The sequence below is a fragment of the Arachis ipaensis genome, chromosome B2, assembly GCF_059453495.1.
Source record: "Arachis ipaensis isolate K30076 ecotype BB chromosome B2, ASM5945349v1, whole genome shotgun sequence".
In the NCBI taxonomy this organism is placed as follows: Eukaryota; Viridiplantae; Streptophyta; class Magnoliopsida; order Fabales; family Fabaceae; genus Arachis; species Arachis ipaensis.
Genome location: NC_142437.1, coordinates 11,511,855 through 11,583,943, shown reverse-complemented (window position 1 = coordinate 11,583,943; position 72,089 = coordinate 11,511,855). Strand labels below are relative to the sequence as shown.

Below are 72,089 nucleotides of genomic sequence, written 5' to 3'. Positions count from 1 at the left end.
TTTGCCACCCTTTTCGGATCCCAACTAAACCAATCCTCAACCCTTTCCAAGGGATTCAAGACCAAATCAATTTTCAATAAGTAAAATTCAGACTTTCAAATATTAAAATTATTTCAATTCAAAACAATCAGAAATCTCCATTTTAACAAAATCAGACATTATTTCAATCCAACAGACAGCCATGTTCATCCAAGACAATTCAGACAATTCATAAGACTCGCATAATCACCAGAAATACAGTTCGCACATCATATCTATTTATAACAACTCCAATTTATATGAATTGAATTTTTATAAAAAACCCCTACCTCGACAAGTCGAAACTATAACCTAAAACACGTCAACGAAACCTTTTCTCTCAATCCAAAACTAATAGCAACCGCAACCTCAGCCCCTGATCATTTTCGCAGGAATCACAGCAACATAAAAGCGACATGCAACACTCAAAATGATCCTACGTTACCAGAACTTCAAAATTTATAACCAAACATAACAGAATACTAACACAGGAATTTTCGAAACATGAACCCTTACTGCAATAAGAAAACAAAATAACGGCGGTCGCTGAACCGGTTTGGTGGCAGTCCTGACAGACATCCCAAGTGACAGTGGCGACCCGAACTCCAGCAATGGCGATTGTAACAAACATGCATCGATGATAAAGCTTCCGAAAACTCAAAAGGAATGAAAACCAACTTAAAACCCTTACCGGTAGTAGCTATTGGCGACAACAGCTTCGTTCACCGGTAAAAGGGGCATGCCCGGTGAAAGACCCAAAACTTTTAAAAAGTCTTATTATAAACTAATTTCAAATTATATATTTATTTAAAGTTTTAATTTTTAAAATTATTTTATTGAAGATAATCAAAGGCAGCTTTGATTAATTGGATTTGAAATTAGTTAAGGTTTTTATCCAAACTCTATAATTATAGATTATTTTTCTATTTACAATTTAAAGTTTCCGAAGTTAAAAAATAACGAGGTTTAGCAATTTAAATTATAATTTTATCTAATTTCACAATTATTGGATTATTTTCTATATTTAAATTATAAATTTGATAATTATGAAATAATAAGAATTTTATATGATCTTTGCTAAAGAATTAATATTTTTACAATTTAAAACTTATGTTTTGGAATTAAATAAAATTAATTCTATTATCTTATATTTTCGATTAAAGTATTTGATTGAGAGTCAAATTAGTATTTTGATATAAGAAATAATATTTTAAAGTAGTTTTAGAGATTTAATTAGATTTCAAAATTTATATTCTATACTCCAATTTTATTAAAAATGACCTTATTCTAATTAAACCAAAAATCCCAATTTTATATACAAACCCTAATTCTATTAATATACACTTTTTTCCTATTTCCAAATTCCAAACCCTAGCCACCACACTCAGCACAAACACACACATCCAGTCCCCACACTCACGCTCACAGAATGAAAGAAAGAAAGGGAAAGAAAAAAAGGGGGACCCCGAGAAAGAGAGGGGGAAGAAGAAGAGGGAGGCAGTGCGATGGGTGTCACTGCCACCGTCGCTACCGCTGTTGACAGAGGGAGAGAGGAGATCTGAGAGAGAAGGAGAGCGCCAGCGGAGGAGGAAGGAGCTCGCGCCAGCCTCGCGAACCACCGCCGTGTCATGTCTGCCGTCGTCCTCGCCGTGAAGTCCGTCGCCGTTGCTGCAGCTGTCCACGCCGACGTCATCGCCGAAGGGAGCCAGCATCGCCATCGTCCACGGGTGAAGCAGAGGAGAGAGATCCGCGAGGAAGGGAGGACCACGACCCGTCCAACTGTCGCGCCCAGTCGCCGTTCTTGTCACCAGCGCCATCTTCGTCCGAACAGCTGCTAGATCCGCTGCTGCCGAAGCTTTTGGCCGAGCCTCTGCCACCGGAAACGCCGCTGCTACCACCGAGACCTACTGCCGGTAAAGGTTTTAAGTTGGTTTTCCTTTCCGTTGAGTTTTCGGGAACATCATTGTCGTTGCATGTTGTTCAGGTCGCCGCTGCCGCTTGGGGTGGCTGCCGGGGCTGCTGCCAGATCAATTCAAAGACCGTGGCTATTTCGTTTTTCTTATTTCAGTAAGTGTTTATGTTTTAAAAATCCCTACGTTAGTATTCTGTTATGTTCGATTATAAACTCTGAGGTTCTGGTAACGTAGGGTCGTGTTCTGAGCGTTGCATGTCGATTTTAATTTGCTGTGAATGCTACGAAAGTGATCAAGGGCTAAGTTTGTGGTTGCCGTTGGTTTCAGATTGAGAGAAAATGTTCCGTTGACGTGTTTTGGGTTATAGTTTCGATTTGTCGAGGTAGGGTTTATTTTATAAAAACTAAGAGCCCGTTTAGGAAACCGCTGAAGTTACTTTTTTTTTTTTACTTTTGAATTATGAAAAGTCACAATACGCATGTTTGGCACCATTTAAAAAAAAGCTTTTAAATTCCTGAAAAGTTAATTTACAACTTTTTGGAGAAGTAGAAATATAAGACTTCTCCTTCTCGATAAGTTATTCTATCACTTCCCAATAAAATTGACTTCAAAACAAAAAAGATCTACTTTCATTTTTGGCTCTATAAAAATGTTTCCTATTTCTACTGGAAATACTGGTCCTCCACCACCATTTTTACGCAAGGCTCCATCTGTTAGAAGCATTGGCCTTCCACCATTATTTTCACGCAATGTTCAATCTGCGGGAAGTATTGGCCTTCCACCAGCATTTTCACCTAATGATTCATCTGCTGAAAGTATTGACCCTCCACCACTATTTTAAAACAATGTTCCATCTAAACCACCTACTGCATATATTCTTTCCAGTTATTTTTTTTTTATCATTTTACCATTCTATTTTTATTATTAATTGTTTATTTAACATTGTGTGTCGTATAAAATTTTAGTTTTAATTTTATTTTTTTCACATGTGATTTTATTTTTATATAGCTTTCTATTGTTTTTATAGTTAGTTATAAGTTATAACAAGTTCTTAATCCCAATAAAAGAGGAGGCAAATAGGAGTAAAAATAAAAAATAAAAAACAGCAACAAAATATACATTGACACACATTTTATATTTATTTTTTATTTTCACCTACCATATCATACACAATAAAACAGTAAACACTAACTACACAATAATTTCTTTGGCATTGCCATCAAGATGATTGTGAATTAAAATTTTATTACTATTTACCACATACAAGAACACCGTTATAGGTTAAAGTGAAGTAGAAAAACCAATTTCTAATGATGGAAAGAATCAATTATCTAGAAAATGAAACTAATAAGAGAGCAAATAAAGAATTAATTGCCTAAACGATTGTAATCTTAGTGATTAGGTTATGTAAAATCAACGTTCAATACTGAAAAGTATTTGTTATCATCATTATTTTAATTTCTATTTTCTTGTGTAAAAAAATTGTATTTTTTGAGTTATTTATCAAAATGCTACAACTTTAAAATAAGTACTTCTATAACTAAAAATCCAAATACAAAATAACTTAATTATAAGCTACTATTAATAAAAGTCCTTATACTTTAAGCTCTTTTTCTAAAAGAGCTTATTTAAGTTGCTTACCCAAACTGGACCTAATTCATTTTAAATTAGAATTGTGATAAATAGATATGATGTGCAAAATGTAAATTTTGGTGATTAAGTAAGTCTTATGAATTGTCTGATTTGTCTTGGATGAATATGATTGTCTGTTTGATTTAAATAATGTCTAATTTTGTTAAAATTGATATTTCTGATTGGATTGATTTGAAATGATCTTTATATTTAAAAGTCTGGATTTGGTTTTATTGGAAACTGATTTGGTCTTGAACCTGTTGAAAAGAGTTGAGGATTGGTATGGTTGGGACCCAAAAAGGGTAGCAAAGTCCATCTTTCAAGGGAGATGCTGCCGAAATTTCTATAAAATTCGAGACTTTATTTCAAACGTTATTTTAAAAATAATGAATTATGCTTTGAATTGAATTATTGATAAATGATTTATGTTTGAACTTATTTTAATACGAAAATTTTTATCTTTTGAATGTAATTTATTTAAGAAAAGAATTATGTTTTAAAGTCGATTTAAAGAAGAAAATTCTTATGTTTTGGAATTTAATTTAAGTAAACAAATTCGAAGGAGTTTTAGTGGATTTAAAAGAAACTTGAATTTTGAGTAACTAATTTCACTTGACGATGTTTTAGGAAAAGTTTGAAATATTCTCTAAAACTTTGATTTAGTAAAACTGAAACAATTTCTGAGCCTTTGGAAACAGGTTTAAGAATGAAATTGAAAATTGGTTTTCGGTTTAAAAGGATTTGGTTTTGGTTTAAGCAAGTAAGTTGGTTTTGAAATTGGTTTGAAATGTTTGGATACATAATTTGGTTTTAGTTTAAATTCTATTTTACTTATTTAAATCAAGAAGCTGGGGTTTTAGAGGTTTTTAATGAATTTAAGATAATGAGTTAGGTTATTTTCTCCTAAAGTCTTGAGACTCTGTTGAGGAATCTTTTGGCCAAATCCTGATTTAGGATGAATGATTTAAAAAAAAAAGATATTGAGCCTGATTGATTGTTGATATTATTGGTATTGATGAGATATTGTTGGGTAGGCGTAAGGGCCAGGTTTATCCCGCTTGCGCTGAGTTGTAGGCATAAAGGCCGGGTTCGTCTCGCTTATGCTGAGAGATTTGATATTGATGAGATTGTTGATAAGTCGCTTGCACCTGGGAAGGACGGTGGTTAATCCTACTTGTCGAGGTTGCGGCGCCCGCGTAAGGACGGTGGTTAATCCCACTCACATCCTTTCGGATCACAGGAGTGTGCCCGACACTATATCCGTGGGGGGTTCCCATATCTATATTCGTGATCAAAAGGCGACATTCTCATGGGAATGTGTCGGGTTGGCAATTGAACCGACAATGTGATATCACATCCAGTAGGACAGGCATTCATCATTTGCATCTATGTGACATTTTTTGGGTGTGCATATTGTAACTGGTTTGCTTATGTGAATACTTATTTTAACTGCTAACTGTTATACTTGTTGTAATTGTTCTTGATTGTGCTTGAACTACATTAATTGTGATTGTGTTTGATTGGTTGGTTTGTGATGAATTGGTTGATGATTGAGTTGTTTGGGTCGGAGCCCGTGTTGGATGGATGGGCCTAAGGCTGTGATTGGTTTGTTTGAGGTCTAGTTCTGTATAAAGTATTTGATTGGTTCAGCATAGACTTAATGAACCTATACTTGGAACATGATGATCATTTATACCGCGTAGGTAACTGCTTTCATGTTGTGGTCTAGTAAAGTATGGAAAATCAAACTCCTTTTCTCTCGCATTCTTGCTCTTGACGGCGACGCACCCTACGGCGGCAGAGCAAGCATGAACAGCGACGACGCGATGTAAGACCCAGAATTTTCGAATAAATCTTATTATGAATTAATTTCAATTCATTTAATTCATTAGAAATTTTATCTTCAGAAATTATTTTATTAAAGCTAATTAAATCAAAAATTAAATCAGGTTTTGATAATTAATTAGAATTTTACCTAATATTATAATTTTTGAATTATTTTCTATATTTAAATTACAAAATTAGTAGTTACGAAATGACAAGAATATTTATGTGACTTAAATAAAATAATTGATATTTTTATGATTTAATACCTCAAATTTTAGGAATAAAGAAAATTAATCTTATTATTTTTTGAATTCAATTAGAGATTTTGATTTTAAACCAATTAGTATTTTAATACAACAAATAATATTTTAAAATAATTTTGAAGATTAAATTAGATTTCAAATTAACACTCTATACCCTAATTTGATTAAAAATAACCAAAATCCAAATTAAACCCTAAATTGCTAAAACAAAACCCTAATCCTAATTTCATAAACACTCACACTCACATCTCTCAGCCCACATGCACCCACAGCCACACCCTTTCCCTACCCTCACTTACCCACAAAGAATCCCAAGAGAAGGAAAGAAAGAAAAGAAGAAAAGGAAGAGAGGAGTGGGGGATGCGGGAAAAAGGAAAGAAGGGGAGAGAAGGACGGCGCCGGCGGACGTTCTTGCTGCCGCGCCGCCGTGTCAAACCGATGAGGGAGAGCGTCGGGGAGGAAGTAGCTTGCCGCCGCCGAACCCGTTCTTACCGCCGCCGCTGGAATCACGAATAGGGGAAGGAGAAGACGCGGGCCACCGCCGCGAGGAGAAGCGCGACCCGCTGCGTAAAAACTGTCCCGCCGTGTGTTATTGCCGTCACCGAGCTCCATGGTTGCCGCTGGCAAGATTCAAAGAGAGAGAAGCTTGAGGAGAGAGAAAGATCAACGAAGGGGTTTTCTGTTCGAGCGGCCGTGCCTCCACCGCCTTTCACCGCAGCAGATCCGCCACCGTCCACTGCACCGCACCACGCCACGTTGCCGCCGAAAACCGTCTTTCAAGCCTGTATCTGTTGGTAAGCCCTAACCCTGCTTCAACTTCATCCGTTAAGTTTACCTTTATCGTGAGAGTTGTTGCTGCTGTCGGGTTCGCCGCAGGGAGGAGTCCGAGCAAGAAAAGAAAGGAGGTGGTGATGGATACCTCCGCTGCTACTGCTGTTACTATCGGTGTTCCGGAGCTTGCAGTTACTACCGTTTTTGGTGATGAACCCGGTTGTGTCCTTGCTGCTGATTGATTGTAGTGAGAGACGTTGTAGCCACTACTTTTCATCTTGGTAAGTTCGTGGGTAAGATCACTTTTATTCTTCTTTGTGCCATTTTATTTACGCAGCTAGTTTTGATATGTTTAATTTACCAGAGTCACTATCGTCATATCTCGGTGCTGCCGCCCTTGTTTGGAACTACTGAATGTTGTTGTCTCCGGTAGCACTATTCTTCCTATTTTGATTTCAACTCCTTTAATTCTAAAATTTATAATGTTTCTGCCTTTATCCTACTGCTATTTGGTTTCCTTGTGCTACCCTTACTCTAATTACAGAAATATGTTTCCATTTTAGCCACTGTCGATTTATCTATTGCAAATTCATAATTAATAATGGAGCTGCTAAGATCGCTACTGCTGCCATGAATTGGGGATAAAGGGGATTATTGAGTTAAATTCTGCGATTGGGACATCGAGGTAGGGTTTTTCTTAAAATCTATTTTATATTACAGAGTTGTGATAAATAGATATTGATGCAAAAAGATATATTTCTGTGATTATATTTGTCTTGTAGATGTGATGGTTTGTTGGACTGGATTATTGGGTGCTTGAGTGAAGTACGGTTGTTGATAAGAAGTGGATTTGAAAAGTTATTTACTTGATTATTAGGAAAAGTGATTTTTCTTGGTTTGAAGTTAAAGCGGTTTGATTTTGAGTCGGTCTGATTTTATAAATGATTTAATACTTGAGCTGGTTTGACTTTAAAAAGAGTTTTATTATTGGAATTGGTCTGGTTTGAAAATAATTTGATACTGGAATTGGTTGAATTTTGGAAAGTGATTGAGATTTGGAAATGGTTTGAGAAATGTTTGGATGGGACCCGAAAAGGGTGGCAGTATCCGAGTTTTAGAGGAGATGCTGCCGAAATTTTATAAAATTAGAAGTTTCATTGAAAGTAGTTATTTTAAAAAGGTTTTAAGTATTATATGATTTAAAACTACCTCATCTATCAAAGGAAGAGTTATGTTTTGGATTGGAAATTGTTAGTGAACAGAATGGAAAAAAGGATGATTGAGAATTTTTTCTGAAATATGGTTTTTGAATGAATTTGGAAATGAGATTTGGATTGATGAATGATTATGATGTTGAGAATATTGAGATATGATCTTTGAATTATTCATATGGCTTATGAATTTGATATATCTGAGATACGAGATTCCCTGGATTAAGTGTCGTGGCTTGCCACCACGTGTACCAGGTTGAAAACTCGATACTCTGTTGACCCTACGACGTAAGTGTGACCGGGAACTACATAAATTCCCGGAATGTTACCCCCATTGAGCAATATTGATTATTTGAGAAAAAGCTATGCATAGACTCTTGGGGATGCACGTCGGGGGACAGTCTAAGGACAATTCAGACTTGTCGGGTTGGCTGGATAACCGACAGATGAGCCTCATCAGCCATAGGACAGGCATGCATCATATGCATTTGTATGTTTTGTTTGGGTTTGAACTTGTTTTGGTTTGCCTAATTGCTAAACTGTCCTTAACTGCTACTTGAACTATTTGCTGTAACTGCTACCTACTTGTGCTTTCCTTGTCTGTCTTGCCTGTGTTTGTCCTGGTGTACTACATTTGAGAATGAACTTTGATGCTGAATTAATGATGGTGTTGTTTGATTGTGTGGTTAGTTTCTGATTGAGATTTTTCTTATAAGAAATGAAAGGTTTCAGATTTCTAAAAGATTAAACATTGTTTCTTTGAAAAGGTTTTGAACGATTTCCTATTGGTTTTTAAAAGATTCATAAGGCATTGATAATCACTGAGCTTGAGAACAGTTTTCTTATAAAATATATTTTTATGACAACTTTGAAATTCCATGGTGAGACCGTGTGGTTAGGTTCTCACCCCCTACAGCTTTACCATTTCAGGAACCGAATAAGGAAGCATTATGGAGAGTTATACTGCGTTTAGTTTATATATGTTGCTGTATTAATTAGATTATTTTCTTCCCTCGTCTTTGTTATTACAAGTTTGTAAGAGGGATAAGAATTGTATGTTTTATATGTATAATATATTGAGTCATTATGTAAGGAGTCTAGTATATGAATCTATGCCTGCTTGTATTTTTCTTAAGATAAAGTATTTATTTCTGGTTTTCAAAGAATTCAGCGATACAGTGTCGAGTCACAGGCTCCTATTTTATTATTTAGTATGTAAAGTAGTCGTAATACTTCTTGCTATCAGAGTAACGCAGCCGGAAGCGTGACTTCTGATAGTGAGGGTATTACACGCGGGCTGGAGGTGACCGCGCAAACAACGGCGACGCGGGCTGCAGGTGACGGCGCGAACGGCGGCGACGCGGGCTGGAGGTGATGGCTTCTCTCCTGCGCGCGTCTTTGCTCCCCCGACGACGACCAAGGCGACGCGACGGTGAGGCCCACCAGCTCCGGCCCTCCCTCACCCTCGGATCTCCCTCTCTTCCTCCCCCTTTCCTTCTTTCCCTCTCCCTTTCTTCTTTGCGGATCCCCCTCCTCTCTTCCCTTTCTGTTTCTTTTTTTTTTTCAGCTGAAGGGGTGTGTGTGTGTTGGCTTGTGTGTGTGTTGGTGTATGTGTGATGGTGAGGAGGAAGGATGGCTAGGGTTTCACTTAGGAATAGGAAAAAAGTGTGTGTTAATAGAATTAGGGTTTGGATAAAAACCTTAATTTATTTCAAATTCAATTAATCAAAATTGCCTTTGATTATTCTCAATAAAATAGTTTCTGAAATTAAAACTGAAATTAAATATATGATTTAAAATTAGTTAAAAATAGGATTTTCAAAAGTTCTAGGTGTTACAAGTCTAGTGTTTTAGAAATTTATTACCTAATACATATATTTAGCAAATAAAAAAAATGTGGTCAGCAACCGAATTTTTCAAATACTTGTGTAAAATATTAATAAAAATGGAAGAAATAAAAGAATAAGAGGCATGATATTATGTGCAATGAAGAGATAAAGAAAATGTATCGACCCACAATTTTGAAAAATATAAATATAAATAAGTTATAATTTATTTTATTAATTGGAGTTCCTTATTTTTAAAAATTATTTTATTAAAAGTAATTAAATTAATTTTATAACTATTTGAGTTTAATTAAATTCAGATTCTTATATATATTTTTATTATGATGAAATATTTTACATAATTAAAAGTATAATTTTAGTAATTTATAAATAATGAAAATTATATATATATATATATATATATATATATATATATATTAATTTGAGTAATTGATATTTTTAATTTAAAAATAAAGTTTAGTTAATAATTTCTTATCGAGCTAGATATCCGCCGATATGGATAAATATCGGTACTCTTTGGTGAATTTAGCTTTGCTAATGCTTCTCCGTATATCTTTTATCATTATGTTACTAATGTCATTTATATTAGTAACTCATATATATTATTACTTATGTTTTAATATATTCAGTTTTCATAATTATTCGTTTAGGATATTTATAACTTGAATCACTAACTCAACAGCTTCAAAAATTGACAAGTGGCCTAGCTTGACACCTAAACACCCCCTTATCCATTAATCCTCACCATCAACATCTCATTTCCTCTCATTAACCGAACCAAGAAGAAAGAAAAAAAAAAGGAGAGAGAAGGTCGTGTGGAACTTCATGGGCCATGAACCTTTGACACTTGATTTCTTGAGATCTGTAACTCCAATAAAAAATTTAATCCGGTAAAAGTGTTTGTATCCTCTTCCTCTACATGTTGACATTACTTTTGTCCCTTGAGTTCGGCCAATTGGAGTTCTAGGAGGCATAGACAATTCCTGACATTTTCTTCTTTAGCAGCTTGGTCAGAAAACTTCTCCTGAGGTCCCGTTAGTTTGATTTCGTACGGAGGTAGGATTTGATAACTTTATAATGATTAAGTGTGAATTTTATAAGTAAATATTGGTTGGTTTGATTGATTATTGTTGAGTTTGATTGAGTTTATGTTGAAATTTTGTTGAATTATGTTGTTGCTTGTGAATTATGGTTCGGCCATGAAGAACAACTCAACTGGAGTTATTTTGATGATTTTGGGACTGTTGTGAATGAGAATTATTGACTAAAATTGATGAGGTTTGATGGCCGAGAGATTAAATGAAAAGCAGTGAAAAAATTGGTAATAGTAAAGTTAAAAAAAATGAACTTAAAACTCAAGCTGAAAACTTGAATAATTTTCGAAATGAGATTCAGTCTTTTGATAAAGTTATAATCAAGGAATTAAGATTTATATTTGAGATTGAAATAGTAATTTAATAAAAATTGAAGTTAGTTTTGTAATTATATATGTTTTGGGGGTATTTTGGATAATAATTGAAAAGTTCAAGGGTATAATGGATATTTTATAAAATATTCAAGGTTATTTTAGTAATTATAATATATACAAATATTTTAATAAACTATAAAATATGTTGGGGGTAAGAATGTAAATATTTTAAAAAGGTCAAAGATTCAGAATAATTTATAAAGCTTAATAATAAAGCTTAAGTTATAAGTTTTCAGTAATAAAAAAAATTATTATAATTCTTATTAATTTATTAAGATTATTATCACAGTATTTTTGAAATATACTATACATTAGTAATTTGTACAATAACAGAATAAAAGAGTTAAATAGTAACCTGCTTAAAAGCTGTAGAAAGACGAATCTAAATTAAGAATCTTATGATTCACTCTTCATAAAACATCTAGAGAGAGAGAGGAGGGAAGAGTATAAAGATGATTTGTGGTATTAAAACAAGAAAAATAAAAGAAGAAGAAAAGAAAAGATTAAAAGAATCTAAAGAACCTTTGCCACAAGAGAGCAGAGAAAAGAAAAGAAAAGAAAGAAAGAACAAAAAGAAAAGGAGATAAGCAGAGATATTGGTTGGCACTGAGAACTAGCTGAGATGATTGTTTACCTGCTGAAAACAAGCAGAGATATAGTAGTGAGTCCACTAAGATTCTTTTCCAGAGATACATCGTTCAATCCAGGGGATGGTCGCACCTGTAAGACAGAGGTTACTTACAGAGGTTATCGATACATACATTGGCTAGAGAGAGCCTCACCTGTAAAACTGAGGTTGCTTATAGAGGTTATGTTTGCATATATCGGCTCAAGAGAGTCGCACCTGTAAGATAGATGTTGCTTACAGAGGTGAAGGTTGTAGAAGGCTTAGAGAAGGGAGGGTTGAATCTATGGCCTTCTTTTACTTGAATGAAATAACACTTTAATTACAAACTTTCAATCTGAATCTGTTTGAATTCAGTAGCAGAAAATTTATGAGATAATTTCATTTTCTCTCATGAATATCAGAAAACAAAATAGAGAAAGGAAGAGAGAACCTGACACCATCATGTATCTTGGTTTAGTTGCCTTGTGCATTGCAACCTACATCCAGTCTCCACCACAACAGTGGTGGAATTTCCACTATAGTTAAAGTATTACATACACCAATTCCCAAGATTGACACAATCATTTCCTTCTCAAGTTCTAACCTAACTTGACTTGGCTATGCTAATACCTAACTCTTCACTCTTAGTGCTTACCTAACTAAGAAAGGGGTACCTCACTGGTACAAGATACAAGACACAAAAAATAACCTAAAGAAATCTGAAATCACTCAAGGCTTTTCACTCAAATGTATCACTCAGCCTTTTATCAATCATTGGCTTTTTCATAATCTCTCTTTTTCAGCCTTTTACCACTCAAGAAATTACATAAAGATATACATTGAAAATAAAATTACAATCTGTAACACATGAAGGAGATTGATGCTTCAATAGCCTCAGTTGCTATAGGTTGAACCGGATTCACTTGACTCTGATTGAGTTTCTCATTCTGGCAGAATGCTTCTTTAACTAGAGAGCACTGTCCAAGTTGATGAACTCTTCACAGAAAACTTCTTAGAACAAAAACTTCAAACCCTGGTTCTCTCTCCTTACCTTCAGAAGGATGAAAAATTTTCTTTTTGTATCTCCTTACATGTTGCTGAGTTGTTTTCTTTCAGAGTCAACTCTTCGAGCTGTGTGCTTCCAAGCTTGTCATTTCACTTTGTTCAATTAACCCCCAAATTAGGGATTTCAAAGCTGGTTCTTTTTGCTTGACCGAAGACATCAGAGTAGCAAAGAGAAAGTTGTTTAGTGGTAAACCTAAATTCGAACAATTAAGAATGTGCTTTGGCTCCAAAAAACTTTGTGAACCATTGATTTACAGTAGCAGAGATCAAAGACTTCTTTCTTCATGTAACCAAAAATGGTATCGTAGAAAGTTGGAGAAGGAGTGAAGAAATTAACATGTATGCAAATGGAAATAAATCACCTTTAACTTTTGACTTAGCTTACTGTGGTTTGATTTGGGTGATTAGACATTTGCTTTCTTTGATTAAGCTTTCTCTTTCTTTCTTCTTTGATGAAATGAGCAAGTGGAACAAAGCTCTCTCTCTCTCTCTCTCTCTCTCTCTCTCTTTTCTTTCTGGTTCTTTTATTGAAGCAAACATGTGACTTTGGCTTTGGAGATCTTCAGCTTGATGGAGTCTTCATGGGATTGGGTTGGATTTGTTTTATTTAGCCCAGCTATTTTTATTGCATTATTTTCTATGGGCTTCGTTGGTTAGAAAGACCCACCAGCAATGATTTTGATTTCTTGCATTTGGGCTGCTGTTTATTTTAATTTTGGCCTGCATCACTTTATCAAACATAATTAAAAACTAATTGGATGATTAACCCAATAAAATAAAGTTTGTCATCATCAATTATAATTAGTTAATTTCTTAACCCAACAATTTTCCAATTGATGACAAACATAATTGTGACAATAATCAAAGGGATTGAATTTAAATAAGGTTAAGAAACTTCCCTTTTAAGTGATGTCACTTGCTTTTGTGTTGCTCCCCCTTTCCTTTTCAAGAGTTGTTCCCCCTAGATTTATATTCTTCTCTTGTTTCCTGTTTGGATATTCTCATAAGAAGCACAACAGTTGGACTATGCACAACCTGTTATTCATAAATGTAGCAAACAGCTGGTATTTGAACAGATTGACATCTAAATGTCCATCCCAAAACTGAAAAACCATATCGGCAGTAAAAACTAATATAACAATGGCAAAACTGCAACATCAATTTCAAATTCTCATGCCAATGATCACAGCAGCAGCAAAATAACCCAAATTAAAATAACCCAAATTCAAATTCATATGCTACTACTCCCCCTTTTGTCATCAAGGGTTGAAATAACAAAAGTGAAACTTAATGTTAACAAAAAATCTGCAACAAAATGTTAGTTCAGATTTCAAAGCAAGTAAGTAACTTAAATGAAGTGCAACAGTTGTTAAAGGTATTACAGTCATCCGAAACAAAACAGAGAGAATTTCAAAAGTAAACAACAATAGTGTTCATGAGTCAAGAAACAAAGCAAAGAGTAGCAGCTTTATGAGACAATTTTAGGCATCAGAACCACCTTCATCAGAACCTGCCTCTTCTTCAGGATCAGTGGCAGTATTGTCATCCTCTTGGAGATTTTCAATGAACTTTATGAAAACTGCCACTCTATCTCTTGATTTTCTGAGGAAGTTCTCATGTTTCACAGCAAGCTTCCTCTTTTCTTTGCTCATAGCAATCAGATAGATGGATGAGAAACAAATTCCTGCACCACATCCTTAACAATTTCATACAGAATAGTTTTGTGTCCAGTGGAGGCTGAAGTTCTCGTGGTGAATGGAGGAGGAGATTCCTCAAGAATGATATCATCGTCATTATCATCAAGAACCACCCTTTCAGAACGAGTGGGTCCCTTTTTCTGCTGTTTCACTAAACCACCTCCTTTTAGATATGAGTGCCTACTTTCATATGACTCATTTGATAAGTCAACATCAAAATGCTCAAAAATACAGGTTAAGAACATGCCATAAGGAAGAGCTTTATCCTTCTTCTCACTTCTAATACAATCAAACATATATCTCACCATTAAATATGCAAAAGATATTTCTGTTTTTATGAGAATGGCATACAAAACAAGAGTATCACAGTACGACACCCTGTGATATGAACCAATTTGAGGAAGGATGATATGGTTCACTATGCGGTGCAACTGAGCACGAGAGTGACCCAGGGCTTTGTGAGTTGAAGTGATGCCATCAATCAAAGAAATATGTTCACATACAAAGGCCAGAGAATCATGAAAAGAAAGACCTACCCCTTCATCCCACTTATCCGATGTATAGGCACATGCACCAACATCAGTGTATTTCAGAGAATCACTGATGGTTTCATTATTCAGAATTATGTCACAGCCTTTTACATAGGAATGATCAGTCCCTTCAAGGTAATTCATGTTTGCATGAAATTCCTTGACTAACACTGGGTAAACTGGTTTTTTATTTTAAAAAGATGGTTCCAGTCCAGAAAAATAAGATTATCAACAAACTCAAAACCTTTCTTTTTCATATTTGGTAAATCAACCAAAAAGGTGGGACATAAGGTACGGTGAGCAATGACACCTCATAGAAATCATTATTCATGGCAGATCGAAAACGATGAGGATTGTAGTTTGAGTGGGAGGTCATGAAGTGAGCTTTGTGTGCAAAAGGGTCTATGGAAGGCTCTTTATGATGAGAGAGGTTTAGAAACTACCAAAAATAAGAGGTTTCTTGTTCCCATGCAACTGCATCACTGTGAATAGACATTGAAAAGACTAGACATCACAAAAAGTGATTTGATTTTATTTAAAAAATTATGTAAAACAAAAATTATTTTAAAATTGAAAACTTTTGACTAAAGGACAAAAGTAAGATATAACATATGGATAATGTAACACTCATTTGGGCCCAGAGGGGTTTAGTTTAAGGAAACATGTTGGACCACTCAGAATCTGAATTTTAAGGTTGGCCCAGATGATTTAGCACGTGCATAAAAGCCCAAAAAATGAAGTTCAGAAAGATGGTTCTTCATTTGCCCAGAATTGTCTCATCCCATCCTGTGAGACAAAAACCTCAACAAACACATTAGCAATGCGTAAATAATTAATCATGACTTAAAATCCTTAGATTAGTTCTAAGCATGCAGAATATGTCCTCAGCTAGTGGTTTGGTGAAAATATCTGCTAATTGGTCCTCTGATTTTACAAATTGAATACTAATATTTCCTTTTTGAACATGTTCTCTTATTGAGTGAAATCTCACTTCAATATGTTTAGTTCTAGAGTGCAAAACCGGATTTTTTGAAATATTAATGGCACTCATATTGTCACACATCAAAGGAATATTTTCAGCATTTAATTTATAATCAGCAAGTTGAGTTTTCAACCAAATAAGCTGAGAACAGCAAGAAGAAGCAGCTATATACTCAGCCTCTGCAGTGGATAAAGCCACTGTGGACTACTTCTTACTTGACCATACGTTTAGAGACTTTCCAAGGAAGCAACAAATGCCTGATGTGCTTCTTCTATCAACTCTATCTCCAGCAAAATCTGCATCACAATAACCAACTGCAGAAAAATCATCAATCTTAGGATACCATAGACCAAAATTGGATGTGCCATGAACATATCTAATGATCCTCTTAACTGCTAAAAGATGTGATTCTTTTGGTTTTGATTGGAATCTAGAACACATTCTAACATTTTAAACAATGTCAGGTCTAGAGGAAGTTAGGTACATGAGAGATCCAATCATTCCTCTATACCTAGTCTCATCAACATCTTTCTCAGTTTCTCCCTTTTCTAATTTTGAATTAGGGTGCATGGGAGTTCCCATGAGTTTGGCATTTTCCATACCAAATTTCTTAACTAGTTCCTTGGCATACTTCTCTTGATGAATAAAAATACCATTTTCAGTTTACTTAATTTGAAGTCCAAGAAAAAAATTTAAGTTCACCCATCATGCTCATGTCAAATTCACTTATCATGAGTTTTCCAAATTCAATACAAAGGGATTCATTGGATGATTCAAAAATAATGTCATCAACATAGATTTGGACTAGAATGAAAGAATCATTAGAATTCTTAATAAATAGAGTAGTGTCTGTGGTGCTTCTTTGAAAACCATTTTTCAAAAGAAAAGAGCTAAGTCTCTCATACCAAGCTCTAGGAGCTTGTCTTAAACCATAGAGAGCTTTTGATAGTTTCAAAATATGGTTAGGAAATTTTTTATTTTCAAAACCAGGTGGCTGAGCCACATACACTTCTCTATCTAACACACCATTCAAGAATGCATAGTTCACATCCATTTGAAATAATTTAAAACCACAAAAGCAGCATAAGCTAGAAGAAGTCTTATGGCTTCCATTCGGGTAACAGGGGCAAAGGATTCATCAAAATCTATTCCCTCTTCTTGGTCATATCCTTGTGCCACCAATCTTGCTTTATTTCTAGCAATGTTTCAATCTTCACCAAGCTTGTTCCGAAATATCCATTTGGTGCCTGTTACTTTCTTTCCACTTGGCTTTGGAACCAATGTCCAAACTTGGTTCTTCTTAAACTTATGAAGCTCATCCTCCATTGTCTTTTTGGGGTCATCAAGGGCTTCCTTGACATTTTAATGCTCCATTTGAGATAGAAAAGCAATGTTAGATTATTCATTTGCCTTTCTAATAGAGAAACGAGTTTTGAAACCATGTGAGACATCCTCAATGACAAATTCCTCAGGATAATTCTTTAAGAATCTTCATTCATAAGGTCTAGTAGACTTGGAGGCAGATTCAGTCACTAAGAGATTCAAGGAACTGGTGGTTTCAGAATTTTCTCCATATTCATGAGATAAAACAGAATTGTCTCTTGCTGAATCTACAGCAGCTGCAGTTTCTAGTTCAGTTTGCCCAGAATTTTCATTTTCATGATTTTGTGCTTTTTCATCGTCCTTTTGAACCTGATTTCCTGCATCATAGTCCTCCAAAATACTTTGAACCAAGTTAGTATCACAAAATATAACATGTATGGACTCCTCAATTATTCTAGCATCTTGATGATAAACTCTATATGCTTTACTAGTTGTGAAATATCCTACAAATAAATACTCATATGCCTTTGGATCAAATTTTTCCAAATTATCTTTGTTATTTAGAACAAAATATTTGCATCCAAAGATATGCAAGTAATTTAAATTCGGTGGGTGACCTTTCCAAAGTTCATAAGGTGTTTTCTTCAAAAATTTCTTTATGATAGTTCTATTCAAAATGTGGCAAGCTGTGTTAACCGCTTCAGCCCAAAGGAATTTTGGAACATTACTCTCACAAAGCATGGCTCTTGTCATTTCATGAATACTTCTATTTCTTCTTTCTACGACACCATTTTGTTATGGTGTCCTTGGACAAGAGAAGTTGTGAGATATTCCAAAATCCTCACAAAAGGATTCAAATAATTGGTTTTCAAATTCAGTTCCATGATCACTTCTTATAGAAGAGATCTTTAAATCCTTTTCATTTTGAACTTTCTTGCTAAAAATTTCAAAGGCCGAAAAGGCTTTATTTTTGTGTACAAGAAATAAAACCCAACCAAACCTAGAGTAGTCATCCACAATTACTAAACCATAATGTTTACCACCTAAGCTTTGAGTTCTTGTTAGATCAAATAAATCAATATGTAGTAATTCAAGTGGTCTTTTAGTAGAGATATCTTCCTTTCATTTAAATGAACTCTTTGTTTGTTTTCCCATTTGGCAAGCATCACAAGTGATGTCTTTGTCAAACCTTATCAAAGGAAGGCCTCTTACTAATCCTTTCTTGACAAGCTTGTTTATTTGAAACATATTTGCATGGCCCAATCTCTTGTGCCATAGCCACTTTTCAGATTCTTTAGAATGAAAACAAGTTACATTTTGATCCTTTAGTTCATCAAGGTTAAGTCCATACACATTATTATAACGCTTATCAATAAACAATACTTCATTGGTCTTTTCATTTACAACACAGCATTCCAATCTTTTAAATATCACCAAATAATCCAAATCACACAATTGACTTATGCTCAACAAGTTATGCCTTAAACCATTAACCAAAAAAACATCATCAATGAAAGTAGAATGATCATTATCTACTTTTCCAACAGCCACAATTTTACCTTTTCCATCATCTCCAAAGGTCACAAAACCTCCATCATACTTGTTAGTTTGATGAAGAAGGTTGACCTTCCAGTCATGTACCTAGAACACCCACTATCCAAATACCACATGTCTTTCTTGTTCTTGGATGCTAGGCAAATCTGCATGAGATTTCAATCAACCTTAGGTATCCAAATTAATTTGGATCCTTTGAAGTTAATCCACCTTGGTTGCCCAAGTGCATTGAAATCACAGACAACATTGTAAATTTGGTTTCCTACTATTCTTTTTTCAATGAAGCATTGTGAGTGTGAGTGACCAAATTTCTTACAATTAAAACAATGATTTCCTTATGCATGTTGCTGAAATTGAGGTGAGTTATGATGCTGAAAATGATTAAAGGACTGAAATTTTCTAGTTTTTGGAAGAGGTGCATTTCTTTTGATATAATGATTTTTGTTATGATTATTCCTTTTTGTAAACGCATTCCAACCAGAATTTTCGAAAGTGTTTTGGCTTTTTGAAGATAAGGTTCTATTGTTAAATGTTAGTTTTTTTAATGTAACCTCATTGGTTAGAACATAGCCTATACCCGACTTTTTAGAAACAGTTTCGGTTCTTGAAGACAAAGCATTTTCATTTGAAAAGGAACTTCCAAATTTCTCTTCATATATGGGAACATGTCCCAAAACAGATTTGTCCATGTTGGACTTAGTTTTTTATGAAGAGGCCAGAAATATTGTAGGAGATCTATCAAAAATAGCGTCATCATTTGTCACATATCCTAGACCAGATTTTTCAAATAATGGTCTTTGACTTGCAAGCAATTCATCCAAGTTGCTAGATCTTTGAGCAAATTTTGCTAAATCACCATTCAGCTTTTTAATCATTTCATTTAATCTTTTATTTCAGCAATAAGCTCTTGAGAAGGATCTACAATGTACTTTCCTTTTAGTTTTTCAAGTTCAGATTTCAGAAATCTGTTTTCTTCAATAATATCCAAAGCACATTCAGTTTCCTTCACCTTTTCTCTCAAAAAATTATTTTCATCTTTAAGCATTTCTTTTTTAGATTTGCATTTATTATATTTATTCAACAATTTTTTAGAGTTGAGGGTGAGATCATCAATGATAACATGTAAATCATCTATTGACAAGTCATAATAATTTACCTCATCAAGTTGATCCTCACCAGCCATGAAGCAGATTTTATCTTCACATTCGGAGTCTTCTTCTTCATTCGAATCATTCTCAAGATCCTCCCAAGATGCCATGAGCACTCTCTTCTTTTCTTTCTTTCCTTTATCCTCCTTTTTGAGTTTCAGACAATTGTGCTTGAAATGTCCAGCCTCCTTGCAATGGTGGCAAATCACTTTACTCATGTTCTTCTTGTACTCCTTTGAGCTTGAACCTTTGTACTTGCCTTTGTTCCTCATTAAACTTCTAAGTCTCCTAGCAAAAAATACAAGTTCATCATCTCAAAAACCATCACTAGACTCACTCTCTTTTGATTCTATTTTTGACTTAATGGTTATTCCCTTTTTCTTTGAGTCCGGGTTTGTGTGTGTTGCTTCATAGGCAAGGAGTTTTCCTCTCAGCTCATCATAGGTTATGTGACTTAGGTTGTTACTCTTGGCTAGGATGGTAGCTGTTGTTTTCCATTCCTTTGTGAGGCTTCTAAGTAGTTTTCTCACTAGGATTTGTTCTGAGTAGGTTGTACCCATAGCATCGAGGTTGTTGATTATGATTGAGAATCTCTCAAACACTTCATCAATACTTTCTCCATCCTTCATTTTGAACATCTCGTAATCTTTTCGCAGCATATCAATCCTCGTTTCTTTGACCTGTTTAGTGCCTTCATGTGTAACTTGGAGTTTCTCCCGGATTTCTTTAGCTGTCTTGCATCTAGATACCTTTCGGTACTTTTTAAAGCTGATAGCACAGTGAAGAAGGTTGATGGCTTTAGCATTCAGCTCTACTTTCTTCTTGTCATCATCGTTCCATTCAGTTTCTTCTTTTAGAATCACCACTCCATCAGCACTTGTTTTTCTTGGAATCTTGGGACCGCTTACAACAATCTTCCATATGTCGTAGTCAATGGATTGGATGAAGATCCTCATCCTTTCTTTCCAGTAGGCATAGTTCTTCTCGTTGAAGATGAGGAGCCTATTGTTTGACTGGCCTTCAGTTAGAGTGTAGGCAACTGTGGTTGTGCCCAAGTTGTTCGCCATTGGACCATTGCTCCAAGCGGTGAAGCTTGATTCTTGAGACCAAGGCTCTTGATACCAATTGAAGGTTGTAGAAGGCTTAGAGAAGAGGGTGTTGAATCTATGGCTTTCTTTTTCTTTAATGAAATAACCCTTTAATTACAAACATTCAATCTGAATCTGATTGAACTCGGCAATGGAAAATTTATAAAACCATTTTATTTTGTCTCATGAATATTAGAAAACAAAACAGAGAAGGGAAGAGAGAACCTGACACCATCATGTATCCTGGTTCAGTTTTCTTGTACAATGTAACCTACATCCAGTCTCCACCACAACAGTGGTGAAATTTTCACTATAGTTAAAGTATTACATACACCAATTCCACAAGATTGACACAATCCTTTCCTTCTCAAGTTCTAACCTAACTTGACCTGGCTATGCTAATACCTAACTCTTCACTCTTAGTGCTTACCTAACTAAGAAAGGGGTACCTCACTGGTACAAGATACAAGACACAAGAAATAACCTAAAGAAATCTGAAATCACTCTAGGCTTTTCTCTCAAGAGTATCACTCAGCCTTTTATCACTCATTGGCTTTTTCATAATCTCTCTCTTTCAGCCTTTTACCACTCAAGAAATTACATAAAGATGTACATTGAAAATAAAACTACAATCTGTAACACATGAAGGAGATTGATACTTCAATAGTCTCAGTTGCTATAGGTTGAACCAGATTCACTTGACTCTGATTGAGTTCCTCATTCTGGCGGAATGTTTCTTAAACTAAAGAGCACTGCCGAAGTTGATGAACTCTTTAGAGAAAATTTCTCAGAACAAAAACTTCAAACCCTGGTTCTCTCTCCTTACCTTTAGAAGGATGAAAATTTTTCTTTTTGTATCTCCTTGCATGTTGATGAGTTGCTTTCTTTCAGTCAACTCCTCGAGCTGTGTGCTTCCAAGCTTGTCATTTCACTTCCTTCAATTAACCCCCAAATTAGGGATTTCAAAGTTAGTTCTTTTTGCTTGACCGAAGACATCAGAATAGCAAAGAGAAAGTTGTTTAGTGGTAAACCTAAATTCAAACCATTAAGAATGTTCTTTGGCTCCAAGAAACTTTGTGAACCATTGATTTATAGCAGCAGAGATCAAAGACTTCTTTCTACATTTAACCAAAGATGGTATCATAGAAAGTTGGAGAAGGAGTGAAGAAATTAACATGCATGCAAATGGAAATAAATCACCTTTAACTTTTGACTTAGCTTACTGTAGTTTGATTTGGGTGATTAGACATTTGCTTTCTTTGATTAAGCTTTCTCTTTCTTTCTTCTTTGATGAAATGAGCAAGTGGAACAAAGCTCTCTCTCTCTCTCTCTCTCTCTCTCTCTCTCTCTCTCTCTCTCTCTCTCTCTCTCTCTCTCTCTCTCTCTCTCTCTCTAGTTCTTTTAGTGAAGCAAACAAGTGACTTTGGCTTTGGAGATCTTTAACTTGATGGAGTCTTCATAGGCTTGGGTTGGATTTGTTTTATTTAGCCCAACTATTTTCATTGCATTATTTTCTATGGCTTCGTCGGTTAGAAAGACCCACCAGCAATTATTTTGATTTCTTGCATTTGGGCTGATGTTTGTTTTAATTTTGGCCTGCATCACTTTATCAAATATAATTAAAAACTAATTGGATGATTAACCCAATAAAATAATGTTTGTCATCATCAATTATAATTAGCTAATTTCTTAACTCAACAAGAGGTTATGTCACTGGAAACCAAGCTCAGACAAAGGTTGCTAAGTTACGTCGGGAGTGGGTCGAAACTGACAAATGAGCTCATTATCTGCACTAGGGATAGACAAGCATCATACTTGTTTGCGCATATTTTTTTGTGAGTGTGTTTCTTGTGATTGTGGGTGTGCTATATGATTGCTTGATTTTTGTGTCCTTTATTTGTTAAGTCTAAATATATTCTGTTGCCCATTGTTATCGGCTATGGTATTAAAATAAAGTTAACTTCTAACCCCGACCCTACTAAGAACTCCCCAGTTCTTACCCCCTATTTCCACCCCTTTCAGCTACAGGTGTGAAGGTTTAGTGTGGAGCTACAAGAGCATAGCAGATTATATTCACGGGTTGAATTATTAGAATTTATTTTCCCCTCATCTTATATTGTTTTTAGTTTTTAGAGGGGTAGAATTTGTGATTAAGGTTCTTTGACATAAGTCTATGTATATAAAGCTATGTGAATATATACTTTTATGGTTAGGTGATTTAAAATAAAGTCTCCTTTCGATTTCTTAATTAAAGTATCAGTTCGTATTCTCGAAGGCTCAATATTAAATAAAGAAGTATATAATAAAAAGTTTTAGAGGTACATGACGCAACGCCTAAGCTTTAGTACGATCGTGAGGTGCTAAAAGTTAGGGTATTACATTATGGTATCAGAGCAGTTCATTCCTGTTAGAGCCTTGGGAATGGACTGACTATGCTTCCCTGCATACTCTGAGTGTCTGTCATGCAATAGGACTTGTCCTAATGACAAGAGTTTGAGTTTTAGATGTATGACTGTCTATTGATTAATGCTGTTTGTCGACCATTGCATTCCTCATGGTATTTGGTCTGGTCAACTTAATACTAATGATTCATATATATATATATATATATATATATATATATGAAAACACTAATGGATTATCATAGACGAAATAGAAGCAATAGGTAACGCAAATTACGGGATTTGGGAACGTTAGAAGTTAAGTTTTAAGGATTCGTTTCGACGTATACTCTTTATTTGTGTTGTGTGACTTGGTGTCATCTCTTCTTTCATTGATTTATTTTGAATACTTTGTTTCATATTCTGTCCTTAAAATGTGATTTGAATGTTTCTTTCAGCCATACCTTATCATTCATGTATATCTTTGCCTGATTATAATCGTATATGTTCACTTGAATCTTTTCGAATATTCATTCTAGACATTGCCTGTATCATTCTTCGTGATTCCTGTTTTCTTTTAGTAGAGTTTGAATTTATTTTATTGTATCAATTTTTTAGGCAAAAATTTTTGTAAGGTTGGTAGAATGTAACGACCCACATTTTTTAAAAATCTAAATATAAACAAGTTATAATTTATTTTATTAATTGGAGTTCCTTATTTTTAGAAATTATTTTATTAAAAGTAATTAAATTAATTTTATAACTATTTGAACTCAATTAAATTCAGATTTTTATATATATTTTTATTATGATAAAATATTTTACATAATTAAGAGTATAATTTTAGTAATTTATAAATAATAAAAATTATATATATTTTAATTTGAGTAATTAATATTTTTAATTTAAAAGTAAAGTTTAGTTAATAATTTATTATCGAGCTAGATATCCACCGATATGGATAAATATCGGTACTCTTCGGTGAACTTAGCTTTGCTAATACTTCACCGTATATTACTAATGTCATTTATATTAGTAACTCATATATATTATTACTTGTATTTTAATATATCCAATTTTCATAATTATTCGTATAGCATATTTATAACTTGAATCACTGGCTCAGCAGCTTCAAAAACTGACACGTGGCCTAGCTTGACACCTAAACAACCCCCCTATTCATTAATCTTCACTATCAACATCTCATTTCCTCTCCTTAACCGAACCAAGAAGAAAGAAAAAAAGGAGAGAGAAGGCCATGTGGAACTTCATGAGCCATGAACCTTCGGCACTCGATTTCTTGAGATCTGTAACTCCAATAAAAAATCTAATCTGATAAAAGTGTTTGTATTCTCTTCTGCTACACGTTGGCATTACTTTTGTCCAGTAGAAGTTGACGGTGTCGTAGCTCCTCTTCTCCTTGAGTTCGGCCAATCGGAGTTCTAGGAGGCACAAACGATTCCTAACGTTTTCTTCTTCAACAGCTCGGTCAGAAAACTTCTCCTGAGGTCCCGTTAGTTTGATTTCATACGGAGGTAGGGTTTGGTAACTTTATAATGATTAAGTGTGAATTTTATAAGTAAATGTTGGTTTGATTGATTATTGTTGAGTTTGATTGAGTTTTATGTTGAAATTTTGTTGAATTATTGTTGTTGCTTGTGAATTGTGGTTTGACCATGAAGAACAGCACAACTGGAGTTAATGATTTTGGGACTGTTGTGAATGAGAATTATTGACTAAAATTGATGAGGTTTGATATCCGAGAGATTAAATAAAAAGCAGTGAAAAATTAGTAATAGTGAAGTTTAAAAACGGACTTAAAACTCAAGCTAAAAACTTGAAGAATTTTGGAAATGAGATTCAGTCCTTTGATACGGTTATAATCAAGGAATTAAGATTTATATTTGAGATTGAAATAGTAATTTAATAAAAATTGAAGTTAGTTTTGTAATTATATATGTGTTTGGGGTATTTTGGATAATAATTGAGAAGTTCAAGGATAAAATAGATATTTTATAAAAGATTCAAGGTTATTTTAGTAATTATAATATATATACTAACATTTTAATAAACTATAAATATGTTGGGGTAAGAATGTAAATATTTTAAAAAGGTTAAAGATTCAGAATAATTTATAAAGCCCAATAATAAAGCTTAAGTCATAAGTTTTGAGTAATAAAGAAAATTATTATTATTGTTATTAATTTATTAAGATTATTATCACAGTATTTTTTAAAAATATTATATATTAGTAATTTGTACTATCACAGAATAGAAGAATTAAATAGTAACCTACTTAAAAGTTGTAGAAAGATGAACCTAAGTTAAGAATCTTATGATCCACCCGTCATAAAACATCTAGGGAGAGAGGAGGGAAGAGTGTGAAGATGATTCCTGGTATTAAAACAAGGAAAATAAAAGAAGAAGAAAAAAAAAGATTAAAAGAATCTAAAGAACCTCTGCCACAAGAGAGCAGAAAATAGAAAAGAAAGAAAGAACAAAAAGAAAAGGAGATAAGTAGAGATATTAGTTGGCACTAAGAACGAGCTGAGATGATTGTTTACCTGCTGAAAACGAGCAGAGATATGGTGGTGAGTCCACTAAGATTTGCTTCCAGAGATACATCGTCCAATCCAAGGGGATGGTCGCACCTGTAAGATAGAGGTTGCTTACAGAGGTTATCGATACATACATTGGCTAGAAAAGCCTCACCTGTAAGACCGAGGTTGCTTACAGAGGTTATGTTTGCATACATCGGCTCAAGAGAGTCACACCTGTAAGACAGAGGTTGCTTACAGAGGTTATGACACTGGAAACCAAACTCAGACAAAGGTTACTAAGTTACGTCGAGAGTAGGTCGAAACCGACAGATGAGCTTATTACCTGCACTAGGGATAGACATGCATCATCCTTGTTTGCGCATATTTGTTTGTGAGTGTGTTTCTTGTGATTGTGGATGTGTTATATGATTGCTTGATTTCTGTGTCCTTTATTTGTTAAGTCTAAATGTATTTTGTAGCCAGTTGCTGTTGGCTATGGTATTAAAATGAAGTTAACTTCTAACCCCGACCCTACTAAGAACTCCCTAATTCTTACCCCGTATTTTCACCCCTTTCATCTACAGGTGCAAAGGTTTAGCACGGAGTTACAAGAGTATAGCAGATTATATTCACGAGTTGAGTTATTAGAATTTATTTTTCCCTCATCGTTTATTGTTTTTAGTTTTTAGAGGGGTAGAATTTGTAATTGAGGTTCTTTGACATAAGTCTGTCTATATAAAGCTATGTGAATATATACTTTTATGGTTAGGTGATTTAAAATAAAGTCTCCTTTCGATTTCTTAATTAAAGTATCGATTCATATTCATGAAAGCTCAATATTAAATAAAGATAGTATAAAATAAAAAGGTTTAAAGATACGTGACGCCTAGGCTTTTAGTACGATTATGAGGTGCTAAAAGTTAGGGTGTTACAGAAAATATGTGAAATGAATGTTAATTTGTACAAAACAAAAATATAAGAAAGAGTAAGTATAAAAGAAGAGGATGAATTATATTTTATGATTTAATTTATACTTATTAGAGAAAGATAACATTAATATTAAAATTATATAATATCCTATATAAAAATAAAGATTAAGATAATATAAAAAGTATAAAATAACTTAAAAAAAATAAATGACATAAAAATAAAAAAATAAAAAAATCTTAAGTTATAATTTTATATAATAGTTATAAAAAAATAAATATAAAAAAATAAATAATATTTATACCTAATAAAAAATAATATTAATATTAAAAATATATAATATCTCAAATGATTACAGATTGCATGCAAACATGAAATAAACTAAATGACGAGAAACAGGAGTCTTGATTTTAATTAGTATTATATAGCATTATTTATTTTTTTTATATTTTGTTCACGACGAAAAACAGGGTCTTGATCTTAATTAATATTATATAGCATTATTTATTTTTTTATATTTTGTTCACATGATGGATTTGCTAAAGCTACTTTTGAAATTTATCTTCTAGGTAGGTAACGTTAATTAGATGAACTTTACTCTATTTTTTCTTTTAAAATACGCACGGGCGTACTTAGTGGAATAACTTTAGATGTATTATTTTCATAATATATTACATACAAAGTTTCTTTTTATTTAGCTGGAACGCATTCTCTTCAATATACCAAATTGATAATAAAATATTAAACTGATGACCAAATTGATCATAATCTATGACAATGAAAAAAAAAAAAAGTCTCCTTTTTATAATAATATATTTTTAAAATAAATAACTATTTTTTATTATAAAAAATTTAAATACTGATAAAATTAACTAGAGAAAAACTAAATAAATTTTATATTCATAAAAAATAAATTATATTTGATAAAATATTCAATCATTAAATTTTTGTTAATTTTATTTAAAAAATATTAAATTTTAAAATTATCTCTACCAATTTTAAAATTATTTCCAGTGCGTCTAGTGTCAGTTTTTTTTATCTAACAATAAATCCAATTTATCGGTAGAGATAATTTTAAAACTGGTAGAGATAATTTATGTCAAGATCTTCTAGAAGGTATAATTATTTACTAGCAGATTTATCCGACAGTAAATCCGATACTAACTTATGCGTCTATCTTTTTTTTTTTTGTTTCCCTTCGATTATTATCGGCGGATTTACCGTCAGAAACTTAAATTTGTCGGTAATAATTTAACCTGACGAATTCGACACCTTCACTGCCGATAAATCCGCCGCTACTTTGCGACGCTAAATCTTAGTACACAGCGTTTTTTTTTTTTTTGTAGTGTTAGAAAATTGACAACAATAAATAATAAGTCAATAATTAACTCAGAAAATAAACAAGTTAAACTTAGCTCAAACAATTAATAGCAATCAACTAATTAACTCAAAAAAATAATTAATTCAGATAATAATAAATTTAAAAAATTGACAACAATAAACAATAAGTCAACAATAAACTCAAAATAAACAAGTTAAGATTAACTTAGACAATTAACAACAAACAACTAATTAACCTAAAAAATAATTAACTCAGATAATAATAAATTTAGAAAATTAACCACAATAAACACTAAGTCAATAATTAACTCAAAAAATAAACAAGTTAAGATTAACTCAGACAATTAACAACTCAAAAAATAATTAACTTAGATAATAATAAACTTAGAAAATTATCAACAATAAAAAATAAGTCAATAATTAACTCAGAAAATAAATAAATAAGTTAAAATTAACTCAGACAATTAACAACAATCAACTAATTAACTCAGAAAACAATTAACTCAGATAATAATAAACTTAGAAAATTGACAGTAATAAACAATAAGTCAATAATTAACTCAAAAAATAAACAAGTTAAGATTAACTAAGAAAATTAACAATAATTAACTAATTAACTCAAAAAATAATTAACTCAGATAATAGTAAACTTAGAAAATTAACAACAATAAACAATAAGCCAATAATTAACTCAGAAAATAAACAAGTTAAAATTAACTCAGACAATTAACAACAATCAACTAATTAACTCAGAAAAAAATTAACTCAAACAATACGAGAACAGAAATTAGAACAATGCAGTTGGGGATCTTACACTTGCAGAACAATAAACAAAAATTGAAACAATAAACAGAAATCAGAATAATAAACACAGAATCATCAAAACAAAATAAAAAATCAAAATTATAAATAAAATTTTAAACCTAGAATCATCAAAATAGAATTAAAAAATGCATAAATCAAAATAAAATTAAAAAATTCTAAATTTAAACTAATACATGAACAAAATTTGAAAAATAGTTAAATCTCTAATACAAAGATCCTAATTGCAAATTTTCTAATACATAACAAATTAAAATTAGATTAATTAGGATTTAGGGTTTAACTACCCAAAACTAATTGGTGAGTTACCTGAAAACAGTGGCGACACAGAGGACTTTTCTAGCGTGATGGCGACGGTGACCAACTAGCAGGGCTACATTAGGAGTTTTTTTTAAATAAATTAAAAAAAACTAGTAGGAAGAAGGAGGAGGACAACATACCTAGAGGGAGGAAGAAGGCAGCTCCAGCGACACATGGAGCAGCACAGCAGCGACAACGATAGCAGTAGTGGCGGCAGCAACAGTGACGGAGCAACGAAGATGGCAGTGATAAAGCAACCAACGAGACGCAAGGAGTCCGCATAGTCTTTGAACGCTATTGGTGGTAGCCGACGCTGGTGGAGGGGCTGCTGGAGGTGGTTTGTTGAGAGAGAAACAAAGAAAGAGGGAGAGAAAGAGAGAGACAAAGAAAGGAGAAGGTTAGAGAGAGAGTAATTCAAAAATGAGTGGGGAGAGAGTTCGCAATTCAAATTTAGGGCAATATTACCATTGGATTTATCAGCGGATAAATCTGACTGTAATGCTTTGCGAATGACTAAAATGCAGTATTCTACTAATTCGAATTACCGACGGATAAATTGGTTGGTAAATTCGATGATAATAATCGCACCAATTTTTCTTTTTTTTTTTCCCTCTAATTATTACCAGTAAATTTACTGTCAGAAAACTAAATTTGATGATAATTTTTTTACGCAATGAATTTATTACCAAATTCACCGGTAAATTCACCATTAATGTCCGACAATAAATTTAACGATATTCAACATTTTTTTTGTAGTGAGTGTTTCATTCGTCTCTTCTTCTTCCTTTTCCTTATTATCTCTATTACCTCCCTATTTTTTATTCTTCTTTTCTTTCATTGTGTGTGTATATATAGGTGTGTTAGTTGAGTAAAAATGAGAAAATGAGTGTGTGATTAGGATTAAAAGAAGAAAAAAATATCAAAAAATGGATCCTACTATTTCATTTATTTATTTATTATTATAATTTTTTTTAGTTATTACGACAAGAGCGTTGGGATAACGGTAAAATGTACAGTGACAATACATAAAAAGCATCAAAGTTAGTTAATTGAGCAAATTCTAGTATTTTAAAAGGGAATTGATTTTCTTCCATTGAGAAATATACTATGAGTCCAAAAGAAAAAGAAATTAAATTACATTTTTTTTTTGTGTCTGACAAAAAATAAAAAATAAAAAATAAAAAATAAACAACAAACTCTCCAACTAAAAAATTGACAGTTTTTCTATATCCTCTTGGATTAGTCTTTTGATATCTTTAGTAGTAGTTTATTTTTTGTAAGACGCATTATATCTTGCAGTTTTTTTTTGTTAAGGAGTCAACAACAATATTAACAAAATGCAGCACTAAATTAAGTGAAGCACGTTCGTCTCTAATCAATATATGTTAAATTTATTCTACAATATCTATATCCAATACATGAAAAGATGCATTTATAATTTGTATAAGAAGAACAGCTTCGAAACAATTCATTTCATAAATAACATAACAAAAACCCATTTTTTAAACCAGAGTCAAACTCCGTCAAATAGCAAAAAACTCCCCTCTAAGAACTGAATTAAATAGAAGAGGATCAACACAATATTTCATGTACTCGTCATTTGAGTTTCTGATGATACAACCAAAATTCGCGAACCAATATCTTTCATAAAACTGGCATCACAGTTTATCTTAAATTTATTTATCGGTAGAACTACCCAATCAATCAACAAAAAAAGAGAAATACCAACTTCTCGGGCATAAACTGATTGGTTGAAATCTTGACAAAAATTATATATAAGAATTTGAAACTTAGTTGGAGACCAAAATTGATCGGAATAAAAAATGTCATTGTTGCAACTTTGACAAAAAAACAAAGAAATTACATATGAACTAATTGGTTAAAGACATATTAGAAATATGTTCTCTCATTTTTTGAGGAAATACAACTAAATTTTATTCATGATTCAAGAAACACACCTTCTGCAATTTTCACATCATAAACACCTCTTGTAAATATGCAAACCACCTTTTACTTACAATTGCACATATTTTCCCATCCTTCATGGTGTTGAGTCGATCCAAGCTTTTGGCAGTTGTTGAACGAATTAAACATTCTAACCAATAACAATCAACCACTTCCAAATATTTCAAGTGAGTGAGATTTACAAAAGAAAGTACTATAGTTTTCATATATGAACTGCCACAATTCTTTATAATAATCAATGACTCTATCCTTTCAAGTGTTGCGTCTTGTTCAAATCCAACATACTCAGGATAAGGCAAGTCTATTAGATTCAAGATTTTCAGCTTTGGAACAACCCCTAACGGCTTTCAACTTTAACTATCATTTCTTGAGGCATCAACTCTTTGAGATAGCGACATTCCTTCAACCATAGACTCTTCAGGTTAGGGTTACTATGAAGGAAAGAATGTGGAATATGAGAATTATGCGACGGTGGATACTACAATGAAGATTTTATAATTGTCTTTATGTGAATATATTTCTTTTTGACCTTTGGATGATGGATTGTATGGTTAGATTTTGATATTTATAAAAGTGTTATTTTTGTTTAAAGTGTGGCTAAATAAATAAACCACACTTTTAACCAAAGCATCTCCATGAGAAGATATTTTTGCCATCTTCATTGTAGTATCCACCTTATGCGATAAGCCAGATAAGTGAAGCTCTTTCAAATCATCCCTTCGAAAGTCGTAGCTAGATGAAAAACTTACATGCCTCGACTAAATTTGCATGGACTTCAACTTATTGACTACCTATAATAAGTAGATAAAAGATTATGAAAATAAGAAAGAATGCTTAAATTTAATATTATATATAGAATTCAAATTTTATATTAATTTATCTAATATTTTAATTAATAATCAATTATTAGAATAATCAAACCTAACATAAACAATATAATTAAACTTTTTTACAGTAAAATAATAAATAATTTCATTCGATTTACATGTAAATAGCCTTATCATTGACCTATTCTGATTTGTGATATTTGCATAATTTAAATTCTATTTATTTTGTTAGCATAAATTACACCAACGACGCTGTTGTTGCTAGAAATACTATGTTGGATTTGAAATCTGAATCGGTGGTACTTCCGTTGGTAGCTAGGATTGTCCAAACAATAGATGCTGCAGTAAATGCAACTAAATCCGAAGGTGCTGATTTTCTTATATATGATAATGATGATCCGAAAGATCTTAGCCAGGAAGTCAATTCTGTGTGTGAGAAGGTGAAGATACCCATTTTTGTCTCATGGAATTTGCAAGGAGCCAGGAAGTCAATTCTGGTACTTGATCATCTATGTTGCTGCGTCATTTTTTACTTATTTTTTCGTTTAGTGTTTTTGCAATACCGCACTATGTTGTGCGTGTTGATCCTTGCAAGCTTTGCACTATTGTGAATCCCATCTCATGTGAATCTTCTTAAGTAACAAAAGTTTTCTTTATTGTTTTCTTTTTGTATTTGACATCATTATTTATTTGTTTACTTATTGTTACTTAAATTTAGTTATGATATTGTCAATATATCTGAACATTTTTTTAATATTAGTTTCTATCGAGTTTCGGTGGTGTGGGTGTGGCTGGTTTATCTGCTTTTATTGACATATCTGCTACCAACAACATTAGAAGATCTTCTTGCTCTTGGCATTTATCTGCTTGCGGTATTATGATTTTCTATTTTTATTTGTAGTTGACTTCCTTTCTTATTGCTCAAGATTGCATTCAAAAGTTTGTTCATGTTGTGATAGAGTTGATGATACCTCTGATCTTAAATCTTGTAAAGGAAACATATTGCACTATTACGAAAAAGTTGCATGAAATAATTATATCCAATTAATCTTCCCGAGACACTCATCTCTATTATTTGCTAGCAGTATATTTGTAACTAATGCAATCTTATTCAACCATCACAATTTTTTAAAAAGAAAATATATATGTCATAGTTACCATAGCAATACGCTATTTACAAGTAAAGACATACACAACTTGAATTTTTATAGTAACATAAGGTCAAAGTTATGCATTAAAATGGTGTTATGTAGAAATAAAAAATATATCTACATGCCATTTTTAATTCGGTTCTTAGAACACAAACCACACACTCCTTCAATATTGTAAAATTATTACAATCTACTTTCATACATGAAAGTGCACTAATGCTCTCAATAACTTAACCACACACACTTTATATATTGTATAAAAATCTAAAATATAATTTATTCATAAAACACACTAAGCTTATAACTTTGTCAGTTAAAAGTTAAAAAATAATCATACACTTCTTCCTGCATAATAATACAGGGGATTTATTTATATCATGCACAACACACCACACTCAAACAGAAATGAATATTTGTTGCTTTGATGGGATCTACTTATATTCTCCTCCTGCATTTGGTGTCCCATAGAACCTAGAAAATAAATTTCACAAAAAATTGTGTTAGATAATATTGACTAAAGTTCAAAAAGTTACAAGATTGAAAAAAAGCAACATTCTTTATGATTTGAGTTGAATGATTGTTATCCAAACTTATTATAGTAAGACTTTCCTGTAGCAAAAAGAAATATGTAACTGCGTCAAATTAACTTGTGTTTTTTCTAGCGAATTGGTTACTTGGCCTAATAATTTTAGTGGTCAATTTGTCATAATCATGAGATTGTATCCATACACAATGAAACCATAACCATTTCCAACTTTATTTATTTTTTAAAATAAAAAGAAAAATCTTACTAACCATCCTTATTTATTCGTCCATTACTCCTTGATTAGACTACTAGTTTTGCAAGGCTAACTGGTAACAAATGCATGCCTTGAAAATAAGCTTCTCTCAGCAAGCAACAGATTTCCTGCAAGAATTTGTATACAAGGGCTAGTTAACTCGAGACAAATTAACTGTACTGTTCTTTTTAAAATTCTCAGAAAGGACAAGCATTGGATAATAAAATAAGCAATGTCAAAAATATTATATAATCGAATATGAAGGAAGCAAATTAAATGACATTTCAAAACAGAAACTTCCTCCATTGTTTTGGTGCAGTGTATAACATGAAAAAGTCAAAGAAGATGCAAATTGAGAAGATAGAGAATAACTTACATGTTAAATTATGATTGTACTAATTAACTCATCAATGCTGCTTTATTCGATCGATTCTCAAATTGTTGACTAACTGTAGTGTTTAGAGGATTCTCGTTTGAGCAACGAACTCCATCTATCTCCACCTTCCCTAAGATAGGTGCTTCGACGTGACCGTGTGAGAAAGTTTTCATGCTCTCGCATTGACTGATGCAAACTTCAAACCTATACCTTGGGAAATTCAAAGTTGATGAGTTTCCGGTGAAAAAACTTTCAAGTTTTGGCAATTCACTAAGAGTCAGATATTCGAGGTCTGAGAATGTGAGATCTTCTTGTGGTTTGTCTTCCTCTTGTGTTGTCAATACTACTGTTTCCAATGACTCACATTTGGAAATCTTCATCTTATGCAAATTTTCCAAGCTTTTGGCAGTTAAGAATGTGAACATGTACTCCAATCTGTTGCATTCAGTGAACTTCACTTTCTTCAGAGATGGGAAATTCAAAGTTGAGTTTCCTTTGTAGAAGCTCTCAAGTTTTGGTATCTGGCTAAGAGACAGTTTCTCAAGCTGTTGGAATATGATGACATCATGATCACCATCATGTGGTTGATAATCCACCATTAAACTTTCGAGTGCTTCACAGTTGGATATGTGCAACTGTTCAAGTTGAACAAGACATTTGGCGGCTGAAGAAGTGAACAAATACTTCAAAGATGCACAACCCTCAACTTTGAGCCATGTGAGATTAGAGAAGGTTACCCAGGTGTGGTCTAACCCAATAGATTCAAGCTTGTGCAGATTCCTCAGTTCCAATTCTTGAGCAAGCAGCTGCGAATGAATATTCTCAGGCTTTTTTGAGGGAAATATCTCCTTGAAAGCACTGTCGGCCACCCCAAGCATCTGAATATTGGGAAGTGGCACCTTCTTTGGGAAGAAATTAAAGGCAGATGTGGCATCTGAGTCATCAATATCATTAAAGCCCTGCAATCTCAGATATTTTATGTTTTCGGGGTCCAAATGAAGCACTCCTTTGTCAAGCATCATCACACCTTCCATGTCTATTGACAATCGCTGTAAGTGAGGGGTAACAACCTGCTCCATCGGATTCAAAGTTAATAAGAAGGACAACACATGGCCATCATGACATGTCAACATAATTTACCTTCTCCATTTTTTAATTGCTGCAAAATGCGTACAGTATTCCAAATAAAATCAAATAAATGAAGCATGCAGAAATATATATATCTTAGATGTGCATATAAGCTATACAAGAGATCAGAAATGGCAAAAGCTGCTCATATTTTCTAATGGTGGGTAGCTTCTCATATTAGATACATGCATTTGGCTCATTATGAATGATTTAAAAGGCTTGGATTGGTGCGCGAGAGATATATTAAGTTATTAACAAACAAAATAAGAATGAGTTGCTTATTGTGATAAAATAAAATGCACTTTCCTCAAAAGTACATATTCTACGGAGAAATAAGTATATCATATATAAAGCTAACAAGATTAGAAAGTTACGAATATTTTTAAGGCAAGAGCTTTCGTACCTTTGCAGTGGAATCTGTTGTAAATTTACAATGAGAAATATCCAACTCTCTTAACTCCGTAAATTTAGAATTTGCATTCCAGCATAAATGTATGTAAGATTTGGCAAATTGTGCAGAGTCAATGAGGTTAGCTCAGGGAACATAATAAGCTCCTTATTTGTTTCTTCATTGTCTGCTTCATCTTTTGTAACAATTTCAACCAATTCCTCACAGTTTTTCACATCTATTTTTTTCATGTTAGACATGGGCAATGATGCTGGCAACAAGCTTGTGAGGCTTTTACATCCATTCACAACCACTTCCTCCAGACATAGAAAGCTGAGACTACTTCCTTTAGGATCATTGTTCCAAATATGGCTTAGAGTTGGCAGATGCTCCAAAGTCAATTTCTTCAATGGAATATCTATAGCAGTATCTTTCACATTATTTGTTGGAGCATCTTTCACATCAAATATTGTCTCAAAAGAATCACAATTCCCAACCACCAACTCTTCCAATCTATGAAGGGAAGGTAGCATATGCCATGGTAGTAATGCATTTGATAATGAAAATTCAGAGTCTTCCATTTCATGATAAATGTAGCTCAGATTTGGCAAATTCCACAGCTTCAGACAAGATAGTTTGGAGAAGATATTAACCTGTTTATCTGCATCTTCTTTGGCTAGTTCATTTCTTGTAACAATTTCAACTACCTTCTCACAATTCTTCACTTCTAACCTTTGTATGTTAACTGATTCTGGACACAAGGATTTTAAGCTTGCACATTCATCAATAATAACCTCCTCCAATTTTGGAAGACTGAGCTTTCCTTTCCAAACATGGCTCAAAGTTGGAAGTTTCTCCAAAGTCAATTTCTTCAAAGGAATAACAATAATCATGTTTGTATCTTGTTCATTTGTTGGGGCATCTTTCACATCAAATATAGTTTTCAAGGAACCACATTTTTCAACCATCAACTCTTCTAATTTATGAAGAAAAGGTAGCAACTGCGATAGTAATGGACACTTCAAATTTGGCAAATTCACCATCTTCAGACAAGATAGCGTGGAGAAGATGCTAATCTGTTTGGCTACATCATCTCCAGCAACAATTTCAACTAACTCTGCACAATTCTCCACTTTTAACCGTTGTATGTTACCCTTGCCAACTGATTCTGAAAACACCGATTTTATACTCGCACATTCATCAACAATAATAACCTCCAGGTCTGGAAGACTAAGCTTTTCTTCAGAATCCTTGTTCCAAACATGCCTCAGATTTGGAAGTTTCTTCAAAGCCAATGTCTTCAAAGGAATAACAATATCTGATGGTGTATCTTTGACTTCAAATATGGTCTCAACAGAATTGCATCCCCGCACCACCAACTCTTGTAATCGATTGAGGAAGGGAAGTAAATGAGAAGGTAGTATTGCGGTTGTAAAGAATTCATCACACCCTTTCACCATCAGACATTCCAAATTAAAACCAGAGGAGTAGGATTCAGCTGAGATATGCACTTTACTAAGCCATAAATCTTTCAGTTCCAAGTGATCGCCAAGATCAAGGTGTCTCTGAATTTTGTTATGTCAAGAAAATAAATATAATAAAAAAGATTAATTAAAACTATAAACAATTATGGTGAATATAATTAATTACAGAAAAAATAATAAATAAATTCTGAGTTTTTTATTGGAAAGACGACTAAATATCTTATCAAATTTAATGGACAACATATAAATTCCTTTGTCGATAATTTGAAATTGATATAAAAAATCTATGTATCACTTGTCTATAAAGGTTTAGCTAGATATGGTTAACATAATGTATTTTCTAATTATTTGTTTGTCACTTACCACTATATTCAAATTAAACATTTTATAAATAGATATTTGGAATTTTATATTTACCCGCATTGATCATTTTGTCAAAATTATTTTAATTAATATCTCTTTTGGCGTGACCATAAAATATAAACAATGCTAACAATATATATATATATATATATATATATATATATATATATATATATATATATTGCCAATTTTCATTATTTCATTTCTAAAATTTATATCAATATATAATAAAAGGATATATGATCAATTTCTTAACTGGTAAATTTTGTACCAATCTTAGCACATTTAACTTAATTTTAGAGACATTTATAGCCACTTATGTTAATTTATATTATCAAAAAGCAGTACATATATATATATATATATATATATATATATATATATATATAGTTGTAATAGCATAAATTAAATGCAATGTTAAAAACATATAAAAATTTATCTTCGTCAATTTTAAAAAATTATACTCGATGCATCCTTTTTTATATATTACTCTAAATAAATGCATTTATTGTTTAATAAAAAAAATCAAAGTGGTGAAGAAAAAGAAATAATTAGATTATAAAAAAATATGTCATATATTTATTTTAAAATACTTGTCCAAAAAAATAAAATAAAAACGTATATTAGCCTAGCTAGAATGTTAAAAGTGAGATATTATGGAACAAAAAGTTTAATAAAAAATAATTATCTAAATAAAAAAAGGAACACATATTAACACAAAAATAGGTAAATAAAAATAATTTTAAATAAATGAACATACATAAAATAATTATTTAATTATCTCAATTAAATTTTTATGATATATCTTTCTATTTATAGTTATTTCTTATTTTCATTTTTATCTCATTTTAATTTTTAACTAAGTCTTATTCAATTAAAATATTTTTCTATTAATATAAATCCAAATTAAAAATTTGTTAAAGGTATTTTCATTATACATCAGAGTTGCACTTCTTTATGTTTAGCTTTTCATATTTTATTATTGTCTAAAAATGATTATAATGTCCTTATATTTTAGTCGCATTATTCTATTTCTTCATTTTGGTATTTAAAACCTCGAGTTAATTAAAAGTATTTATATATTTTTTTGTATTAAAATAAAATAATAATTTAACTATTTCTTAATTGAATATTTGAGATATGCTACGTACCAAAATATATCGTAGAGTAACATAATAATAGAAGACTGATGTTAGCCTTATTTTGTTAAAATTTTTAGAGAGACACTAGTATTTTATTTTGTATTTAGTAAATCAAAATAGTTATATATTTATGTTTATAATTTTAAAAATTAAAGATATTTTTAAAATATTTAAGGAAGTATTTTTTTTTTAAATTAGTTTATATTTATCAAAATTAAAAAAATTCTAATATAATTTTATATATTAATAAATATTTATATTTATTCTTGATTAAATTATTGATGTCAAAGTTTATTTACAATCAAAATTCTCTCTATTTTTATGTTTATTATGATCATTTTAAATTTTAAAAATTATTTTACTAAATACAGTTGTTATTATTTGTACTTATTAAAAGTCACTTTTAATTTAATTTACCAAATATAAAATGTTATAACATTTACAAATATATCTTTCAAAAGTCAATTTGATAAAATTATTTGTTTAAAATAAAAGATTTCTCAAACTAAGTCTTTGTCATTTTCAAGAATAATGATAATATCACTCTTCTTTTGTGTTATTTTTAAATTATCCTTTATTTTTATTATTTTATTTTTATAAATTTTTTTAAGGCATTACTTATATAAAGATTCCAAAAACAACTTTTTTTAATTGTTATTTAGCCACAATTAAAAAACTTACTCTAAAAACACATAGATTAATAATAAAAATATAAATTATGAATAAAATTAAAGAGCTAAGAAAAAAAATTACACTAATGATTCTAACTAATATTAATTCAAATGACATTGAATATTTCTTAAATCAATATAAAATATTTTTTTCAAAATCTCAATTTCACAATAAATTTTATTCAAAGAATTTAAAAATAAATAAGAATTACTAGAAAAAAATAGAATAATTAAGACATGGTAGATTAAAATAAAGATATTCAAAATTAAGAGAAAAGATATTCAAAAATAGAATAAATTTTATTATCACCAAGTATTTTATTTCTAAAAATTTATCTGATTAATCCACTTTATAGTTTCTCTTATTTAATTTTTTTTTGTTTTTTCCATACTATCCTTCTAAATTGAAATCGCTTCAAAATAAATTATTTATCAATTAATTAAAGATGTTCGTTATGGTATCTAAAAATTATTGTTTAATTATTAAAAAATTAAATAATTAATTTTAAATTTTAAAATATAAAAATAAAAAAATTTAAAATATTTAAAATTTACTATAAAAAAATAAGTTAAATAAAAAATAGACACCAAATAAAAGGTACTATAAAATTAGCCTTACTTAAATATAACCAAGTTTCTACGGAAAATATTTCAAAGTGGCACAGAGTAAAATTTTATTTGGAAAAGGGTCTTTATTTATTACCTGACTTAGAGACTGCAATACTACGGCATTATTAAGATCACGGTGGAAGACCAAATCATCACTTGAGTCATTGTAAGAAACTTGAATGCTTCTAGAAACGTCGACATTTCCATGAGAGAAAACTTTCATCTTGGAGCAATTCACTATGTCCAGTTGAATGAGAGAGGGTAACTTCAAAGTGGCATTCCCTGAATAAAAGCATTCCAGGCTTTCCAAAGATCGAAGGGTAATCCTCTGTAGCTGCTCAAATTCAATAACTTCGTCTTCCGTCGCACTCTGCTGTTCTTCCCCCACAATTTCTTTCAATGATTCACAACTCTCAACTTGTAACTCCTCAAGGTGTATTAGCATTTTCGCTGTTAAAGATGTGAATAGACGCAGCATTGCATCACATGATTCTATGTGCAGTTCTTTCAGATTGGAGGAAGATTGTAGCACTATTGTTGTCATCAATTTTGGACAATCAGAAACATTTAATAGACGCAGCTGCTTTGACAAGTATTCTACCCCACTCATGGATTTCAACTCATCTAACTTGTATAGCTTCAATTCTTTCAAGTTTCCAAGAACCTCCTTATTATTAGCATTATGATGGGAGGGCAATATATTTTTGAGGTTTTCATCACAGTAATAGCATACTTCCAGTGTTTCCAAGTTGGGTGTCTTCTCAAATAATTCAACTGGGACATTAGAGTTCCTTTTCTCATCATCATCAACAAGGGCAAGTTCATTCAAACTCTCAAGATTTTCGTTATTCAATTTTGTCGACCATGAACTTAAAGCTTGAGTGTGTCTCCAATTCAGAGTCAAATTTTCCATCTTGGAAATATCCTATGACAGAAAGGGTTGATAAGTATAAATAACTTTTTGAAGCTTAGGATTATAAAAACTAACAATTAATTATTTCAAAATTGTGAAATTGTTAGCGAATTGACTCTAATAAGTATCAATTATGTTAGACAATTATTATATAGCTTTTACAAAATAACTATCATATAGGGTTTAGGTTTATTAAAACTAACTTTTTGTGTATTACTCAAATAAATATTAATATCTTTTTAATCAAATAATCTAAACACGCATAAATTATTTTTATATAATTAATTATATAAACAATCATTTAAAACAAATTTAATTTGCAGACTTCTTCATTAGAAAACAGAGAAGAAAAAAAGAAAAAGAAAGTGAAAAACATACAATAATATTTTTTTCACATCAGAAAATATAAAAACAAAATAAGTATTTATCGAATACTCTTTTCAAATTCGAAAGTGTGCATCTCATTCAACATAATTAATAAAATGAGTTTTAAGTTACTATTTATTTTTAAAAGTGCAAGTAACATTAAGAATATAAATATGAGATATAAATCCTATAAAATAAAATGACTTATAAATATAAAATGAAAAGTTAATCATTAATAAAATAGAATAATAAAACTCAAAAGTTGTTATAATAAATTACTTTCACCTTAGAAGATATTATAACGAATAACAATATAAATTATTTACCGTTATATTCATGAAAAGTGGTTGCTTAGCAGTTGAAGTGCTGTTTTGATTTTCCTCTCCTTGACTCTGAAATAGCTCCAGTTGATCATTGCAATCATATACCACTAAGCAATTTAACTCAGGCAGAGTGAACTTCTGAGAGCAAAAGCCAGTAAGATTTGGCAAATAGCACAATGCCAATGTGGTTAAACAAGGAAACACAAGATCTTCATCAACAGTTCCACCTTCTATAATATTGGATAACTCATCACATCCTCTAACATCAAGTTCCTCAAGCTTCTTAAGATCTCTGGCCAAGGCTATAGGAAATAGAGTTCTCAATTCCTCACAGCCATTGACAGTCACTATTTGTAGACTTTTGAAGCTGAGAATTCCTTGTTTTTCCGGGTTCCACACATGTTTCACATTTGGAAGCCATTTCAAAGTTAGCTTCTTCAGTTGGAACGATGTTTCCTTGATCTCAGTATCATTCATTTCAAAAATTCCTGTTATTTTTTTGCAGCTATCCACTTCCAATTCTCTTAAGTTCTTGAAACTGAAAATAACATTTGATGGAATTGCGTATGGTTCTAACTCACAATCACTCAGCTTCAAAGTTTTCAAATTGTTAAACAATTCTCCTTTGCATTGCCATAGTTGTTGTAGATGAGCAAGATCATCAGAAACACTTAATTCCTCCATGCCTTTGAAAAATATCTGTCATTATATTAAATTTACAATTATATTTCCTATATTATTCTTTACCTCTAATTCAAACAATCTTATTCGAGTCAAATAATTTATTTAGACAATACCTTTTTGTTGAATATATCTCGTATTGTTTCTTGTAAATTGTTTGTCCAGTACGCTTCCACCTTGTCTTTTTCATGGACAACATATACTTTTCCCAACTTGGGCGGCGGTTTCATGTGTTCTTCTTGGGAGAAACTTTTCAATTCGGGACAAGCACTCACCACAAATTTCTCTAATGATGGAAACTGAAACGCACAACTCTTGGACCTGCAAAAGCTTTCCAGGCGCTTGAGAGACACAAGTTCAATTGTCGTCAATTGTTTGAAAATGATGTCATCATTGTCTTTATGATCTTCTTGTCCTTCCTCTGATACAAGTTCCTCAAGAGATTCACAATTAATTACCTTCATGGTGTTGAGTTGACCCAAGCTTCTAGCAGTTGATGGTGACATTAAATATTTTAATGTGCCAGAGTTAACCACTTCAAGCTTTGTCAAGTTAGAGAGAAATACATCAGAAGGTGCTATGGTTTTCAAACTTGGGCAATTTTGAAAAACCAATGACTCTATCCTTTGAAGAATGGGGTCTCTTTCGAAGCCAATGTTCTCAAGATAAGGTAGATCTGTTAGCTTCAAGCTTTTCAGCTGTGGGACAACACCTAAGCTTTCAATCTTAGCAAGCCTTTCAAGAGGCACCAATTCTTCAAAAGAAGCATCGTTCAAGCATAGATTCTTCATATTAGGATTGCTATAAAGGAAAGAATACAGAATTTTAGTATCCTTCAGTCTAGATAATTGAAGCTCTTCTAGATGGTCCCTTCGATAATCATAGTTAGTCGATGACGTTGCATGTCTCCACTCAATTTGAATTGACTTCAAATTGTTCATTACCTACACATGGAATAAATCATGAAGAAAAATTAATTTAGTATGCATAATTAAAGTTAAATATATCAAAATATAAATGCATGCACGTATTCTACGTCATTTTAAATTTTTAATTGGGGTTTAGTTGTGACGATATCTTGATTTTGTAAAATTTCATCCGATCATGAAAAATATTTTATTTGATTTTTTTTAAATGATTAAAGGTTAAATCGAAAAAGGAATAAATAAAGCATGTCCCTAGTAATTAATAATAGAGCATAATATAAAATATATATATATACTCATGTTAGACCTAAAAATATAATCTTCTATCAAACCTCAGAGATATTTTTATTTGATGATAATGTAAAAGTTTAATTTACAACCACGCCCATTAAATCTAATCAATTTTATTTTATTCTAAGTTATTTTTCTTCTGCTATTATGAAATAACAATAGAAATAAGAGTTTGAAGGTATTGTTATTACCGTTTCAGGAAAGAGGGCAGGCTTTGTTTGTTCATCTATGATTTCTTCTCTGAATGGTTCTAACTTGTCACATTGTTCAATAGACAAGTTGTTCAGTGCTGGAAATTTTATTTCTTTATAGCACCTCCAATGGTGAGTTCTTCTTTGACTTTTTTCTAACATATAGGAACTCTAACCATTGGAGGAGAAAAGGAGTGAGTTCCTGCACAAGGATCAAGGTAAGGGAGTCCCTCTAAGCAGGGACTCAAATTAACCAATAATAACTTGCCATTTGGCAAATTATTATAAAAATATAATAATATAAAATCTGAAATAATTAAATAATTAAATAATAATTAAATTAGTAATAATTATAATAAAAATTATATTAAATAATTATATTTTTATTTAATTAATAATTTATATTAATTATTTAAATAATTAATATAAATTATTAATTAAATTAAATAATTAAGTTTTTATTTAATTAATAATTTATATTAATTATTTATATTATAATTAATATTGAATATTATTTATATTATTATATTAAATTATAATTAATTAAATTTACTTACATTAAAAAATAAATTTAATTTTTATATCTTATAAAATAATTTTTAGTTGAGTTGGTTATTTTTATTTTTAAAATTTAAAATGATAATGATATTATTAAAATTAGCAGTTGTAAACACAAAACTATAAATTAGTATAATCTCGAATTATATATTGTGTATTATTATTATATATGAATTTATTTAATATTAATATCTTTTAATAATGAATTATTTTAAATTTATAAATTTAAATAATATTATTAAAAAAAATTAATTATATTAATTTTAAGTATTTTAATTAATTAATTAAGTGGGACCACAATAGGGACTAAAGTTAGTTCCTCCTAATGGAGAAGAGAGAGATGCTTTGAGTTCCTATTTATTGTTTATAACGCAAAAGCTGATGTGGAGTTACTTTTTATGACAGGTGGGCCATAAACAGGAACTGGGATGAGTTCCCTACTGGAGATGGTCTTAGTTCCTGGTGGATAGAAACTCTTGAATTTCAAAAATTTGATTGTTGCAAGTTTCAAAAAGTTAAATTCAATAAGACTGCTGGCATCTTCTTCTTTTTTCTTGGCAACAATTTCCCTCAATTGAGAGCAATCCGAGACCACAAGCTCTTCAAGATTATTTTCAAGTGTTTTAGCGACAGGAGCAGAAAATATATTTTCCAACCTTTTACAATCTTGAACCCATATTTTATGCAAATTGTTTAACTTAAGAATCTCTTCAAGCTGTTTTATCTTCATGTTGAACATATACTCTAATTTTGGAAGTGATTCAAAATGAACATCTTGCAACTTGGGTGTTGCATCCTTAGAAGTTCGCTTCTTTTCCCAAGCTGAAGCCGTTGTCTCAAATATAGCTTTCATTGACTTACAATTGGTAACGCTTAAGTTGCTTACATGCTGAAATATTCCCACCACATTAGAAGTGAAAACATGGTCCAGTTTATGACACTCATCAATGGCTAGGCTCTCCAACTTTTCGAAAGAGGCTTTTGGGAGTTCTAATTTATTATCACATATCCCACTCAAAGTCTTCATGCTTCTCACTTTAATACTCTTCAAATTTGGAAAGATGGTAACCTGTTTTGTGGTTCACAATGCAATAGCAAAAAACTCAAATTAAGTCAAATGTCACAAAATCAAACCAACAAAGAAAGATCGCCAAAGAAATGCTTGCATTGCTATTAGGAGCGAAGCTATATTAACTATTTAGGGAGACGGTGTTTAATAATTTACTAAAATTATTACCTGTATAAAATAAAAGTGAGGAATTTGAGTAGATGAAGATATTGAGAGAAAAAAAAATTTATATTTTATTTTTTAAATATAGTAAACTATTAGACTAAACTTAAAACTATTATACTTTGTTAATGTTATATAAAAATGGATTGATTTTTTTTTATGAATGAAAGGAGAATTAAAAAAGTGTACCCAAAAAAAGAGGAACTGAAAAATATATAAAAATTAGGACTATGTTTATTATTTTTTTTTTAACAAAAATTAAAAATTTGGGAGGGCCATTACCCCTTCCCATACCTGTAGCTTCGCCCCTGATTGCTATTTGCAAGTTGGCATCACGAACAAAACTAGTAACAGTAACTCAAAATCATAATATTGCAATGTTGAGCTTTAATTTAATTTAGCTTTTGTTTGATAAAATTTTTTGAAAAAGTGTTTCTACTCTTTTTTTTTGGTGACTTAAGTGCTTTTACTCTTTAAAAAAATAAATTTTTTATTTTATATTTAATAAATAAAAAAGATTACGTATTTATGTTTGTAATTTTTAAAAGATCGAGGTATCTTTTAAAATATTTACAGGTGTAGCTTTTTAAAATTAGTTTATATTTTTTAAAATTTAAAGTCTAATATAAATTCATATATTAACTAATTTTTAATTTTAACACTCAAATTTATGTCTTTTATAATATTTTTAAATTTTAAAAGTATAATTGTTGTTTGTGTTTATTAAACGTTATTTTTAATTTGATTTACTAAACATATAAATACTACACTTTTAAAAAAATAAAAACTTTATCAAACTAAGTCTTAACACTAAGATACATTTTCGGTGACAAAACTTAAGAGATATATATATATATATATATATATATATATATATATATATACTTTTTTATAAAAATATATAAAATAGTTTAAAACAAAAAATTTATATATAAACTTATAAATGGACTATAAATAAAATTATGCAAATATTGAATTGAAGTTTATTTATTTAACTTCATATAATTATATTTATGTTTATTCATTTTAAGTACGTAGTAACTTCTATTGTTACTTTTATAGTATTTTTTAGTTATATTTAAATATTATATTACAAGGATAAAAGTATTAGATAATATACAAGTATGAATATAATATTTCAATAGTTAAAAATTAAATAATATTTAATTTTTTTATTTTATTTTTTATAAATCAAAATAAAATCTATTTTCAATAATATTATTACAACTACTATATAAATAGTTAAAAGAAAAAGAAAAATAATATATAAATGACAAAGACAATATATAACTAATAAATACAATTAGACTTAGAAAATGAAAGACTAAAATAATATAAAAGAACATTATATATTCTAGTGTTTTAGGGAGTTTATCATCTAATACATATAATTAGAAAACTTAAAGAAGAATTATGGTTAAGAATAGAAGAGAAACAATAAGAGGCATGATATTAGTAACTACTCTGCTACATGTACACTAAAATCAATTATTAAAATCAGTATAAAAATATGAGATTATATAAAAGGATATAAAGAATGATAAAATAAATATTGACTTTTATAATAAACCTACATAAGAAAGAATATAAAAGAAGGGAATAAATTAAGTTTTATTACTCAATTTATATTTATTAAAAAAATAACATACATTAATATTGAAGGCAATCAGTAATTTAATAAAAATAAAGAATAAAAATAATATGAAAAATAAGTCTAAATATTAATTTTATAAAGAAGAATGGAAAGATATGAAATTCATATAAAATAATTAAATAAATTTTATAACTCAATTATATTTATTAAAAGAATAACATTAAGATTAAATACGCAGAATAAATGTGAAAATTATGAATTGATAATAAGTTGGTTACATAAATGCTATTTAATTACTATGCTTCTAAATGTGATTATATAAATAAATAATTTTATAGCATAATTACACATATTATAGATGATGGCGTTAAAAAAAGATATAGTAACCAAAAAAAAAATATAAAAAAAGTAAGATAATAAGATAAGAAGAATTTTAAGTCAATGTAAAGAAAAAAGAAATTAGATTATGCCACCTTGAAAAAAAGTATAATGTGACATAATAGAAAAATATTAAGAATGAATGAAAAATATATACTAACACATTGCAGAGAACTCTCTCTTCTTGAGAAATTTTAATATTATAATTGTGCTAAATTTATGGTCTCTTGTTTAAGATTATCTTGATGATAAAATTCAATTTAAATTCTTTTTTCCAAGTAACGATATTTCTTATTAAAGGAATAAATTAGCACATAGGAACTTTTTCTTGTGACTTTTTAAAATTTATTTGAAATAATTATCCTTTAAATAGATTTTAATAAGTATTGCTAATGTTAACTTTTTTTCATAACCTATCATCATTAAATTTTCTTAAGGGTACATAGAGGGGAAAAAAACTTAGTATCATTATATAGATTAAAGAATATTATGTATGCCACCTAAGAAAAATTTTATATGGAAAAATGAAATGACGTGAAATATCTAAGAACGACCAGAGAACTACTTTAATTTTTCTTATCTCAAAAAAAATTGAAGGAAAAAGAATTTTAATATCACTACATAGATTGATTGATAGATATTTTTGTCCGAATAACAATTTTAAAATTAAGTTAAATCTTATGAATAATTTTGTAACTAAAAAATATTAAAAACAAAAAAAATGTTTAACTCCTACCTTAATAATCAAAATTGTATTTAACCCAATCTAAAACCTTGTTTTTGAGTTTGACTCTCCAACAAGTAACAACGATTAACCTAATAAAAAATAGGTGCATTTTTTTTGCACTCGCTCCTTGAAAATATCAGAGTAAATACGGCTCGTATCCGAGATTTAAGATGGTGGCATACCTTGTGAAAAGCTAATTGTGTTGCTAATTTATTAGCCAAGAAAGAACAAAATCTCCCCCACAACCTCCACATTTTTGACTCCATCTCCATATTTATATCTTGCTCCGACTCTTGATTTTATTGGAACCCTCAGGCTTAAAGAGGTTGCTTAGTTTGGTTTTTCTTTTGTTTTTTTTTTTCTTGGTTTTTTTTTCGGGATCCCATGATGTCTAACACTCCAACAAAAAAACAAAAATACTATTTATATACTAAATTCACTCACTAAATTCAGTTAATAATGTATTTATATATAAATATATATATGATTTAATTTATTTTTAACATGTATTTATATTTTAACATGTATTTTATTTTGAAAAGTACTTTTAAGAATAAAGTATCGTTTTTGAAAAGTACTTTTAAGAGTTTTGTCCCCAACATTTGGGGTAAGTCCCAAAATTGTTCCTAACATTTAAATCATCCTATTTAAATCCTAACGTTTCAAAATTGACTCAATGTTGTTCTGCCGTTAAGAATCTGTTAACAGAATTAACGGCGGGAAAAAATTGAGACGATTTTGAAACGTTAGGGATTTAAATAGGATGAAAATATTGGGGACAAAAATGATACATAAAAATAAATTTTATCTTTCAATAATATCAATTTTTTACAATACATAGTTATTCAATTATTTTTTAACCACATGTAAATAAATTAAACTTAATCACATTACTTTTATTCTAAATGAATTTATTTTTTTATAATTTTACTCTTAAAGATTTTTTTACTCATCATGAAATGTTTGTAGAATGAATAGTACATAAACTTGCGAAAAAAAATATACATATACAATAAAGTATAAATTGTACCTTTTGTCTCTAATGTATCGAAATTTTTTAATGTTTAAGAGTAAAAATCTTTAAAAGTCAAATTTTAAAAAAATAAATTTATTTAGAATAAAAGTAATGTGATTAAGTGTAATTTACTTAAATGTGATTAAAAATAATTGAATAACTATGTATCGTAAAAAACTGATATTATTAAAGGATAAAATTAAAATTTATTTCTATGTATCGTTTTTATCCATAATGTTTTCGTTCTATTTAAGTTTCTAATGTTTTAAAATTGTCTCAATTTTATCCGGCAGTCAATTATGTTAACAGATTCCTAATGACAGGATAACATTGAGCCAATTTTAAAAACGATTTACGGTAGGAACAACTTTAAAATTTACCCCAAACGTTGCGCACAATACTTTACTCTCCTTTTAAATATATACATATATAATTATTGAACATTAAGAATACCAAACGCCTTTTTTTTTTGGGTGACTCCCAAACGCCTTTTTTAAAATAATTATTAGTAGTCCAAAATATGTTTAAATACTTTCTTATACAATTATTATTTGTCAAAAAATAAATACTACTACTCTAAAATAATTGTTTCTTCTACACTAATAACAATCAAGAAAGCAAAATTTTGTTGTAATGATATATGAATCTTATTCATTCGTGGTTATAAAATAAAAATATATGGAATCAATGGCCAAATTACGTACATACCTTCTTTTCACTTTGAGTATCATTGCTGTTCTCGTTGAGAAGAATATGCATCATGTTGTCACACTCGCTGACAGATAGACTTTGGAGAGTCTTCATATTTATAGCCATAGACAATGTTAACAAACTTTTTAAATTATCACAACCATTCACTTCCAAGTGTACCAATTTTCCAAAAGGAGGATTTTTGCCATTCCATATTTGGTGGATTTGGATAGAGCACAACTCTAATCTCTCTAATTTTGAGAATTCAACCTATGAAGAAAATACAAATAATAACTATTAATTTATGTCAAATGAGAAAAAAAAAAAACATCATATGTAAATGTTGATTAACTAAAATTTAAAATGTAAAAGAAAAATAAATTTGTTCTATAGTTCTGAACTGACCTGTTCATCCAACAATACTTTTTGTTGCGCTGTAGATGAAATGGAACAGAATCCATGAAACTCAGGTAATGATTTTAAGGTCAAAGTGCGTAATTCTTGAAACTTAAGAGACTTCGACGCATTAGCATCTTGTGGATCTTCCGCAAACACAATCTCCTTTAGAGAGTTACATTCCGAAACTTCAATTGTTTGAAGAGCAACCAAAAGCTTGACCATAGACATTAAAAAGACATTCTTTAATGAACCACAAAGCTTAATCTTGACAACTTTCAGTTTACAAAATGAGGATGATGAAAGTGACACGCGAGAGCATAGTTGCTCCATGTTATCGAGCTTGTAGATTTGCAATGTCTCCAGTTTCGGAAAAGCGTTCTCAGGATGCTTCCTCTCCTGTGGGTTGATCAAATATCGAATGCTAGAAGTACTCACAATGGACAAAGTCTTAAGACATGGAAACCCTTTCAAATTCAGTGCATAAAAGATGTCTTGGACACCGTTGAGTTCTTCCAGCAACAAATTCTCAACCCTTTCAAACAATATTTTGATCCCTTTCTGAGAATGAATGCCAACATCTTTCTCCAGTATTGCCAAATACCTCAACAGTTGATATTTCTCCGGAATCTTGAAATCTGGCTCCAAATGTGTACTTGACGAGCCAATTACAATTTTATAGCTATGCAGTTTATCAAAGAACAAGTTTTCTGGCAAATGGGAAACACTTGGGATTTGTAAGTCAACATTTGTTATCTGATTTAGATGTCCCAACTCCGAAAGACTAGCATTTTTGTTTTCAGTTTCCTCTCTATTATTATCCACCCTCCATTCAACCAAAGTGTTTCTCATGTACAACTCCTCCAAATTAGTCAAGCTAGATATTACACCAGCATGAATTGATTTTAGTTGGGAGCAATTACTTAAGTCAAGAATTTGCAGCTTTGACAAATCCTTAAATTCAGTGGGCAAGCTTTTAATATCAGATCCAGAAAAGCTTAGAATTCTTAGATTCTTCATAAACTTGCCAACATCGATGCATAAGTTCTCATCTAGATTTATGCATTCCTCCAAACAAAGCTTTCGGAGTTTTGTTAGGTATTTCATTGATGAAGACATTTCGGAGAGATCAATCCCAAGCAGAACCAACGCTCTAAGTTCTTTCATTCCTCCAAAAAAGTCTTTTGGTATTTTGAAATGTTGATGGTTATTGTGAAAATGAAATACTCTCAGTTTAGGACATTTTAAATTTTTAGGAAACTCAACATCACATTGATGTAAGAAAATAGCAGTGTATCGCTTGAGTTTATCATCATCAGGCCATTCATCTAGCTTTCTTTTCGCCAGCATGAACACATTATTTTCTGATGCTATCAACAAAGCTGCATTGCGAATAAGGTTTTGCATCGTGAAACGATCATTTGAATAACTGTTAGACAACAAACCTGACTCTTCTAAATGCATAAGCAACATTTGCACTTGATCTCTGGCATCTCTTACTGTGTAGACGCCTTCAAGAAAATCCAAACCAATGCATAATCTCACTAAGTCTGAGACCAATGCATCTTGACCCAAACAAGCACAAAGCAAGAAGATACGCTTGAGTTCCTCATTTTCTAAAAGTTGATAACTCAACTTTGTAGAATATTCAGATGTTCCTGTAAGCTTTTTCCTTTCAAGTGTTTTAAGGGTCTCTTCCCAAACTGAGTCGCTTTGGTTTTTCAATGCCTTTGCCGTTGTAACTATTGACATGGGCAATCCAGAACATTTCATGGCAATCTCAATAGCTAACCGTGCACGATTAGAGCTTTTATCATCATCTGCTATTCCTGCCTATTTTGTATAAAAGAATACAAGTATTGAATACAATATGATATGATATATAATCAAAACAATTTTATGAGAAAAGAAAATTGTCAATGTACTTTAACAAGTTTGAAGTAACAATATACTGGATTCTGATGTATACTATAATCTGTTAATACATATACTACTAATAAAATATGGGGTCTAATCACTTTGCAAATAGTGGCTGTAAGTATTTGAAATCAAAGGAATAAATAAAATGTATAGTGTAGGCTACTGTGCGACATACAAAATGTAATTTAAATTGAATGATTGTTATGATATTTAAAAATAAAATAGTGTCTAACTTGTTAAAAAAAAAAAGTAAGAATTAATATTTAATTTAAAAAATATAAAAATAAATAATTTTTCAATATTTATAATTTATTATAAAAAATAAGTTAATCAAAAATTAAATAATAACTCCTACACACTATAAAATTCTCCTTTAAATTGTTGTACATTTCAAATGTGAAGTAACTATTTTGGAGGATTACATACAGATATGTAATAGAGGTACAATGGTTAAATTACATAGAGAGAAACAGGTTTTCCCTCTGAAAGAAGTTTAAGTGGTGGCCAAGAATAATAAAATATGAGTTTATATATCTATCTATTTATTTTATTATATAAAAGTTAATATCAATTTTTTATATATTGAATTTAAATCATATTTTCTTTATTAATAATGCCATATCATCAATTTTAATTACTTAGCAAAATTTAAAAATTAATTAATAAATTTTTAATAAAATATTTATTGTCTTTTAAAATAAATTTACGAAAAAAACACTTTTATTACTTTTACTATTTATATTTTTATTATTTTATAATATTTTATATATAATTATATTTTAAGATCTTTATAATTATACTTATTTCAATATACTATTTAAATTAAAGAATCAATTTTAATTATTTTTAATATTATTTTGAGTTTGTATCATTTGAGACAATATCTAACAAAAAGAGTTAAAAAAATATTAACAGATATTTGTACTTTATACTATTTAAATTATTCTTATTAAAAATAACTTATCTAAAAAACTGTATATACTAGAAGAAGAAAAATAAATAGATGTCAAAAAAAAATCTACAAAAAATGAATTTGTTGTGCTATAACATAAAAAATTATTAACAAGTATTTTTACTTTATGCTATTTAAATTATTTTTATTAAAAATAATTTATTTAATATATTATATATACACACAATAAATATTTTAAAAAATTTATTCTTACTATTATATATGTCATTGAAAAACTGTATGCATTAGGAGAAAAAGAATAAGTAGATGTCAAAAGAAAATCCACAAAAATTATTATAGATAAAATTATAAAAAATTATATCAAATTATACTTACCATAAAAAATTCCATCAAATTATAAATTACTAACTGAATCATTATTATAAATTCAAAAATAAATTAAAAGTTTTAGATCAAAATGCTACAACAATTTGTATGCTATTTGATAGAAAAACAAAAAGAAAATTTATTAAGTACAACTACCTTAAATCTAATTACACTCCAAGACAACAATGATACTGAAATACTATCCCAATTAAAAAATTTATACAATCTCACACTTATATTTGACATCAAAGTAAATGATTTTAACTATGCTCTCAACAATACACTATTATCAAGACATTTGTCCCAACAAAAAATAATGAAACTCAACTCCTATTACAACAAATAAAACAAGTAATACAACAAAAATTTTATTTATTTAAGATATCATTTACGTTGCTCATTTATATTTTTCATTTATTATAGGAACTAATTTTACCAACACTAATATCTTCAAACGTAGATGACATACAAATTAAGAGATTGAAGAGGAAAAAAAGTAAATAAATCTAAGACACATCTTTAAATGAAAAACATATATACAAAGATAAAAAAAAAAAAGGCAACAGAAAATATATACAAGTTAACCATTTAAAATAAATATGTCTCCACAAGAATATATGACATGATGAAAAAAGAAACAACTTCAACAACAATCAAGAGGATAAATACAATCAAAAGGATAAACACCATATAAAAAAACTAAATCTGTTAATTAAAACAAATCTAAAATAAAAACAATATATGAAAATGTAACTTTGTATAATTTTAATATAAAAAATAGTTAAATTACAAAATATTTTAAATAAAAAATATATCAAATTTAATATTAATTTAGATATATTTTAATTAATTTTTAAATAATATATTACTTATTAAAATATATTATATAATATCATTAATTTATGACCCGCGTATCGGGCGAATCTTATTCTAGTTAAAAATTATTTGAGAATAACATATCTATCTTTAGTATAAGAATGAGTACTACTACTAACTCTTATACGTGTCATAGTGGGTAAACATGATATTATATAGTTATTTTGAATATAGTAAAATTTCTTTTAGAGTTTTGGAATATGATATTTATATAATTTTTAGAATTTTTTATATTAAATATTGGTGCAAGATTCTATTTCTGCAATAATTTTTGTATGCAAAAATAGGGAAAATAACAATTTTTAGCCAAAAAATTAAAATAACCAACAATTCACAATAAATAAAAGGCGAAACATCCAAAACTAGAAATAATAAAATATCTAAAATTCTTTAAGTCAAACAATTTAAGATTTAGTGTTTAAAGTTAATGCTTAGAATTTAGAATTTAAAATTTAGTATTCATGATTTAAAATTTAATGTTTAAATTTATAATTTAGAATTTAATGTGCAAAAAGTTGAAGATTTTAAATTTAAGATTTAGAATTTTAGATTTACAATTTAAAATTTAAGATATTAATGACTGATGGTGTGACGTAGGGCTGGCAATTCATACCCTATTTGTGGGTATCAAATCCGACCCAATTCGTTCCATTGTGAATAGGGTAGAGATCGGTCCGGGTATGCCTGTGGGTAAGGTAGGGTATGAGTTGTGGGTGTACCCTACCAGGTATACAGTGAAGGAAGTAAGTGTTGAATCCATAACTTCTTTCATATAATGACTTACAATAAATGAGCAACCACTAAACTAGTTAGTTAATTTAGTAATTTAAAGCACTAATTTTTTATTTTTATTTTATTAATATATGAAATTCAGAATGATTAAATTTTATATTTATTTTGAAAAAATTTGATATTTCTGTGGGTATAGTAGAATAGGATAGGGTTTAAAATTTTAAGATGCGGGTAGAGTTAGAGTTGAGAGATTCTCAACTGGCAGATAAGGTAGGTAGAATTTTAATGAAATTTTTAATCGACGGATAGGATTAAAGTAGAGTCCAAACCCTACCTTACCCTACCCATTGTCAATCCTAGTGTGACTGGTGACGACAGAAGTAGACTGTGGTGATTTCCAGCGGTAGAAGTGGCTTGCGGTAGTCTCCAAAAGTGGGGATCCACAGCGGCAATTGTGGCAGGCAGGCAACAGTGATGGTTGGTGCGGTGGAGATAAATTACTTGTGGTGATAAATAAAATTGTAGTGTTAAAAAAAAAAAGAAAAACAAAAAAGATAAAAGTAATTTCAAAAAAATTGTGACTGAATATTTATTTATTTTTAATTATTGCTTGATATATTGGCTGATTTCTTTTTAGTGAAAGAATGGTACTCTAACTAACTAATTAATTACATTGCAGAAAAGCTAACTAACTAAGTTACGAGAGTGACTAACTATTGGTTAGACTAGTGACTAATTAACTTAGATGATCCATAATATCTTCCCTCAAGTTGGCAGATAAAGATTTATTATACCAAACTTGGAAATGAGATTGTTGAATTGAGTTGGGGTCCTAGCTTGGTGAACACATCGGCTAGTTGATATTGCGTCCAAACATGAACGAGCCTAATAAACCCTGCAACCACTTTTTCGTGCACAAAGTGGCAATCCACTTCTATGTGCTTAGTTCTCTTATAAAAAGTGGGATTGGATGCTATGTGAATAGCAGATTGAGAATCACAAAACAGCATAGAAAAAGAAATATCAACTTGAAAGTCAAACAGGAGGCCTTTCAGACATGTGAGTTTAGTAGCCGCTGCTGCCATGGCCCGATACTCAGATTCTGCAGATGATCTGGAGACTGTGGTCTGCTTCTTCGATTACCATGCAACAAAGGAATCTCCAATGAACACACAGAACCCAGTGACAATCCGTCTAGTATCCGGACAACCCGCCCAATCTGCATCCACATAAGCTATTAGTCTCTTCTCGGAGTTTGCCGAAAAAAGTAAGCCTTGCCCTACGGTGCCTCTGATGTATCGCAACAAATGATGAATGGCATGAAGATGTGCAGTGCAAGGTTGGGACAGAAGTTGGCTAAGGGTGGAGACAGCGTAGGTGATGTCCAGGCGCGAGATGGTGAGGCACATCAATCTCCCTATAAGCCTTCTATAGCTTGCGGGATCCTTGAGTAACTCCCCATCTGAGCTACTAAGTCTTAGGTTGGGTTCCATAGGCAAAGAGGTAGGCTTAGATTCAGCAAAATTGGTGTCTTTAAGGATGCTGAGGGTGTACTTACATTGGCTAAAAACAATTCTCTCATATGATTTTGCCAATTCCAAACCCAAAAAAATACTTCAAATCACCAAGAATCTTCAATTTGAAGAGCGATTCCAATAACTTTTGCACCTTGTACAGTATGTCCTTAGATGGAGTGGCCAGGATAATGTCGTCGACGTATACAAGGAGATAGACTGTTTGGTTGCCACTACCATAGGTGAAAAGGGAGTAATCGCTCCTCGATTGTTTAAAGTAGTGGTTAAGCAAAGCTGAAGAGAATTTGCAAAACCATTGACGGGAAGCCTGCCTCAAACCATAAATGGACTTGTTCAACTTACATATAAGTCCAGAATTTTTGGAATTGTAGCTGAGAGGTAGGTCCATATATACCTCTTCGAATAAATTCCCATTCAAGAAAGCATTGTTCACATCCATTTGAAGCAAAGACCATTTGTTTATGGCTGCCAATGACAGAAGCACTCGAACAGTGGTGAGTTTTGCCACAGGTGAGAATGTTTCCTTAAAGTCTATACCAGCTTGTTGGGTGTATCCTTTTGCAACGAGTCTAGCTTTATATCTATCCACAGAACCATCAGCTTTGCATATGACTTTGTAGACCCATCTTCATCCAATGGTGTGTTTGCCAGCAGGCAGGGGCACCAAAGACCAAGTATTTGTGTCTTCCATGGCCTGGAGCTCTTCATCCATTGCTCTTCGCCATTCTGAAAACTTGACTGCTTGATGAAAGAAGGCAGGTTCAGGGATTACAACAACATTGGCAATGAAAGCACAGCGAGGTTGAGAGAGATATTTAAAATTCATGTGGTAAACATTGTGGCATTGATAATCCTTGAGGTACGGAGGTGGTCTTGATGGTCTAGATGTTCGGCGAGGCTCAGTGGTTGGAATCGCCTGAGATGAAGCTGGGACTTGTTGAAGTTGTGGCTCTACATTGGTAGCAGGTGAAGAGGAACTAGGTGTCACATCGGGAAGGCAAAGAGGCATGACCACATCAGGAAAGATATCAACAATGGTGCTGGAAGTCTTAGAGGATTGTTAAAATGGAAACTCAGACTCCACAAAGGTAACGTCCCTCGAGATAAAAATCTTCTTAGCGATTGGATCATAGAGCTTATATCCTTTGTAGCCAGAAGGATATCCAATGAAAACTGACCACACTGCACGTGGAGAGAATTTGTGTCATTTGAAAATGAGGGTGGAAGCATGAGTTAGACAACCAAAGACCCGTAAAGAATGATAGTCCAGCTGTTTGGAGAATAACTTCTCATACGGTGAGCTATATTGAAGGGCTGGACTTGGCAATCTATTGATTAAAAATGTGGTAGTCAGAACATATTCACCCCAAAATTCAATTGCAGCCTTGGATTGGAAGAATAGAGCCCGAGCCACATTGAGCAAATGCTGGTGTTTTTGTTCAACTACGGAGTTCTGCTCAGGCCTTTCGACACATGAGAATTGATGCACTATCCCTTTCGAATTGAGGTATTCGGTGAGGAAAAGTTCACCTGCATTGTCCGATTGTATTTGCTTCACCTTGGTCTTAAATTGAGTCTCAACCATATTAAAGAAATTGATAAGAGTATTAGCAGCATCAGATTTATGTTTCAACAAGAAGGTCCATGTGAATCTAGAGTGATCATCCACAACAATAAAAAATCTCATATTATTATATGTAGGGACACGATAAGGCCCCCAAATGTCACAGTGAACCAAATAAAAAATGGCAGAACAAAAGGTACTATTTGATTGAAAGGATAAACGCCTAAGTTTGGCTAATGGACACACATCACAATTGGAGTGATTGAATTTTAAGGGTGTTGAAGACAAAATAGAATTCAACTTATTGAAGACTTTTTCAGACGTATGACCTAATCTTGCATGCCAAGTAGAGCTACTAATAGAAGAAACTAAATGACAATTATCAACATCAAGAGAGAGAGCATGCATTAAGGATGGTGATTGCAGAGCAAACAGATCATCAACTTCATCACCTCTGCCAATCACTTGCTTGGAGTTCTTGTCTTGTATCACAAATGATAGGTCAGAAAAAAGGACACTACAATTTGACAATTTTAGAAAGAAACTAACTGAAATCAAATTGACTCTAAAGGATGGAATGAATATGACATTAACAAGTGTTAAAGAGGGGTTGAGGACAACATTACTAATGGCTAATGCATGAATTTTGGTATGATCAGGTAAAGCAGTGGTTAGATAACGGTTTTGGGTCAATTAGAGAATTAAAAGAGTTGGTGATATGGGTGGTAGCACCTGAATCAACAATCCAGGCACTTAGAATTGTCTTTTGGTTCATGTAACAAGAAGAGAACACTTCACCTGCACATATCTCAGGTTCAATGTCTTGAACAGCTTGCTGTGGTTGAAGAAGAGTCACCAATTGGTTGTATTGAGCTACCGTGAGAGAGAATGGAGAGGTGGGTGATGAATCTTGCACTTCTGGAGCATGATTCACTTGAGCCACATGATGCACCTGAGGCATGGGAGTCTTGTTTTGCAGATAGCCTGGTGGATAGCCATGAAGGTGATAACACTTGTCTTCAGTGTGTCCCATGAGTCTACAGTGAGAGGAAGTTGGACAATCTTTCTTACCCTTTGGCTTCAAATTTTGATACATAAAGAACTTCGGAGACTGCTTGACTGCGAATGCCATGTGCTGGCTAGGTTGAGGAGAAGTAAGTGCCCGTTGTTTCTCTTCTTGTAAGACCAAAGAGAAAACTTTGCCAATTGAAGGGAAGGGATCTGATAACAAGATTTGGCTTCTAACATTTGCCAAATTTTCATTGAGCCCCATGAGGAACAGCATGACATATTCTTGATCATGGTAGGTTTGAATCGATTTGACACCACCGCAGGAGCACGAGACCAGAGGCTTGAAGGTATTGAGTTCTTCTTAAAGGATCTTCAATTTCGTGAAGTATTGTGAAACAGAGAGAGAGCCTTGGGTCAGTGATATGAGAGATTGTTTTAGCTCAAAGATGCGAGGTGCATTGCTTTGAGAGAAACGAGTCTCCAGGTCCTGCCAAAGGAGAGCGGTTGAACCCGCGTAGATCACACTCGCAGCAATGTCCGTGGAGATCGAGTTTAGCAACCACGTCGTGATGATGTTGTTGGTGCATTGCCAAGATTCTGCAAGGACGGGATGAACAGTTGGATCTGATTTCTGCAAAGAACCATCAATGAAGCTAATCTTGCATTTATCACTCAAAGCAAGACGCATCGATCTGCACCACGAAGCATAATTGTCTTCTTGGAGTGGCTGAGAAACAAGCATGAGTCCTGGATGATCACCGGACTGAAGCGAATAAGCCTCGCGAAATCGGCAAAGACTGTGCCGGAGAGTTCGAGTTGCCTTGAGAGGTATTCGAATCAGAAATTGTGGACATCTTGATCGGGATCGGTGAAGCAAGCAGTTCGAAAAAGAAAGGAAAGAGAAGAAAATTGAGGCAAGAAAATCGGAAATTTTTTTCTGAAAAATCACAATGAGAAGGAAAGTGGAGAGGAATTGTGAAGAGAATTCACTTCTGATACCATGTTACAACATGCAAATGTAGAGAGAAAATGAGTAATCTCATTGATTAATTCTGTTACAGATGGGATATATATACATATACATAACACAGGGGTCTAACTGCTTAGTGAAGGAATAGTACTCTAACTAACTAATCAATTACATTGCAGAGAAGCTAACTAACTAAGTTATATAAGTGACTGACTATTGGTTAGACTAGTGATTAATTAATTTAGATGGTCCATAATACAAAGTAATTTTTATACGAGGAAGGCGTGAGCGAAGTACGCATGTGAGAGAAAGAGAGGTGTAATAATATATATGCTTGTATTAGCATACCGAGAGGAGAAAGAATAAATCATTCCCAACAATTTCAATGTGACTCAAATCGTATCCAGAAACATTTGATCAAATTAAATCTATCAATTTTTTTTTAAAAATAAAATATCTTAAAAGTTTATAATACTGAAATCGAACATAATAATCTTTTTTCCAAAAATAAAAATTTTTAAAACATAAAATTGTATTTAACATTTTTTTTAAAATAAAAAAATCTCATAAACAGATATGGAATCCAGTAATCTCTTGTTTTATTAAATGATCTCCATATCTTGAGAAAAACATAAAAATACCAATATCCATGAAATTTACATATTTTATATTAGTCCGATCTTAAAGATTTTTAGCTTAATATTTGATGTAGATATACATAAGTAACGGATAATTGGCTAAAAATAATGTATTTATAAATAATAGATTCTAACCCTTTTTTTGAACAATTTTTTGGCATCATCATCATCCTCAGATTTTATGGCATCCACAAAGATAATTGAATTTGCATTCACATTCATCTGGTATAATACTTGTTTTGCCTCGGAAATTAGCAAAACTTTGCATCCTTTTTGATTCTCTTGTGCTGCTTTCCCTACTTTACTAGAACCAGTAGAGGTGTCTTCAATTTTTTTCCCTGTTCTCGTCTTATCTATACAAAAATATGGATATAAGTATTGAATACAATATATGTGTATAATATATAAATATGATAATAAAAATGTTGCTTACAAATTTTAAAAGTTTAATTAAGGTATTATCTTATACAAATATATATACGATATGCGTATGCAAATAAAAATTAAAATATATGTGCATTATAATTTGGTACCTTCTGTTATTGATTTTTGAGTTGTCAAATATTTTCTAACACTATCTATTTCTGACTTTTGTTCAGCAGTCTTTGTCTCTTCCTTAGTTTGAGCTGCTCCAGAGGGATTAGAAGATTTTATTCCTTGTTTGAGAATGAGATTCTTCTTGTCATCGCCACTCTTTGATGAAATTCCCAACTTATCCAAATCCATTTTTGCATACATATCATCTAAGATTATAAGGGTGCTTTTTCCTTTCTTCAAATTATCTCTTATGCGAATAGCTCTCGCATACTCACCTACGTTGTACAATTATCATAGATATAAAATACAAAAACAACAGAAGAATTTATTTTTTCTTTAAAAAAAACAAGTCAACCCCAACACTGCCATCAGACCTATTGAGGGTCTCTTAAGGCATATCCATCAAAGATAAAGACTTAGGAGAGAACATTAATAATATTAGATATAAAAAAAAAAAAAAAGGTATCGAGAGCCAATAATTATAATGTACAATGTGTATAATGGGATGGATTATGTGGTGGTGGTTACTTTTGAAATTAAGATTAATGTGAGTAAATTTTATTTTTACTTCATATTGGACCAATTAAACAGTTTATTGTACATATTATATAGATACTCTATTAACTCTCTAGCAGGACTCTTAAATAAATATTTATATAAAGATATTTTTATGTTAAGATAATATTTAAAAATTATTTAATATAATATATATTAATATATTAATTATTATTTTTATATAAAAATATCTTCATATAAATTAAATAATGACCATAATATTAATCTAAAGAAAAAAATACCATATCCATAAAAAAAAAATCAATTATCAAATTAGTTATTATATATTTATGTGGAAAAATAAATGTGTTATTTAATTTATTTTTAATATATTTTTAAATTTTAACACATATTTTATATAGGTGATTGACTTAATGATTTTTTTTTTTTTTGCCACACAGTATTATTGTGTAAAGTATTATTAAGTTTAACAATATTCTAGATATTATGTTTGTAGATCTGTCCCAAATTCTTACTACAATAATATTTTTATGAAACAGGCTAAAGCGTGGGTTACCCAGTTATAATGTCTGTATTTATACAATAGAAGAAATTTGATATAGTAGTATTTTTTGGTGACTGATATAGTAGTATTTGATATATATATATATTATGGTGACTTAATTGGTACAGTAATATTTTAAATCGTATATTATTTAAGTAAAATTAGAAAAAGAAAATCAGAAAAATAGTCTAAAAAACGTTTTTTAATTAGTGGAAGTAGAGGTAAACATGTCTTTTAATTAGAGGGGGTTGAAGTGGGTGTATTGAAAATAATTTGTAAATAAGTTAAAAAAAATATTAAATTGAGGGAAAAGATACCAAAGAGCAAAGAACGTTGCAAAATGCAACTTAAACAACTATTTTCAAAAAAATCCACTCAAACAACATTTGAAAATTCACCGTCTTTTTCTTTGTTTGAGCAATTATTTAAAAATATAGTTGTTTGCGTTTATTATAGGTATAGAATATAGATAAACACTTACTCTCCTCTTGCAATGTTATTCCGAGCATGTCAGCAATCTGGCCTTGAATTTTTCTGATGTCTGGATTTTTGCCCACATTTGCCATAATGACCATATCAAATAACTTTGGTTCTCCACTTTGAAGTGTGTTAATAGCTTTTATGACCAAAGTAGTCTTTCCCATACCAGCTAGGCCGTGAACACCAACCATTGTAAGACTCGAGTCTTCCAAGGCTTTCTTGACATCTTCCATATTTTGTTTTCTTGAATCAAGCTCTTCATATTCAACAGAAGGAAGCGCATAACCCATTGAAGAAGGTGGGCCCTGCCAGCGAGATATTCTATCACGCTTCTCATTTTGCAAATTTTCAGCATCTTCTTTGATACGTTCGGCTATTTTGCTTTGACGATACCTTATGTCTAAATTTTGAAATGGAAAAGCAAGTGCATACCCTGCATTATTATCATGATCTTCTTTGAACTTATTATATTTAACAACAATTTCATCCACACGAGCCAGCCATTCTAAAACATTATCGTATATCGCTCTCCCATATCGTCCTTCCTCTTCCTTGGCTCTATCGCGCACCTCATCTCTGTCATTCTTGAGATTCTCTACAACTTTGCTTACATCATCGAATCTTTTCTCGTAATCCCATACATACTTTACTTGCTCTGTTAAGAAACCGGCTACTGCATCGAACACACGTTCTTGCAAAAAGTCCGGTATAAAGCTGATCGACATGCTTTTATTTCATCCTTGGTCTAATGGTCTCCTTTTAATTTGCTACATCTTCATGCTACACATGATGTAGAACTCAATGAGAAATTGAAAATGTATAAATGATGAAATGTAAAAATACTCCCCTGATTTATAATATCCGTTTTATTTCTATTCTTTAAAGTTTTAACATTTTTATCTCTAATCATAGTTCTTTTATTTCTTTTTTTTTTTTGTTTTTTGTAAATTTACCCATAACGATGATAGAATTGTGAGAAAGAGATCAAATAAGTGCCCTATTAATTGTATTAAAACATTTTAAATTTTTCTCTTATTACATTAAAAGAAGAGTGAAAAAATACTAAGTTAATTAATGTTTGTGTTTTTTCTTTTATTGGTTAAATGCATATATATATAGGGTAATTCTTTGGTGGCCAAGGTTATAGTGACTAAGAGTGGCTAAATTTTGACTGACGAATGAACACATGACATGTGGAGAGTTGGGTGAAAGTTGTTAGTTAGAGTGATAGGCCTTATTGTTAGTGAGTAGCAGGGCAAAAGAGTAAATAGACGGACCAAAATTATGTGGGCCTTTATTTTGAAGGAAAAAAAATCTGTTAGTATTTTTTAAGTGGATAATTTCTATCCAAAACTTTAATGGTTGGGCTTTAGTATGAAAATCTATTATAACGATAGATTAATAAAAATCATGAACTATTAATAATAAAAGTAATAAAAAAAAGAATTAAATTATGTAATATTTATGTGAATTTTTACTATTAATATATTTGTGGCATAAATTATATGAGAGTATAAATTTATAAAGTGTTAAAATTTTATAAGAAAATATTTTTTTTGAATAAAAATAACTATTAAACAGTATTGTTGATATTATCATGGTTATTATTATTTTTGTTCTTGTTATTATTATTATTATTATTAATAAAAGATAAATTTTTGAAAATTAGTAATTTTTAGTAGTTTTGTTTATATTTTGGTGAATATAAATACTAAATTATTTTTAACAGATAAATTTTATTAATTTATATGTTCAAACTCTAAAAATTTTGAGTGCAAATAGTAATAATTTATGTGTATGTGCAAAACTTTAATAAACATATGTGTAAAGTGTATGTTTATTGTGTACAAAATCTCTATAAATATGAGTACAAATTATTACCGACTAAGCAGGAACGGAGCCAGGTAGGAGGAAAGGGGGCAATGACCCCTTAATTTTAATTTTTTTACATGTAAATTATATGTAAATTTCAGTTTAGACCCCATTAAAATTTTTATTTTAGTCTTATTTTATTGTGTAAATATTTTTGGCCCCCCTCTAATATTTCATCTAGTTCGGCCTCTGTGACTAAGTGCTGACAAAAAATGATAAACTTGTTAGTCATATAACACTGCTCTTATTAAAAATCTTCATAATAGTTTTATTAATAAGATTTACTTTTTTACTTTGTGAATCCACTAAAACTGACATCCGTAAATCTTGAATTCATAATGTCATACCTTCTATAATTTACTTAAATAAACTAGTGGAAAATCAATTATACCAGATTGTCTTAAAACTGAATTTACTGTTAATTTTATTTTTTCTCTTAATATTTATATAAAACGTGGTCTTTGTATAAAATTTTAAAGAAACAAATATAAAATCTACAAAACCACCACAATTTGTGAAGTAAATTTGTTAATTTTTATCAACGTTTATGTTTTTTTAAGATATTAATTTGTTAATTTTTATTTAACTAAAAATTCTTTATTTTTTAATTTGTATATCCATGATTATACATATTATTTGTTAATTCCATTATATAAGTTTTAAAACTAAGGAAGAAATGGCATTAAGAAGCAGAAAACGTAAAAATATAAAACAAAAAGAGTCACTCGTGTTTTTTTAGGATATTCGTGTAAATTTACGGTAAAAAATATTTTAATTATAATAGTGTATAAAATATTTTTGTATTAGATTTCCAAGGACGGATCTAGAATTTTTAATATGGAGGGTAAGTATAGACAAAATTTTTAACTTCTTTTTTAGATTTTTTTATTACATAAAAGTAATTTAGGAATAATATATAGTTATTGAATTGATTTTATCCAAATATAAAAAAAAAAATCTTATAAATTATTTTTTATAATATCATTTTTGATATGACATACAACATATCGATAATATATTATAAAATTATAATGGACCAAACATTTATAGTGTATTTAGTTACAAAAATTATTAATTAAAATTACTTGAAAAAAATCTTAAATTATTAATTACTTAAAGGTATAATACTGTTATCAAATATAAGATACGAATATCAAAATAAAATGATAGCTAGAATTAAATAAGTTAAGATAAAAAAAAGTTTGGTAATTTTTTTTTTAAGAATGTAAAATTAAACGAAAAATTGAGTATTTTTTTGCAAAAAATAACATCTAAGATACACAATATAATTATCAGAACATAATCTCTAAGTCATTACTAATATTTTATATAATAATATAAATGTTAAATATGTTATTATTAAAAGAACAAACAATTTTTCTTAAAAATAGATATAGAGATAAATATATAAAAACTAATTTGATAAGTATAAAAACTTGAGTGTATAATATTAAATTGGTTAAGTAAAAAATATTAGAGAGCTAAATAATTAAGATATAAATCTATTATATAATAAAAAATTAATACATATAAAGTTACTAAATTACATAATATTTTTTATTTTCTTAGACATATATTTCATATGTAGACATAGTTCTTTAAATTTTTTGGATGGCCAAGACCATAACTGTCTCCTACATATTACAATAAAAGATAAAAACAGAATAAAAATGAATAAAAACTGAAATTCATATTTTGTATTTGACTGGAACTCAAATAAAATTACATATCTACAAACATATAAATTTAAACCATAAATTTTGTTTTCGAAAAAAGTAACTTATATATAACCTTCTAATATGGTATTTTAGTATAAATTTTTTATATTTTAAAAATTTTAAAATAACAAATAATTATAATAAAAAATTTTTATAAAACTCTAACCAAATTTATACAGTGTGATTCTAAAAATATTAGGCCATAGCATTAGTAAAATTGTTATTTCTCTTTTAATAATAATAATAATAATAATAATAATAATAATAATAATAATAATATAAATAATAACAAGAACAAAAATAATAATAACTATGATAAAATCAACAATACTATTTAATAGTTATTTTTATTCAAAATAAAAATATTTTATTATAAAATTTTAATATTTTATAAATTTATATTCTCATATAATTCATGTCACAAATATATTAATAGTAAGAGCTCACATAAATATTACATGATTTAGTTCTTATTTTTTTTAGATTACTCTTAGCATTAATAGTTTATTATCTTTTATTAATCTAATATTATAATAGATTTTCACACTAAGGTCCAACTATTACAGTTTTGGAATTATCTACTCAAAAAACACTAACAGATTTTTTTCTTCAAAAAAAGCCCACATGATATACACATTATTTTGGTCAGTTTATTTACTTTTTTGTCCTGCATAGACTCATCACTCTAACTAACAACTTCCACCAAACTCTCCACATGTCATGTGTTTATTAGTGATTCAAAACTTAGTCACTTTTAGCCACTGTAACTTTAGCCACCAAAGACCTACCCATATATATATAATTATAAGTTATGTGTCATTATTATATTATTCATTAGTCAACTTTTTAATTTTATTTACGTTTGAAACTATTCTTCTAACAACTTTACTTATTTTTTTAATAAAAATTCTTAAAACATAATAAAAAATTATTCTAAAATTATTTTATTTTGTATTTATTAATTATTGTTAAAATAATTAAATAATACTAAATGTAATAATTGTATAATTATGTATACATATTATATATATATATATATATATATATATATATATATATATATATATATATATTAAATAAAATTATTTGAAATTATTATTTTCTTAACATTATTGATTTTAATTGGATTTTCTATAGTTTAAACTTTTATAAACTCCATCTAATGTGTTCAAACAAAACTCAATCAACTATAATCCCTTGTTCTATCCACTGTTACAAAAACATCACAATAGCTTCAATATTCTATAAAATTCGTTTTCCTAACTATTTAATATACACTAGAAAATGTTTAATTTGATTTAATTTGATATTTAATATATTTAAAATAATATATTTTGTTATATTTACAATTATATATTTTGAATTAATTTAAAAAACTTAATTAAAAAATTATAATTAACCATAGTAATGAGACACATTAATTTAAATCTATTTGTGCTATAAAGTAGAAGCGTTATTAGCCTAATGAATAGGTCACACACTGAATCTATTATTTTGTATGAGCATATAGAAAAAAATATATCTTTACTAGAAATGAAGTTGTTCGAACGTACGTGTACTATTTGATTTGATTCCTATAAATATATTGGGTATTTTCGTATTGATTCACTTATTCAAATGAATTATTTTTTTAATAAAAAATATATTTTTAATAATATTATTTATATGAGCTCTTCTAAATTATAAGTATACTATCTATTCATCAAATTATAAACTCACTCTGTTGTTTTTCTAAAAAAAAAATTTAAATACAAATATCGAATATGCAAGTCTTTATTAGTCAAAAGGAATGGTCTACAATAAATACCTAATCTTTATTAACATTTTCCGAGGTTTAATAATACTCCATATATTATAGAAAAAATTTAATCATAATAATATTTTATATCTTTTGAAAATATATAACTTATTCATCTTAGAGTATACCAATTATACATGTATATTTATATAATTTATTTGTAACTTTATTATTTAATTTAAATTTAAATTTATTAGAGTTGTTAAGAAATTTTTTTGTGAACATCAATTATGACTCTTTTCGGCCATGATATAATAAAAATTAGAGGCGTTTACGAGTTAGGTTGGTTTGGGTTCGAGAATAAAAGAGAACTAAACAAATTAAATTCTAATTGATTTAGATCGGTTTGAATTTAAATTTTTTTGTAAGTAGATCTGTCGAACTGATTAAACTTGGATTGGATTGATTTGGGTAATTAGATATCCAATAATTAAAAATAAATTTCAACAAAATAAAAAAAATTAGAAAAAATAAAATAAATCCTCTACATGCTGTAAATAATAATAATAATAATAATAATAATAATAATAATAATAAACAATACATCATCAATTCAAACTTAAATAACTCTCATTATTTTGAATACCTTTGGATTAGGACATAAAGTTGTATATATATTGCTAGATTTTATTTACTTATTTTAAATAATATTAAATTAATTAGACAATCAAATTAATTCGAATTTTATGATCTTAGAACTAATATTCGAACCAATTAAGATTGGGTTTAATTGGATCTAAAAACAAATATCATCATCAATTTAAATTTAAATAACTCTCATTATTTCGAATACTTTTGGATTAGGAGATAAAGCTGTATATATATTACTAGATTTTATTTACTTATTTTAAATAATATTAATTAATTGGACAATCGGATTAGTTCGAGTTTTATAATCTTAGAATCAATATCCGAACCAATTAAGGTCGGATTTAATCGGGTCTGACACCGTTTATAATTGATTATCCATCAGATCCAAAATCAATATAATTATTGGATTGGATTAGTTTTAGATAAATAATTAGATTACATATATCTGTGACTGTAAACACACTTAATAAAAAAGATTTAATTATTCTTTTTATTCTATAATTTTATCAAATTTTTAGTTAGGTATTTATAATTTAAAAATTTATAATTAAATCTTTATATTAGATAAAATTTTTCAATTAGACACCTTCAAATTATTTTTTGTAAAAAGATACAAAATATTTTTAGTATCTTTATTTTTGTGTTTGATGTAGAATAAATTTTGAAATATTATGAAAACAAATACTATAAAATTATTGTGTTTTTTACTTAAAAAATAATAACCAGTGAGGATCTAATTATAAATTTTATCTAATATAAAAATTTAATTATAATTATTAACATATATAAACTTAATTAAAAATTTGATAAATTACAAAGATTAACAAAATAATTAAACTTAAAAAAATGCTCTTACTTAACCCTCATTTTTCTCGATACCCCATCTGAGTCTTCCCCCTGGCCTTTTGTTTTCTTTTATTTGTTTCTTTCCCAATTTTACCCAAAATTAAGTTCCCCTCCTTAGTTTATTTTCTTTTCTTTTTTTTTCTCATTTCTTCTTTATTGCTCCACAGAATAAAATAAAAGGTGGTTTATGAATAAAGGATTCATGAGAGAAAAATGTGTCCCCTCCTCCCAAGAACTTTTAATAAGAGAACATTTTAAATTTGAGTTCACGTACTCTTGACAAAATAAAATAAATAAAAGTTAGTTCTCTCCGTGCATCACACTTTATGCAGACAGGCACAATGTTTGTATTTTTTTTATTTAGCTCAGTACATTTTATGATTTATAGTTATCAATTAATTATTATTAATATTTTTATTGATATGAGATTATATCTTTTTTTTATTTTTAAGTATTTTTTTGGTTTTCATACGAGATTATATTTAATAATATAAAATTATATATTTTTTAATAATTAAATATTGACTAAATTTTAACGAAAATGCTGATCTTTAATACTTCCCTTCGTTCTTTTTTTACTTTTGTATATATTGATAGAGTTGCAACTTTAATTTTTTTTACTGTATCTCTCATATATTTAATCAATTTAACGGAATAAGTAATAAAATAAAATTATGTCATACTTTTTATTAGGATGCGTACATAATAAGATTAATTTAAAATGCGAAATATGATATTAATTTTCATATCTTACGATGAAATAGAAATAAGAAAAAAAAATAATTATGATAAATATTTACCGCATTTTTTTGTGGGGTTATCTCTAAAATTGGGATACTATATCAATCTTCAAGTCTATAACCCTCCCTTTAATAGGGCATCCTTTTCCAATCTTCTGCATTAGGTAAAAATACCGGTCAATGGATCTTTTAGTTTTAAAAAGTTGGTAGAAAGTTATATCAAAAATAATAATATTTTATAAACTTAATTTTAAAAAATCCAACACATTATTATTTTTACTTTTTTCAAATGCCAAAAAATTATAATTTTAACTAATTTCATACTTATTATTATAATACATATTTAGTATGTAAAATGGTATTTAATAAGTCTTGAATCCAAAACTTTTTCGTTAAAATATAATATACTTACTATTATGATTAAGTTTACATAAAATAAAATAATTAAAAAATAGATTGTTAATATCTAATAATAATAATAATAATAATAATAATAATAATAATAATAATAATAATTTACATTGAACTTAAAGCTTTCAATTAAATTTTTTTAGTGATTAATATCCTTTCTCAATAAATTAATAATTCTCTTTTTTTTTTCGGGGAGTGATTGGTAACACATGTAAAAAAAGAAAAATTTAGTTAACTTGTGTTCTAAAAATACATAATAAACTTATTATTAGTAGAAAATTTTAAATATTTTTAATTAATTTTTTTTATTTTGTAATCTTAATATATGTTCTAACATAATAGATAAACCTAAAAAAATACAAGAATATGAAAAAGAAAAAAGTAGATAATGAAATGTTGAGACAAACCTCCATATCAAACAGGATGTATAGTCCTTAACCAGAAAGAAGCAGCAAACAACCATAATAGAAATTAGAAGCTCTCATGATTGTCTGGTCAATTCAAAAGAAACTTTTTTTTTGTGTTTTGTGTATTTCTTTTTTTGTGTTTTGTTTTTTTTTTTTTTTTCAGTGAGAATTGGGTTGATTAAAAAGACGTGAAAATAGTAATGTGTTGAATGCAAGACCAGGAAAAAAAAAAAGAAAAGAAAAAAAGAGAAAGAAAGAGAAGTGAAAAGACAAAGGCAAAGGCAATCAAAGAATTAAGATCGATATGAAAACAAAGTTGTGGAAAAGAGGGAATCAAATAGCCTAGATTGGTGGAATCATCTTTCAAACAGCAATTCGCTACGAAAGTGGATATTTAAAAGTGTTGTGGAAAAAGACAGAAGAGTATTATTCGACGGAAAATGATCCTTTCCCGTTTTTTTAACAATGGATAAAATACAGTGTAATTTATTACCTTTGATTCTATGAGTGAGGCCAGAAATAAATAAGAGAAAGAGAATAATGAATGGTTAGATTGAACACTGGATACCATTCAGTTTTTTTTTTCATTGGAGAGGATCCACTCCCATTATTTGACTATTTTTTTAAGAAGTAAAAACACAAGCAGTAGCTGGTAAGGATTATTACATAAACACAAGCAGTAGTTA

At 30.0% G+C, this 72,089-nt stretch overlaps 3 protein-coding genes across 3 annotated transcripts; all 3 read right to left on the bottom strand.

The window, feature by feature from the left end:
• Positions 1–33,500: 33,500 nt before the first annotated feature.
• LOC148573034 (uncharacterized) lies at positions 33,501–35,738 on the bottom strand. Its single transcript, XM_088504824.1, has 3 exons — positions 34,354–35,738; positions 33,994–34,105; positions 33,501–33,669 (listed from the first exon to the last, which is right to left on the bottom strand). Exon 1 carries the CDS (start codon positions 35,484–35,486, stop codon positions 34,377–34,379), a length of 1,110 nt encoding a protein of 369 aa, XP_088360950.1. The 5' UTR covers positions 35,487–35,738; the 3' UTR covers positions 33,501–33,669; positions 33,994–34,105; positions 34,354–34,376.
• Positions 35,739–35,934: 196 nt separating this feature from the next.
• LOC110269170 (uncharacterized) lies at positions 35,935–42,424 on the bottom strand. The gene is made up of 3 exons (XM_088505638.1): positions 41,744–42,424; positions 40,233–41,063; positions 35,935–37,434 (listed from the first exon to the last, which is right to left on the bottom strand). The coding sequence occupies exons 1-3, from the start codon at positions 42,422–42,424 to the stop codon at positions 35,935–35,937; spliced, it is 3,012 nt and encodes a 1,003-aa protein (XP_088361764.1).
• A 98-nt stretch (positions 42,425–42,522) lies between these two features.
• Positions 42,523–71,736, bottom strand: LOC107626885 (uncharacterized). The gene is made up of 10 exons (XM_088505637.1): positions 71,404–71,736; positions 70,646–70,740; positions 63,022–63,800; positions 61,477–61,755; positions 61,079–61,296; positions 50,428–52,251; positions 50,041–50,292; positions 44,829–45,456; positions 43,830–43,942; positions 42,523–43,365 (listed from the first exon to the last, which is right to left on the bottom strand). Exons 3-10 carry the CDS (start codon positions 63,743–63,745, stop codon positions 42,523–42,525), a joined length of 4,881 nt encoding a protein of 1,626 aa, XP_088361763.1. The 5' UTR covers positions 63,746–63,800; positions 70,646–70,740; positions 71,404–71,736.
• Between the last annotated feature and the right edge of the window lie 353 nt (positions 71,737–72,089).

What these genes read in the sequence shown, in the direction of transcription:
- LOC148573034 (XM_088504824.1), bottom strand. Translation starts at nt 35,486, where the DNA reads ATGTTGACATGTCATGATGGCCATGTGTTGTCCTTCTTATTAACTTTG.
- LOC107626885 (XM_088505637.1), bottom strand. Translation starts at nt 63,745, where the DNA reads ATGTCGATCAGCTTTATACCGGACTTTTTGCAAGAACGTGTGTTCGAT. An exon ending in AAAAATTGTTCAAAAAAAGG is followed by an intron (nt 52,252 to 61,078) that starts GTTAGAATCTAT and finishes TATACAAAATAG; the next exon opens with GCAGGAATAGCAGATGATGA. An exon ending in AGGAACTAAGACCATCTCCA is followed by an intron (nt 43,943 to 44,828) that starts GTAGGGAACTCA and finishes GGTGCTATAAAG; the next exon opens with AAATAAAATTTCCAGCACTG.
- LOC110269170 (XM_088505638.1), bottom strand. Translation starts at nt 42,424, where the DNA reads ATGGAGGAATTAAGTGTTTCTGATGATCTTGCTCATCTACAACAACTA. An exon ending in CACTTTTCATGAATATAACG is followed by an intron (nt 41,064 to 41,743) that starts GTAAATAATTTA and finishes TTTCTGTCATAG; the next exon opens with GATATTTCCAAGATGGAAAA. An exon ending in TATTGCAGTCTCTAAGTCAG is followed by an intron (nt 37,435 to 40,232) that starts GTAATAAATAAA and finishes AACAAAATTCAG; the next exon opens with AGACACCTTGATCTTGGCGA.